This window comes from Stomoxys calcitrans, chromosome 1 (genome assembly GCF_963082655.1).
Source record: "Stomoxys calcitrans chromosome 1, idStoCalc2.1, whole genome shotgun sequence".
NCBI classification, from domain to species: Eukaryota; Metazoa; Arthropoda; class Insecta; order Diptera; family Muscidae; genus Stomoxys; species Stomoxys calcitrans.
The window spans coordinates 13954854-14025655 of NC_081552.1; the positions used below are offsets into that span (position 1 = coordinate 13954854).

At 40.2% G+C, this 70802-nt stretch overlaps 2 protein-coding genes across 2 annotated transcripts in view; both read right to left on the minus strand.

The window, feature by feature from the left end:
- Positions 1-3678: 3678 nt before the first annotated feature.
- LOC106092769 (glutamate receptor 2) lies at positions 3679-33363 on the minus strand. Its single transcript, XM_059370634.1, has 6 exons — positions 33282-33363; positions 23661-24438; positions 21938-22277; positions 12895-13088; positions 4579-4880; positions 3679-4514 (listed from the first exon to the last, which is right to left on the minus strand). The coding sequence occupies exons 2-6, from the start codon at positions 24102-24104 to the stop codon at positions 3833-3835; spliced, it is 1962 nt and encodes a 653-aa protein (XP_059226617.1). The 5' UTR covers positions 24105-24438; positions 33282-33363; the 3' UTR covers positions 3679-3832.
- A 28237-nt stretch (positions 33364-61600) lies between these two features.
- The window catches only part of LOC106092773 (neuralized-like protein 4), a 10628-nt gene continuing 1426 nt past the window's right edge, over positions 61601-70802 (minus strand). The window contains exons 3-11 of the mRNA XM_013259698.2: positions 70316-70802; positions 70070-70246; positions 68929-70016; positions 68596-68867; positions 68224-68538; positions 67913-68165; positions 67559-67847; positions 67374-67484; positions 61601-63465 (exon numbers count right to left, since the gene is read on the minus strand). The exon at positions 70316-70802 is cut by the window's right edge and continues 538 nt beyond it. Of these exons, the coding sequence (XP_013115152.2) occupies positions 62004-63465; positions 67374-67484; positions 67559-67847; positions 67913-68165; positions 68224-68538; positions 68596-68867; positions 68929-70016; positions 70070-70246; positions 70316-70802 (4454 nt within the window). The 3' untranslated portion in view covers positions 61601-62003. The remainder of the gene's footprint in view (positions 63466-67373; positions 67485-67558; positions 67848-67912; positions 68166-68223; positions 68539-68595; positions 68868-68928; positions 70017-70069; positions 70247-70315) is intronic.

The following is a 70802-nucleotide window of genomic DNA, read 5'->3' on the forward strand; positions in this document are numbered from 1 at the left end:
AGCCCCCTGTTCGTTGGGCGGTGTAGAGTCACCTGCCACTGCACGGCCTGATGTCTTAAAATAAGAATTTCTGCCTATCCTAGTCCTCCCAAGCTTGAAAAAGACAGCTTTGCTCCCGTAGTGCGCCATGCCTTTAGTCTTAGCCAAACTCGTCACGGAGACTTAATCAATGCCAACCACAAGGAGAGTTCCTTGCTCCTTCTCCTACCCTGAGGAAGACCTCCCACTTCTCTGCGACCAAACCTTGGTTTTGCTTGCCCAAGAATCCTAACATGCGTTCCGTGGCATATTTACTGTCCCATCCCTTGATGAAGACCGTCATCTTTGTGAGCTATGGAATATCCATCTTTCTCACCAGGTTGAGTTTTGCACCCACCCCGTCGCTGCCTAAATCCGAGTCAGAAACACCACCTTTACTTAAAGGCTGGGGACGAACTGTGCATCCCTCTGGTTTATCCGTCTCTTCCTCGTTAATTAGTCTGATGACTAGTTGTGCGCTTGCAGCATTATTCTCGACAACAGGTTCTAAGGCACCCACACGTATAGGTGGGGAGGACAACACGCTACGGTCTGACGCCACCACCGCAGATCTTGAGTCTTTGGAGTCCATTTCTAGCCTACTCCAAAAGACTTTAAATTTTTTTTTCGTAATAGGTAGTACCTATTCCGAAATACGAATATATATTTTTTTTCTTTGAGGAGCGAAATAAAAACACGTCCGCTCGACTCAACGGCTACAGTTATAAGTGTAAGTCGTGCGAAATATATATACGAGCTATATCCAAATCTCAGCCGATTTAATGAAATTTTGAATATACGTTTAGATGAGTCGTGTCGAAATTTCTTGTTAATACGATTATATAAGTGCAAATCAGGCGAAACATATATATGGGAGCTATATCTAAACCGATCCAAGAACGATGTCGGCCAAACACAAATCACTCTTCCAAATTTCGGAGAAATCGAACAAAAAATTTGCCTGTTATGGACCCAAAAGCTTAAAACGAGAGACCGGTCTATTTGGCAGCTATATCCAAATCTAGACCCATCTGGGCCAAATTGAAGAAGAATATCGATGGACCTAACACAACTTACTGTCCCAAGTTTCTGGGAAATCGGTTGATAAGTGCGCTTTTTATGGGCCCAAGACCTTAAATCGAGAGATCTTTCTATATGACAGCTATATACAAATCTAGACCGATCTAGGTCAAATTGAAGAAGGATATCGAAGGGTCTAACATAACTCACTGTCCCAAATTTCAGCAAACTCGGATAATAAATGCGGATTTTTTGGGCCTAAGACCCTAAATCGGCGGATCGATCTACACTGTGCAAAATTGCAGCTCAATATCTCTATTTTTAAAGACTGTAGCATGATTTCAACAGACATGGCTAGACCGCCTTAGATTTTTACGACTATCAAGAATACATATATATACTTTAAAGGGTCCGAAATGGATATTTCGATGTGTTGCAAACGGAATGACAAAATGAATATACCCCCATCCTTCGGTGGTGGGTATAAAAATATATTGGGTTGCCCAAAAAGTAATTGCGGATTTTTTAAAAGAATTTGCTTTCTTTTTAATAAAACTTAGAATGAACTTTAATCAAATATACTTTTTTTACACTTTTTTTCTAAAGCAAGCTAAAAGTAACAGCTGATAACTGACAGAAGAAAGAATGCAATTACAGAGTCACAAGCTGTGAAAAAATTTGTCAACGCAGACTATATGAAAAATCCGCAATTACTTTTTGGGCAACCCAATATAATCAATTTAAAAATTAAAGAGCTGAGCGGAGCGAATATAAACAAACACTCTTTCTTTTTTTTATACCCTCCACCATAAGATGGGGGGTATACTAATTTTGTCATTCTGTTTGTAACTACTCGAAATATTCGTCTGAGACCCCATAAAGTATATATATTCTTGATCGTCGTGACATTTTATGTCGATCTAGCCATGTCCGTCCGTCTGTCCGTCCGTCCGTCCGTCCGTCCGTCCGTCCGTCTGTCTGTCTGTCGAAAGCACGCTAACTTCCGAAGGAGTAAAGCTAGCCGCTTGAAATTTTGCACAAATACTTCTTATTAGTGTAGGTCGGTTGGTATTGTAAATGGACCATATCGGTCCATGTTTTGATATAGCTGCCATATAAACCGATCTTGGGTCTTGACTTCTTGAGCCTCTAGAGTGCGCAATTCTTATCCGATTCGGATGAAATTTTGCACGACGTGTTTTGTTATGACATCCAACAACTGTGCCAAGTATGGTTTAAATCGGTCCATAACCTGATATAGCTGCCATATAATCCGATCTTGGGTCTTGACTTCTTGAGCCTCTAGCGTGCGCAATTCTTATCCGATCAGAATGAAATTTTGCACGACGTGTTTTGTTATTATATCCAATACCTGTGCCAAGTATGGTTCAAATCGGTCCATAACCTGATATAGCTGCCATATAAACCGATCTTGGGTCTTGACTTCTTGAGCCTCTAGAGTGCGCAATTCTTATCCGATTCGGATGAAATTTTGCACGACGTGTTTTGTTATGACATCCAACAACTGTGCCAAGTATGGTTTAAATCGGTCCATAACCTGATATAGCTGCCATATAATCCGATCTTGGGTCTTGACTTCTTGAGCCTCTAGCGTGCGCAATTCTTATCCGATCAGAATAAAATTTTGCACGACGTGTTTTGTTATGACATCCAACAACTGTGCCAAGTATGGTCCAAATCGACCCATAACCTGATATAGCTGCCATATAAACCGATCTTGGGTCTTGACTTCTTGAGCCTCTAGAGGGCACAATTCTTATCCGATTGGAATGGAATTTCGCACGACGTGTTTTGTTATGATACCCAACAACTGTGCCAAGTATGGATTAAATCGGTTTATAACCTGATATAGCTGCCATATAAACCGAACTTGGGTCTTGACTTTTTGAGCCTCTAGAGGGCACAATTCTTATCCGATTTGAATGAATTTTTGCACGAAGTATTTCATTATGATATCCAACAACTGTGCCAAGTATGGTTGCAATCGGTTAATAACCTGATATAGCTGTCATATAAACAGATCTGGGGATTTGACTTCTTGAGCTTTTAGAGGGCGCAATTCCTATTCGATTTGGCTGAAATTTTGCATGACGTATTTTATTTTTACTTTCAACAACTGTGTCAAATAAGGTTCAAATCGGTTCATAACCTGATATAGCTGCCATATAGACCGATCTGGGATCTTGACTTCTTGACCCCTAGAGGTCGCAATTATTATCCGATATGCCTGAAATTTTGTACGACGGATCCTCTGATGACCATCAACAAACGTGTTTATTATGGTCTGAATCGGTCTATAGCCCGATACAGATCCCATATAAATCGTTCTCCCTATTTTACTTCGTGAGCCCCAATGGGCGCAATTCTTATACGATTTGGCTGAAATTTTACACAGGTCTCCAACATATAATTTAATTGTGGTCCGAACCGGACCATATCTTGATATCGTTTTAATAGCAGAGCAACTCTTTTCTTATATCCTTTTTTGCCTAAGAAGAGATGCCGGGAAAAGAACTCGACAAATGCGATCCATGGTGGAGGGTATATAAGATTCGGCCCGGCCGAACTTAGCACGCTTTTACTTGTTAAATCTCAAAACGTACATACATAGAGTCAAACTTTAATAACGCAAAGAATATTCAAAAATTTAATTCTTCCTTAAAATCTATCAGAAAACAAAAACACTAACAACACATATGCAAACATACATAATAATAGAAAAGGACAAAGAACACAGCAACAGCGCTTATTTTCAATGCGTATTCCTCTATCTCTATTCCGTATACGAGTATTGGAATAAAGCAGCCGATGGTACTCTAACTGGTACCAATTGATTACGTCCATCGGGGGTACGATATACCATGTACTCGCGGCCATTTATGAACTTTCTTAAACCGGTTGTCTCCAAACCTCCATTTATTGGTGCTCCAATATCATTGCCATAATAATTTCCAAGACCCACGGGTCGCAATACACCAAATCCTCCTTCGCCGCCAGGAGCACCATTGTTGGCTCCAAAATTGGCTGCATGCTGCCAACGACGTATGTTGGTATTCTCTTGACGTCCCCTGAATATGCTCTGATAAGGTGGAGGTGGTGTTATCTGGTTTGTATGAGCACTACCCAACAATTCTTTGGCACTGCCAGAACCACCACCGATGCGCCAAAACCATTTGGAGGGTTTGACTTGACCACCATTCGGAGTACGACCCACACCATGGGTGGCCCATTGATTTGCCTCTCGCCGATAGTTGATGTAACGGAATAGCATTTCAGTGCTAAACACCACAATAGAGGTGGCAAAGCCAGCAAACATAATGTAGTAGGTCATAATCAAATCACCATTGCGCAATTGACGTTCAGTGCCACCCAAATTCTGGGGACAAATTTCGGCATTTGGTAATGAGCGAGCTGACAAATGTTTAATAATGCCAGATTCCACAAGATTGAGTAACCTGTAAATAAATAAAACATACAAATTATTCTTTACTCTCTCGCTCTGTCTTATTTCTTACTTACTCTCTATCAAAAAGTTCACTCAAATTACTATTTCTGGGATAAGCAAATGAGCGTTTCTTCTTCAGGAAAGGATCCTTGGCCATGGCAAAGGGACAATGAATCTTCTCATTATCATAACTGATAGTCTTGCGATACAAGTAATCCGCATAGAGTACGTGGGTAATAGCTGGACGATCCCTTACAAAGACATAGCCGGATTTTTCCACATATTTGCGCAAATTTAAGGTATCATTGGTGTCTTCAGTGAAAACGGCATATTTTCTATCAACCATGCCGCTTAACATAGACAAGCTTTCATTGGTCTGTGGAGGAAAAAAGGGAATTAATTATAACCAGTAAGGAAAAGCTAAAATCGGGCGACCCTACAACACCAGATGCACCTACAACTACTTTGAAATAAAAAGTAGTAGTCAGTAAATGCTAGATCATAAGCTATTCGTTAACAAAACAATTCGTGCCAAATATCAGTTTGAAATTGAGGTTACTACGGCCTTATATGTGTGAATCGGGCGATACATATTTATGGGAGCTATATAGAAATCTGAACCGATTTTGATGAAATTTTGCATTTGTGCTAAATTTTGTACAGATCGGTTCAAAATTGTATTTACTACGGCCTTATAAGTGCAAATCGGTCGATACTCATATATGGATGGCAGCTATATCTAAGTCTGAACCGATTTTGTATCAAAATTAATAGCGTTCGTCCCTGAGCCAGCAAAATGGCATGTACAAGTTTCGTGACGATTGGACTTTAAACACGACCTGTACCTTGATAACAAAAATACATGAACTCACAGACGGACATGGCTAAATCGAATCAGAAAGTGATTCTGTGTCGATCGGTATACTTACCAATGGCTCTACTCATTCTTAGCGTTGCAAACAAATGTACAGAGTTATAATACCCAGTACCACAGTGGTGCTGTAGGATATAACAAGTAAAAGCTTTCCAAGTTCGGCCGGCCAAATCTTATATACCCTCCACCATGGATTGCATTTGTCAAGTTCTTTGGCCGATATCCCTTTATAGACAAACAAAGGACAATGGATAAGAATTGCTATGCAAAGTCAGCTTTTCCAAGTTATAAACCGATTGGTGCAATACTTGGTTTGGCCATGGTGGAATTCAAGGTGCAACATTTCAGCCAAATAGGATAAGATTGCGCCCTATAGTGGTTTAAGAATTAAAATTGGGAGATCTGTTTATATGGGAGCTATATCAGGTTATGGACTGATTCAGGTCATATTTAACACGTATTTTAAAGGTCATACAAGAAGTCGTTGGTCAGCTAAATTGGAGGAGATTTGCGCCATCTAACGTCTCAAGAAGTCGAGACTTGAAATTGGTTTATATGGGAGCTATATCAGGTTATGAACCGATTTGAACCGATTTGAACCATACTTGGCATAGTTGTTGATGGTCATACCAAAACACTTCGTGCATAATTTCAGCCAAATCGGATAATAATTACGCCATCTAACGGCGCAAGAAGTCAAAATCAGAAATCGGTTTATATGGGAGCTATATCAGGTTATGAACCAATTTGAACCATACTTGGCAAAGCTGTTTGGAAGTCAAAATAAAACACGTGGTGCAAAATGTCAGCCAAAACGGAGAAGATTTACGTCCTCTAGAGGCTCAAAAAGTCAAGATCACAAATCGGTTTACATGACAGCTCTACCAAAACATGGACCAATTTTGCCCATTTACAATCCCAACTGACCTGCACTAATAAGAAATATTTGTGAAAATGTTAAGCACCTAGCTATACTCCTTCACTAAAACACTTTGTGCATAATTTCAGCCAAATCGGATAATAATTACGCCATCTAACGGCGCAAGAAGTCAAGATCAGAAATCGGGAGCTATATCAGGTTATAAACCGATTTGAACCATAGTTGGCATAGTTGTTGATGATCATACCAAAACACTTCGTGCATAAATTCAGCCAAATCGGATAATAATTGCACCCTTAAGAGGCTCAAGAAGTCATAATCCGATATCGGTTTATATGGGAGCTATATCAGGTTATGAACCGATTTGAACCATACTTGGCAGAGTTGTTTGGAACTCAAAATAAAACACGTGGTGCAAAATGTCAGCCAAAACGGAGAAGAGTTACGTCCTCTAGAGGCTCAAGAAGTCAAGATCACATATCGGTTTACATGACAGCTATACCAAAACATGGACCAATTTTGCCCATTTACAATCCCAACTGACCTGCACTAATAAGAAGTATTTGTGCAAGCACCAAGCTATACTCCTTCGAAAGATAGCGTGCTTTCGACAGACGGACGGATATGCCTAAATCGACTAACAATGTCAAAACGATTAAGAATATATATATATATATATATATAAATATTTTGTTGAGTCTCAGATCAATATTTCGAGGTATTACAAACGGAATGACGAAATTAATATACCTTCATCTTATGGTACAACAATAATATAGGCAGAAATTAAAAGAGAGTTGCAAAATTTCCCCATGAACATACCACAGAGGAACAGGGGCAAACTTCTCACATATCAATGAGTGCGGCCCGATTCAAGTTTAAGCTCAATGTCGAGTCCGGAAGGCTTGTCGCAGTGCGACATCTCTTTGGAGAGAAGTTTTTACATGGCATAGTACCTCCCAAATATTGCCAGCATTAAGAGGGGAAAAGCACCGCTGGAAATTTTTTCAGATGGTCTCGCCAGGATTCGCACCCAGGCGTTCAGCATCATAGGCCGACATGCTAACCTATTGCGCTACGGTAGTCTCCAAATTAAAAGTAAGTTAAAAATTATTTTTATTTCCTATCGCCTTGCTCGAAACCTCGTTTGGTTTTCAACGGTTTGAGGAGCCCTTATCCAGTATATAGTACTGCCGAAGAACTTTTTATGCCTTTTCCAGGATTTTGCGTAATGTGAATATCTGCTCTATGATTTATATTCCACATCTAAGACTCAATTGTGGCGTGGACTTGCAGACTTATTCCTCCATAGTTAGCACGAACTAACTATGGAGGAATGCTCTAGTATGGTGAGATTCCAATCATTGGGTATGTGTTCTTGTAGGCAGATTACGCAGACGAGCTTAGCAATGTGTAGCCTCTGGTCTCTAATTATTTAGTTGGTAATCCATCGGCTCCTGGTGTCTTGTTGTTTTTCAACCAAGCTAAAGCTATGCTGATCTCATTCTGACTCGGTGGCATATATTCCCTACTGCTATCAGGGTACACAGATAAAAATAAACAACAACTTTGGTCGCAAAAACAACTGCGAATTTGTTAATTTTCCTGCAACAATTTATTTTGAATCTCAACGACCCAAAGTACAAATTTGTTGTTGAAAGGCACTCTTTGCAAGCCAACATATAACAACAACAACAATATATGCATTAGCAAGACAAAAAACCATCTATCCAGCCAACGCCCGTGCTTTGCTTCGAGTGGTGGTGTTTTTGTTTTCTTTGTTCGGCTCACCCTGCTTTGTCTCGTTAGTTTTACTGTGCTCTCGGACTTTCCTCTGTTACTTTCTACTATTACCCTTAATAATAAATTTTAATAATTTTGGTGTTGCAGAATATTGAACTCATGATCTCATGTTTGGTAGTCTTGCACGCATCCTCTTGCCTACCAACATAATTTTTATACCCTCCACCATAAGATGGGGGGTATACTAATTTCGTCATTCTGATTGTAACTACTCGAAATATTCGTCTGAGACCCCATAAAGTATATATATTTTTGATCGTCGTGGAATTTTATGTCGATCTAGCCATGTCCGTCCGTCCGTCCGTCCGTCTGTCTGTTGAAAGCACGCTAACTTCCGAATGAGTAAAGCTAGCCGCTTGAAATTTTGCACAAATACTTCTTATTAGTGTAGGTCGGTTGGTATTGTAAATTGGCCATATCGGTCCATGTTTTGATATAGCTGCCATATAAACCGATCTTGGGTCTTGACTTCTTGAGCCTCTAGAGTGCTCAATTCTTATCCGATTGGGATAAAATTTTGCACGACGTGTTTTGTTATGATATCCAACAACTGTGCCAAGTATGGTTGAAATCGGTCCATAACCTGATATAGCTGCCATATAAACCGATCTTGGGTCTTGACTTCCTGAGCCTGTAGAGTGCGCAATTCTTATCCGATTGGAATGAAATTTCGCACGACGTGTTTTGTTGTGATATCCAACAACTGTGCCAAGTATGGTTCAAATCGGTCCATAACCTGATATAGCTGCCATATAAACCGATCTGGGGTCTTGACTTCTTGAGCCTCTAGAGTGCGCAATTCTTAAACCGGGAATGAAATTTTGCACGACGTGTTTTGTTACGATATCCAACAACTGTGCCAAGTATGGTTCAAATCGGTCCATAACCTTTTTTTTGGCCGACCGGGGGACTCGCACCTGTGTTTGCAAGCGATGAATGGCATGGGCGTTTTGTGTTCTACATGGTAGTACGCGTATTTTAACAACTACCTCAACTAACGAATTTGTTGAAATCCCACAAAATTTTAATAATTCTGTTTGTCAAGTCTCTTGTAGAGTCTTACTTACGTACTTCAACAAATAATGTCTTCTATTCAATGCTAAAACTCGTTGAGAATTTAAAGTTTCACATACAAATTTGGTAGTGGTTTTTTTTCTGTGTATCCTCGATTCATTGCCACCATTTATAGGTTTCTGCAGCTGAAAAAAAAAATTATTTTCATGTCCTAAACACAATGCCAGTAGCTGTTACTAGATTTCCTCCATTGTTTCCGCGGTAGGATATGTCTATATCGACTCCAAAGTTTTAATGTTGAATTCTTTTGTGGAATATTTAACTTTATTCGAATCCTAATATGTCGATATCTCGCATTTTACTACAGAATTGAGGTTTCTCCTACTTTTTATACCCACCACCGACGGATGGGTGGTGGTTTCCAACACTTCGAATTATCCATTCACGACCCCTAAAAGTATATATATTCTTGATCGTCGTAAACATCTAAGACGATTTAGCCACGTCCATCCGTCTATCTGTTGAAATCAAGCTACAGCCTTTAAAAAACAAAAAGATGGGCTCTATACGACTATTTCTTGATTTAGCCCCCATAAAGACCGAGCTGCCGATTAAAAGTGTTAGGCGCATCAAAGTTAAATTTATTAACCGATTTCTCTGAAATTTGGGAAAATTAGTTGTGTTAGGCCTCTCAACACCACTGTTCATTACGGCCCAGATTTATATATAGCTGCCATTTCGTTCGGCTTGGGGTCTTGGGCTATAAAAGGCGCACTTATTCTCCAATTTCACTGAAATTTGGGATAGTAAGTTATTCGAGGCCTCTCGACCGATCTCCCGGTTTAAGGATTTTGACCCATAAAAGGTGAATTTATTAACCAATTTTGCTGAAATTAAGCACAATGAGTTGCGTTATGTCTCTCGATATTCGTACCGATTATGGTCCAGATCGGGCAATATTTGGATATAGCTGCCATATATACCGATCTCCCAATTTATGTTCATTGGACAATATATACACGTTTATTACTCGATTTCGCTGACACAGTGAGCTGCATTAGGGTCTTCGACATTCGCGTGCACTATGGTTTAGATCGGTCTATATATTGCTATCTTATACAAATACCGATCTGCCGATATAAGTTTTTAGGCCCATAAAAGCTGCATTTTTCAATCGATGGATTTGATACAATGAGTTGTGTTAGGCCCTTACATAGCCTTCTTAAATTGGTGAAGATCGAACAATATTAAGTTAAAGCTACTATGAGTTAATAAATGATGAATTTTTCGCTGTATTATGATGAAAAGTTTTTAATATTGGGTTGCCCAAAAAGTAATTGCGGGTTTTTTAAAAGAAAGTAAATTATTTTTTTTTTTTAATAAAACTTAGAATGAACTTTAATCAAATATACTTTTTTTACACTTTTTTTCTAAAGCAAACTAAAAGTATCAGCTGATAACTGACAGAAGAAAGAATGCAATAACAGAGTCATAAGCTATGAAAAAATTTGTCAACGCCGACTATATGAAAAATCCCCAATTACTTTTTGGGCAGCCCAATAGTTTTTTTCGTTTCCATCCCACTGAGCACCGGTCTTGCTTACATACCATTTGTAAAGCTGCTGAACAAAGTAGATGAAATGGCCAATGCGGATGAGACTTCGTGGATAGGCGCCGGATTGCTAGGGTGCTCTGTCTTGCCATCAACCGAAGCACACTGACAGGGGCCATACCAGGACACTGGGCCATAAGCCGCATGGCGTCGCACATGGGAATGCCGCACAATGACTTGCCTTGTTGAGGATGGGGAGGAGACTGTCGAGCACTTGCTCCGTTCATGTCCGGGTCTGCAGGGACGCAGACTCTCCTTTCTGGGGGCGGTTTTTCTGCGATCTCGGAGATCTTGCACAGGACGGGATGTTTTCGACGGGAAGTGCGATAAGAGGTAAGCTTACGTGAGGCATAGGCGTTCAACTATGTCCGCCTGTCTGTCCATGTATTCTTGTAATCAAGATACAGATCGCATTTGTTATTCGACTGTCGTAAAATTTTTCATTCAAAACCTTTGGACCAAAACCAAGGACAAACAAATCGGTCCAGATTTAGATATAGCTTCCACATATATTTTCCATCCGATATGCTCTTTTAAAGCTGTAGAAGCCACAACTTTCATCCGAAATTTAGCATAAAATGCTCCTTTTGACGTTCCAATATGTGTGCAAAATTTCAAAATCGGTTCAGATCTAGATAGAGCTCCCATATGGCCTATCAAGGCTGTAGAAGTCACAATGTTGGTCCGATATTCACCAAATTTTTCATGAGGTGTTTTGTTTGACGTCTTAATACGTGATCTTTACTAACTTTTGCATGAACTGCTCTATTTGACGTCCCAATATGTGTGCAAAATTTCCTTTTAAATCGGTCCAGATTTATATGTAATTCCCATAAATTATTTTTTAACCGATATTCGCCTTTAAAACTGCGCCAGCCACAATTTGGGTCCTATTGTAAAAACATCTTGCTGTTCTATTCGATATTCCACAAGGTTAGGTTAGGTTAAGCTGAAAAGAGGGTGCAGATATTAATCTGCCCCATGCCACTATGGACATACACCTAAGCCAGTAATCGGCTTGTTGTACGCTCTAAATACAAAAAAAACTAACCTGGAAAAAGAAAATCTATGTTAGGAATTCCGTGCTACTTAAAAAATACTTAATTGTTTTCAGTGCCACTCCCCTAATTTGGTTCATGTCTGGTATTGTCGAAAGCCGGGCGATGACAAAGGAAATGCTCGAACGTCTCATCATCTATCTCGCATGGCCTACACATGATATCACTTGCAGTACCGATTTTACATAAGTGAGCTCGTAGTCCTATGTGTCCCGTCATGATACCAATAGCTATACCCACCTCCTTTTTACTTGCTTTCAGTAATAGCCTCGTCTTCTTACGATTTGGATCCTTCCATAAGATTTTTGCCATACTAGCGACCGTTTCGCTGTTCCACAGTGTTGCATGCGCATTCGTCGCCCACTCCCTTAACTCGGACTTCGTCGACCCGGGTTAACCAAGTTAATTGACGGCAGTCCTCTGGCCGCCAAATCATCTGCCCTTTCATTCCCTCTTACTCCGTTATGGCCCGGCACCCAAACTATGCGGATGTTGCCATCCTCGGAGAAGGCGTTAGTCTCCTTCTTACACTGCAATACTGTTCGTGGCCATACCGTTCTGGTTGTTATTGCCCTTATGGCAATTTTAATGTCCGTAAAGATGTTTACACTCGACGTCCTTGCGTTAGCACCACACCACTTCACGCATTCCGTAATCGCCCGGATTTCCGCCTGCAGGACCGTATTATGGTCAAGCAGTCTAAAACAGATCTCAGTCCCTCAGTTCTCAATGAAGACCCCCAGGCCCACTCTGTTCTCTAGCTTTGATCCATCCGTGTAACATGATCTTCCAGATGGCAATAGTAGGGTTCCGTCAATCCAAGACTGTGCCGCTGGCAGGAGTTCCTCGCACTCGACCTCAAGGTTCATCTCAGATATCCGATCGAAACTTCTTCCCTTCCTTCCAGGTTTGCTATCGTGGCCTCGATTATACCGCGATGGTATGAGCTGCTCCCATCCTCATTTCAGTATGTATACAAAATTAAAGTCTGGCGAGATTTAGACATAGTATATATATGTATTAAAAGTTGTAGGTGGACTCAGTGGTGTAGGGTATTATATAGTCGGCTACGCCCGACTTTAGTCTTTCCTTACTGGCTTTAAAATTCTTTTTAATAATTTTTTTTTCTGTCAGTGTGTATATACTCACCAATTTAATGGCATATTCAATGCCACTGCCACGTTGTGATACAAAATGCTTATTTTTGGTTAAAATATCGTTGACCGTATTAAAAGGCAATGTAAACTGGGATAGCGTGAGGAAAGCGGTTAAATTGGCGGTATAGAATGATGTCAATATGGTTATAAATATCCACCATGTTGCAAATAGTAAACGTGTCGAATCTACAATTGAACGAACAAGCAAATGAACAAACGAATGACAAAGGATTCTAATGCAGGCATTGCACCTGTTAATCAAATGCTGGCTTTGTTGCACTTCATAACTCGCAAAGGAATTGGACGAGAGAAAGAGAGGTGAAGGGAGGTAGAGAGCCTAAGAGCAATTTTATTTGAGGTGAAATAAATGACTACCCTACCGCACTTATTTCGCAATAGATGTAGGGTGCGGAAGGAGTGGGAGAGGAAGTACTTTGGAGCAGTTTAATATGCGGCTGGATAAATGGATATTCTACCTCACATGTACATAAATGGGTATGTGTATTTAAAAATTATCGATTTTGATGACAAATGCAAATATTTACTTTTCTAATCAATCTAATAGTTGTACAAATATGCAATTGAACCCTGTAAAGGGCGAATAACATGAGGGGTTAAATATGGGTTGGCTCCATTGTGGTGACAAAGTGAATGTTAAACATTTTACATAAAAGATGAACATTCATTTTCATGTTTTCTGTATATTTTTTGATAGCCTGCAATTGATCGACAAGCAAAGGGAAGTTTAAAGAGGAATAAAAAAAGTATTTTTTTGTGACTTTTTCAAAACATTTTCCAGCTCGAGATCATATTCAATGACTTCTAAGTAAGGCAAGTGTGAGCTATTTTCAAAACACTCCGGTGGATCGCGATTTCTGATACGCCATGTACTTTCATAAACACATTCTTCAAATTAATTAAGGTGCTCTACATACCCAACGACTATTGAGTACGGTATAGAGCACGCTTTTGTTTTGAAACACGGCTCAATGAGTCCTCTTACTCTCCTAAACCCAATAGTCATGAATGTAAGAACACCAAATACACCAACATTGCCAAGGTTTTTTTATTGTGTACTTGAACATTAATTGAATGTCACTGCAAGGGCTTTAATGAATGCTCAAGTGCACAATAAAACGAGTTAGCTAAAATCCAACACTTGAATAAAAATACAACGGACGCAAAATTGCATCAACATGAAGGGTTACTTCCAGCACGTAGCTCTCATATATGACAACGAAATACGACAACTAATAAAACAATATTGCAACGAGACAAAAAGACTGCCACAACAACAACTCCAACTCAAATTTCTTCTAATATGTAGAAGCTACGTACCATGGTACCAAATCACACCAAATCCACAACAGAAAAGGTAACAAGTAAAAAGGCGTTAAGTTCGGCCGGGCCGAACTTTGGATACCCACCACCTCGGGTATATATGTAAACCACCTTTCGTCAAAAACCGGTGCAAAACTCATACCTTATGTCCCAGAGCAGAAATATGTGGAGGGGCTTAACTTAACTCTTTGTCTACAATTTCGCCAACATCGGACAATAAATTCGCTTTTTATGGCCCCAAAACCTAAAACCGAGAGACCGGTCTATATGGCAGCTATATCCAAATCTGGACCGATCTGTGCAATAATGCAGAAGTATGTCAAGGGGTTTAACTTAACTCACTGTCCCAAATTTCGGCGACATCGGACAATAAATGCGTGTTTTATGGGCCTAAGACCCCAAATCGGATGATCGGTCTATATGGCAGCTATATCCAAATCTGGACCGATTTAAGCCATACTGACGGAGGATGTCGAAGGGTCTAAGACAACTCGCTGCCCCAAATTTCAGCAAAATTGGATAATAAATGTGGCTTTTATAGGCCTAAGACCCTAAATCGGAGGATCGGTCTATATGGCAGCTATATCCAAATCTGGACCGATCTAAGCCATACTGACGGAGGATGTCGAAGGGTCTAAGACAACTCATTGTCCCAAATTATAGCAAAATCGGATAGTAAATATGGCTTATATGGGCCTAAGAGTCTAAATTTGAGGATCGGTCTATATGGCAGCTATATCCAAATCTGAACCGATCTAAGCCATATTGACGGAGGATGTCGAAGGGCCTAAGACAACTCACTGTCCCAAATTTCAGCATAATTGGATAATAAATGTGGCTTTTATGGGCCTAAGACCATAAATCGGAGGATCGGTCTATATGGCGTCTATATCCAAATCTGGACCGATCTAAGCCAAATTGACGGAGAATGTTAAAAGGCCTAACACAACTCCCTGTCCCAAATTTCAGCAAAATCGGATAATAAATGTGGCTTTTATTGACCTAACACCCTAAATCGGAGGATCGGTCTATATGGGGGCTATATCAAGATATAGTCCGATATAGCCCATCTTCGAACTTAACCTGCTTATGGACAAAAAAAGAATCTGTGCAAAGTTTCAGCTCAATATCTCTATTTTTGAAGACTGTAGCGTGGTTTCAACAGACAGACGGACGGACATGTCTAGATCGTCTTAGATTTTTACGCTGATCAAGAATATATGTACCTTATAGGGTCGGAAATGGATATTTCGATGTGTTGCAAACGGAATGACAAAATGTATATACCCCCATCCTTCGGGGTATAAAAATTCTTTCTGCATACCACAACACAAAATCAATGCAAAACTGTAGAAGCCAACTTCCACTCAAAAATCCTAAACTTAGAAATGACACAAACCTCCCAAAATATCAAAGCAATAAAACACAAGAGAGAAAATTTAGAATCAATTCTATTTACAAGCAACATTAAGCACAACCGACTTCTAGTCTTTCATACATAAACAAAAGCTAAGAACACACGACGGGAAAATCAACAACAAGAAATGGAATTTAGAAAACATGGACTGGTGTACAATGAACACTGGTTTGAAAACAAAACACAGACAGTTTTTGCATAAGAATGAAAATGGATACTACCTTTAGGGAAAAAATTTTCATTACCTATAAGCAGGTCAAACTTTTCACCTCTACATATAGCCGATAAAGAACAATGCGTACATAACATCGAAGACGACCAAAAGGAAATATGCAGAGCCAAAATAAACAACGGACTCAACAACTATAGGAGGACAATTAGGAATACACCGAAAGAAAAGTTTATACTCGCAATCTACAAAAGGACACAACATTTTTCTTTATGTTGTTTTAGCAACATAAAAATATAATACTAGTACAAGCAGGCAAGGGAAACAAGACTGTAGCAATATACAAAGAGGAATAAAATGAAAAAATGGAAACACTTTTACAAGACAGCAACACATATAGAGTTATAAGAAACGATCCAACCATGAAACTCCAACGAACCAATAACAAGTTTGTCGCTGAGCTATACAAAAATAACCACATTGACAGTTTCCTGAAGAAAAAACGTCATTGTTCCGCTGCTCATGCACCCCGTATCTACGGTTTACCCAAAATTCACAAACCTAGTACCCCTCTTAGCCCGGCCGACATGGGATAACTATGACCGTCACACAGGCTGGAACTTGGAGCTCCGACTTGTGTGGTGTCCATCGTTACCACGGCAAGCTTAGCTGAAATCTACCGGGTGCGCCCACAGGTTGCGGATGGTGGAAAACTCCATTTTTATGCGGAGTGAGACGCAGACTGCCCGATTGTCCAGAGGAGAGTCTCAGTAAGGAGTCAGGTGGCACTGGCTCTTAATTAAATACTGAGTGCCAATGATACTCGAGATGACAAGGCGAGTTATTGGCGCCTTCAAAAAAACCAATGGCCAACATCAGCGTCTGTTCCCAGGTTAGGAGCGGCTGGAGGATCTTGAAGCAAGCGACACGCCACAACGTGGAATACATGTGCAATCCCACAAAACCCATGCGGTTGGGGCGCTGGGCCAGTAACCCGCCCCCGGAAAACTATGAGAAACAAAAGAATAGTAAATAGATGGATTGGGAATGGCATCACTACAACACCAAACGGTGACGAACTACTATAACTGCCATAACACGAGGCACGAATTTTGCTGTGGATTTGTGGTCAGTCGGAGACTGAAACATCTTGTCTCCAGCTTTACACCGGTGGATGAGAAGTTAGCCACAATCCGCATAAAAGCCAAAATCATCAACATCAGCCTTATTTGTGCCCATGCCACGACGGAAGGCAAGGGCGAGCAGACCAAGGATATTTTCTACAAGCGCCTAAAGAGAGAATATGACCGCTGCTCATGATATTAAATCGTTCCGGGAGATTTTAATGCAAAGATAGGGAAGGAAGACATCTTTGGTCCAACAGTCGGAAAGTTTAGCCTCCACGAGATAACGTCCAGCAATGGATTGAGGCTGATAGATTTCGCCGCGGCAAAAAACACGGTAGTTAGTAGCACCAGATTTTAACATAAAAATATTCACAAAGCCACCTGGCTGTCACCCGATTTAAACCAGAGGAACCAAATTGATCACGTTGTGATAGATGGAAGGTATTCATCCAGCGTGTTAAATGTACCTTGTTGCAGCAAAGGCTAGCACAACGCTCCAACTGCTTGATGAAAGCACTCCTTGTTCCGATATTATAATGGCGCAGTGGCAAACAATTGCCCACTCCATGGAAAATGCCGTGGAATCCGTACTTGGGTACCGGAAGCCTCCTCCAAGAGACCCATGGTACGCGATGCTACTAAAGCCAAAAATGCTGCTTATAGAGCAACCCTGCAATCAGTAGCAACGCGCCTGATGAAGGAGAGGTATCGGGAGAAAAGGAGAGAGGAGAAACGTCTATTCCGCAGAAAGAAAAAGGAAATGGAAAGACGTGAGTGTGAGCGAATTGAGATGTACAGGAGTCAGAAGGAGGTCTGGAAATTGTACCAAAGAATTAAACATCAAACCGATGGCTTTGGCACATCCTCCTGCAGAGACAAGGAAGGAAATCTGGTAACTGACACAGATAGTATGCTGAGGATATGGAAAGAACATTGTCTGACGTTGGCGGCGAAGAGGATACCACAGAACCAATCAATGATAATGGTATAGAATGTTTACCACCTAGCCAGAATGAGATCGAAGTGGCAGTGACCCGACTAAAGAACAACAAGGCAGCAGGAGGCGACGGGTTACCCGCTGAACTATTTAAGACCGGAGGCGACACGCTAATAAGCCGTATGCATCAGCTTAACTGCACAGTCTGGCCAGAAGAATACATACCCGATGATTGGAATCTCAGCATACTATGTCTCGTACACAAGAAAGGAGACAAGACGGAATGTGCCAACGACAGAGGAATAAGTCTCCTCCCCATCGCATACAAGATACTCTCGAGCGTACTGTGTGAAAGATTAAACCCGAAAGTCAATGAGATAATTGGGCCCTATCAATCCGGCTTTAGACCTTGTATATCCACCCTGGACCAGATATTCAAACTGCACCAAATCCTGTAAAAGACCCAGAAGGACATCTCTTTGCTGACTACAAAGCCGCTTTCGATACTCTTTACGTTCAAAGGTATTTCAAGCCATGTCTGAGTTTGGTATCCCTGCGAAATTAATAAGACTCTGCAGGACGACACTTGCTGATACGCGTTCCTCAGTAAAAATAGGAAAGAATCTCTCCGAACCATTTAATACCAAACGAGGTTTCAGACAAGGAGAAATCGTATCGTGTAATCTCTTTAATATCCTGCTGGAGAAAATAATACAAGATGCAGATGTGAATAGATATGGCACACTTATCACGAGAGAACACATCGACATCATAGGTCGGTCACTGCAAGTAGTAATTGCAGCCTTTGAAAAAATCGAAAGAGAGTCTGTCAAAATGGGTCGGTAGTAAATGGAGATAAAACGAAATGGATGGTTTCAACTCCCAAAACACAAGAAAATGGTGAAAGTTGGAAACCACAACTTTGAGATAGTCAGTAACTTTATCTAGCTCGGCACTACCGTAACCAAATCGAATGACACCAGTTTTGAGATAAAGCGAAGAATAATACTGGCAAACAGATGCTACTTTGGAACAAGTAAGCATTTTAGAAACAAGGCCACCTCTCGACAGACTATACAAGACACTTATACTACCCATGCTGTTATATGGTTCTGAAGCATGGGTTCTTGTGAAAGCAGATGAGGCAGTGCTTTGAGTATTTGAGAGAAAGAGTCTTCGTTAAATATATGGACCAGTTTGCGTTAATGGAGAATATAGGCGTCGTTTTAGCCACGAGCTGTATGTCGACGATAGCATAGTTACACACGTCAAAATACAACGGCTGCGTTGGCTAGGTCATGTTGTCAGAATGGGTGAAGAAGCTCCAGCAAAGAAGTCTTTTGAAGGCAAACACGGTGGTACACGCAAACCGGGAAGATCAAAAGCCCGATGGAAGGATCAAGTGGTGGGAGACAACCCGAAACTTGGTGTTAGAAATTTTAGAATGAGCGCGAAAGATCGAGGCCCTAGGAATGCTATTCTATGAATGATGATTTGAATGTTGGAGATCATAGTAGAAGTCATTGTGTAAAATTTCAGCCAAATCGAGTAAAAATTGCGCCCTTAAGGGGCTCAAGAAGTAAAATATAGAGATCGGTTTATATGGGAGCTGTATCGGCTTATAGACCGATTCGGACAATATTTAACACGTATGTTTAAGGTCATGGGAAAAGCCGTTGTACAAAATTTCAGCCAAATCGGACAATAATTACGCCCTCTAGTGGCTCAAGAAGACAAGATTCAAGATCGGTTTATAGTGCAGCTATATCAGGATATGGATCGATTTGAACCATATTTCGCACAGTTATTTAAAGTCACACCAAAACACGTCGTGCAAAATTTCAGAACTCAAGAAGTCAAGACCCCAGATAGGTTTATATGACAGCTATATCCGGATTTCAACCATACTCAACACAGTTGTTGGAAGTCATAATATGCAAAATTTCAGCCAAAACGGATAAGAATTCTGCCCTCTGGTGGCTCAAGAAGATCCAAGATCGGTTTATATTGCAGCTATATCAAAATATGAACCGATATAACCCATTTACAATCCCAACCGACCTAAACTAATAACAAGTATTTGTGCAAAACTTCAAGCGGCTAACTTTACTCCTTCGAAAGTTAGCGTGCTTTCAACAGACAGACGGACGGACATGGCTAGATCGACTTAAAATGCTATGACGATTAGGAATATATATACCTTATGGAGTCTTAGACTGGGCAGTATCTCTGCGCAAAGAATACTGATTAAGAACTGTTGTGCTATTGGAGCTATTGGTTATAGTCCGATTCAGACCATAAATGAATGCTGAACATTGTAGAAGTCATTGTGTAATATTTCAGTTCATACGGATACGAATTGCGCTTTGTAGGGGCTCAAGAAGCATAGATCGATTCAGACCATATTAGACACGTATATTGAAGGTCATGAGGGAAGCCGTTGTACGAAATTTCTGCCAAATAGGATGAGAATTGCGCCCTCTAGGGGCTCTAGAAGTCAAGACTCAAGATCGGTTTATATGGCAGCTACATCAAAACATGGACCGCTTTGGCCCATTTACAATACCAACCGACCTACACTAATAAAAAGTATTTGTGCAAAAATTCAAACGGCTAGCTTTACTCATTCGAAAAGTAGCGTGCTTTCGACAGACAGACGGACGGATGGACGTGGCTAGATCGACTTAAAATGACATGACGATCTAGAATATATATACCTTATGGGGTCTCAGATGCATATTTTGAGGTGTTTCAAGCAAAATGACGAAATTAGTATACCCCCATCCTATGGTGGAGGGTATAAACATACGGATATTGAACAAAGAAACTAAAGAACGAAAACGATTCACAATAGAGATCCTACGAATACAACAGAACGATGAATCTAAAAGGAGATACGGACAACATAAGCGCCAACTACAGTGTTGCTTTGGTATTTATATTCAATGTTAGCAAAAATCAATGTAACCGGTTGGGAGAAATGCAATAAACAAATTTTCTTTTGCAAAACATCTGAAGGTGTTAAAGCTTAACAACTTAACCAAATTAGTTTGTATAGGAATAGTGGAAAGTAAGGCTTTCTTCTCTCTTACTGCGCTAAGGAGAGTTAGAGGATTCATTGAGCGCTATTTTTAAACATAAACGTGCCATACACCGTACTCAAAAGTAGTTGGGTATGTAGAGCACCTTAATCAATTTGACAAAGGTGTTGATGAAGATACAATACATGGCATATCAGAAATCACGATTCACCATGCCAGTCAAAATGTTTTAAAAACTGCACACACTTGCCTAAATTGTATAAGTTCTTTGATACGCTATTCTTTGAATAGAAAGCATTGAATACGATCTCGAGCTGGAAAATGTTCGAAAAGTCACGGAAAGAAAGCGCAAACAGACAAACTAAAAAAAGTATAATATAAAAAATCTAAAGATTCTCCCTACTTTAACCTCTTGGATTAATAAAATTAAAAAAAAAGAGACGCAAAACCAGAAGAAGAGGGGGGATTGGGGGGGACCCTGATTAATTCTTGAAATTAATTGCAACTAGCCTTAAATAAATATGGGTTGCCCAAAAAGTAATTGCGGATTTTTTAAAAGAAATTAAATGCATTTGTAATAAAACTTAGAATGAACTTTAATCAAATATACTTTATTTACACTTTTTTTCTAAAGCAAGCTAAAAGTAACAGCTGATAACTGACAGAAGAAAGAATGCAATTACAGAGTCACAAGCTGTGAAAAATTTGTCAACGCCGACTACATTAAAAATCCGCAATTACTTTTTGGGCAACCCAATAACAAGAGGACTTTAACATTTTTTAGAATAGAATATTTGTTATGAAAATTAAAATAGAGTTAATAAAATTATCGGGTCAACTGAAATATTCCCTCAGGGTATGTTTAAATCTCTCTTTCGGAATCCAATCAAAATGTATGATAAAGCCTGATGATCTGCTTTTTTCATAATTTATTTTTTACCTTTCCACTGAAACTGCAGCAAAGTCATTCTTAGTTTTCAACAAAAAAAATCTTTTTACTTACCCGCAATTGGTGACAGCACACTACCCTGTTTCATTAGAGCACCATACACAAACCAAGCACAATGACCCAAAGAATACGGTTTTTGGGTCTTATCTCCAGTGAGTTTGATGCGTAAGATAATCAAGAAATATATGATGGGTCCTACGGCCAGCAGGGACACCAAAATAAGTATCCAAACCCAAAATTCAAAGGGTGCCAATAGGCCGGAGCCCGAAGCAGATTCCCTCGGACGTTGCATTACCATAATCCATTCACCTTCATCCAATGTTGTGGCCGAATAGAAGATAAACGAACGTTGTTCGGATAGCAAAGGTATAAAGGCAGCTGCCATATCAACTTCCTAAAATAAGATAAAGAAAACAAGTAAAAGCGTGCTAAGTTCGGCCGGGCCGAATCTTGTATGCCCTCCACCATGGATCGCATTTGTCGAGTTCTTTTCCTGGCATCTCTTTTTAGGCAAACAAAGGATAAAAGAAAAAAATTGCTGTGCTATTGGAGCTATATATATATCCGGTTCGGACCATAACTTGATATTGAATTGAATTGAATGATAGAGACCATAGCAGAAGTCATTGTATAAATTTTTAGCTAAATCGAATAGGAATTTGCGCAATTTAGGGAGCAAAAAGTAAAATAGAGAGATTAGTTTATCAGCCTATAACCGATTCAGACGATATTTGAAACGTATATTGACGGTCATGGGAGAAGTCGTTGTACAAAATCGGAAAATAATTGCGCCCCTTAGAGACTGAAGAAGTCATGATTCCAGATCGGTTTATATGGCAGTATATCAGGTTATGAACAGATTTGAACCATATTTGCCATAATTGTTGGAAGTCATAACGAAACATGTCATGCAAAATTTCAGCCAAATCAAAAAGTCAAAACCCCAGATCAGTTTATAGGGCAGCTCTATCAGGTTATAGACCGATTTCAACCATACTTAGCACAGTTGTTGGAGGTCGTAACAAAACACGTCATGCTAAATTTCAGCCAAATCGGATAAGAATTGCGCAGTCCAGTGGCTCAAGAATTCAAGATCGATTTATATGGCTATGGGATCGAGCTATGGCCGATTATGGACCGATTTGAACTATGTAAGCATAGTTGTTGGAAGTCATAACGAAACACGTCATGCAAAATTACAGCTAAATCGGATGGGAATTGCGCCCTCTAGAGGCTCCAGAAGTCAAGACCCCAGATCGGTTTATATGACAGCTATACCAGGTTATGAAATGATGTCAACCAAAATTAGCACAGTTGTTGGATGTCATACTAAAAAAATATGTGTCGGCTAAAAATTGCGCCCTCTAGAAGCTCAAAAAGTCAAGGCCCAAGATCTGTTTATATGGCAGCTATATCAAAACATGGACCGATATAGCCCATTTACAATCCCAACCAACTTACACTAATAAGAAGTATTTGTGCAAAATTTCTAGCGGCTAGTTTCGCTCCTCCGAAAGTTAGCGTGCTTTCTACAGACAGACGGACGGACAGACTGACGGACGGACATGGCTACATCAACTTAAAATGTCATGACGATCATGACTTTTATGGGTTTCAGACCTTAATCGTCAGAATCATATTTGGGTCGGATGACGATCCAGAATCGGAAATGGATATATCGATGTGTTTCAAATGGAATGACAAAATGATTATTTCCCCTGTCCTATGGCGGTGGGTATAAATCTAAAAAATCTTAAAAGTTCTCACATCTACTTACCGTTGCATTTAGCATTTGTATCAAACTCCCCTCAAAATCCGATCTCGAGCCAATGATATTTCCCGAAGGCACCACAACTTCATATGTAAAATTGAATTTTTCCATTAGGAAATCCAATAGAATAAACGATACCCCTTTGCCCTGTTTTTTGCCGTCGGGGCCCATTTCCGTATAACTCAAGGGATAATCCTCCAAAGTACCAATACGTAAATGACGACCCTTTATCCAATCTTGTAATTTTTGTAATTTCTCTCGCTTCTCCATGATGGTGTTGCGCGTTTCTGCAGGGGCATCATCCAACGAAGTATCAAAGTTGGGAGCTTCGGTGACCACTTCATAATTATCATCCAGTAGAAGTAAGCCATCAGGATACAGGGTGGTAGTATCATTGGCACATGTCAAACATAGGGCTGTGGCCAATATTAATTCAATCCCAGTAGCCATTTTACTTTAGAAAATTTCCCGAATTAACCCAACTTCCTAGTTAGTTCCGTTTCCTGTGTGTGTTTTGAGTGTTGTTGAGTGAGCGTGTACCTGCTATTGTTAGTTGAATGCGTGAGATGTTAATATTTAGTGCGATTGCTTTTTTGTTTGTGTGTCGCTTCCTTTGTTCTCACAGATGGGAAAATGTGACAATTTGCGTGTCCAATAGTTTAAATGGTTTATTGAAATTGTAGGCCACTCTTTCTTTTTGCCCTTGCGTCTAAGCATAATGATGTGTGTTTAGCATGCAACTTGTGGCATGCAATGTCCCAATGGGCTGGTGAACTTGTTCCAACTGCAAATGAAATTGAAGAAAAAACGTATGTGGAAACTATGTCATGTTAGCAAAATGTCAATTATATTGGCTATAGCACGCATTTTATTTACATCGATTCTCATGAAATCCGCTGAAACAAATGTTTTGAGAATTTCACTCGTGTCCCTAACAATACATTTTGAAATAGAATGTAAAAATTAAAACAGCAATTGAAGAACATTTTTAATGATTAACGTATGTATCATTGTCTGTAGGCTTTAAATTAATATTCACCAACGCACAGTAGGAAAAAGAAAACAAGTAAAACAAAAAATGCCATATGAGAACTGGTGGAGATATCTCTCTTAAAATTGGAATGAATAGACCTGAGGTTATAGCCATTTCGAAAATTTGTTGGAGCTGCCAAATCTTCGCTTGTGGTCCGATTTCCAAAAGTTTTTTTTTCTGTATATTGCTCAAAAATCCTCTTGAGGATCATAATATATCTAATGGTTTCGAGGATATTCTACTTTTGACCGAGACCTGCTTTGTCCGACCTAGACCGATGTGCCTTTATCGGCACATATAACAGCTATATCTAAATACAGTCCGATCTCTACTATATTTGGGGCGGATAGCGGGTGGCCTAAGACTTTTTACTGTTTCAAATTTCAGCGGAATCGGATGATCGGAGCTTTTATAAGTTTCATACCCTTTATCAGCAGATTGGTCTATATGGCAGCTATACCTAAATTAGTCCGATCTGAACCACATTTGGGTCTTATGTTAGGAGGCGTAAAACTACCCAATATTTCAAATTTTAGCGAAATCGGTTAAAATATAAAGCTTTTATGGGCTTTAGACCCTTTATCAGGAAATATGGCAGCTGTACCTAAATATAGTCCGATTTGATCCATATTTAGGTCAGATATCAGGAGGCTTAAGATAACCCTCTGTTTCAAATTTCAGTGAAATCGGGTAATAAATAAAGCTTTTATGGGTTTCAGACCCTTTATCGGCAGATCTGTCTCTATGACAGCTATATGTAAATATAGTTCGATCTGAAGCATATTTGGGTTCTATGTTAGGAGGCGTAAAACAACTTACTGTTTAAAATTTCAGTGAAATCGGTTAAAAAATAAAGCTTTTATAGGCTTTAAACTCTTTATCTGGAGATCGGTCTATATGGCAGCTATACCTAAATATAATCCGATTTGATCCATATATGTTAGGAGGCATAAAACTACCCAATATTTCAAATTTTAGCGAAATCGGTTAAAAAATAAAGCGTTTATGGGCTTTAGACCCTTTATCAGGAAATATGGCAGTTGTACCTAAATATAGTCCGATTTGATCCATATTTAGGTCAGATATCAGGAGGCTTAAGATAACCCTTTGATTCAAATTTCAACGAAATCGGGTAATAAATAAAGCTTTTATGGTCTTCAGACCCTTTTTCCGCAGATCTGTATATATGACAGCTATTGGGTAGCCCAAAAAGTAATTGCGGATTTTTCAAATAGTCGGCGTTGACAAATTTTTTCACAGCTTGTGACTCTGTAATTACATTCTTCTTCTGTCAGTTATCAGCTGTTACTTTTAGCTTGCTTTAGAAAAAAAGTGTAAAACAAGTAAAAAGGCGTTAAGTTCGGCCGGGCCGAACTTTGGATACCCATCACCTCGGGTATATATGTAAACCACCTTTCATCAAAATTCGGTGAAAATTTCATACCTTATACTCATATACCTCATACCGATCTGACCTATATACGACACGGATGTCGAAAAGCCGAACACAAGTCGCTGTGTCAAATTTCAGAGAAATCGGATTATAAATGCGCCTTTTATGGGGCCAAGACTTTAAATCGAGATATCGGTCTACATGGCAGCTATATCCAAATCTGGACCGATTTGGGCCAAGTTGCATAAACATGGCGAAGAGCCTAACACTAAGCACTGTCCCAAATTTCGGCGAAATCGGACAGTAAATGCCTCTTTTATGGGCCCTAAACCTTAAATCCAGATATCGGTCTATATGGCAGCTATATTCAAATCTGAACCGATCTGGGCAAAATTGAAGAAGGACGTCGAAGAGCCTAACCAAACTCACTGTATCAAATTTCAGCGACATCGGACAATGAATGAGAATTTTATGGCCCCAAAACCTGAAACCTAGATATCGGTCTATATGGCAGCTATATCCAAATCTGGACCGATCTGTGCGATATTGCAGAAGTATGTCAAGGGGCTTAACTTAACTCACTGTTCCAAATTTCGGGGACATCGGGCAATAAATGAGCATTTTATGGACCCAAAACCATAAATCAAGAAATCGGTCTATATGGCAGCTATATCCAAATTTGGACCAAATTGAAAAAATATGTCAAAGGGCCTAACACATCTCACTGTCCCAAATTTCAGGCAAACCGGATAATGAATGTGGCTATTATGGGCCTTACACCATAAATCGGAGGATCGATCTATATGGCAGCTATATCCAAATCTGGACCGATCTGAGCCATACTAACGAAGGATGTCGATGGGCCTCACACAATTCACTGCCCCGAATTTCATCAAAATCGGATAATAAATGTGGCTTTTGTGGGCCTAAGACCCTAAACCGGAGGATCGGTCTATATGGCAGCTATATCCAAATCTGAACCGATCTGAACCAAATTAAAGAAACATGTCAAAGGGCCTAAGACAACTCACTGTCCCAAATTTCAGCGAAATCGGACCATAAATGTGGCTTTTATGGGCCTTAGACCCTAAATCGGAGGATCGATCTATATGGCAGCTATATCCAAATCTGGACCGATCTGAGCCAAATTGACAAAGGATGTCGAAGGGCCTAACACAACTCACTGTCCCAAATTTCAACAAAATCGGATAATAAATGTGGCTTTTATGGGCCTAAGACCCTAAATCGGCGGATCGAACTTCGAACTTAACCTGCTTATGAACAAAAAAAGGATCTGTGCAAAATTTCGGCTCAATATCTCTATTTTTAAAGACTGTAGCGTGATTTCAACAGACAGACGGACGGACATGGCTAGATCGTCTTAGATTTTTACGCTGATCAAGAATATATATACTTTATAGGGTCGGAAATGGATATTTCGATGTGTTGCAAACGGAATGACAAAATGAATATACCCTCATCCTTCGGTGGTGGGTATAAAAAGAACAGGGAAAACAGAAGTGTCTCCTTCTATTTTCCATGCACACTTTTCGATGTGCAGCAAGTAAGCACTGCACACTGCCTATAATTTGTTTGGGCGCATGCAACCCTGCGGAACAGCAAAACGGTCGGTAGAACAGCGAAAGTCCTATGGGGAGACCCAGATCGTGAGAAGGCGAGGCTATTACTGAAAGGAAGTAAGAAGGAGGTCAGTATAGCTATTGGTATCATGACGGGACACAAAGGACTACGAGCTCACTTATGTAAAATCGTTGCGGCAAGTAATAGCATGTATATGATGAGACGGTGGAGCATTTCCTTTGCCATTGCCAGGCTTTCGCGTCTAATAGACACCGGCACTTACGTGGGGACACTATACCAAACATGAATCAACTTAGGGGAGTGGCATGGAAAACAATTAAGGATTTTGTAAGTAGCACGGAATTCCTAACTTAGATTTTCTTTTTCAAGGTTACTTTTTTGTATTTAGAGCGCACAACAACCCGATTACTGGCTTAGGTGTATGTCCATAGTGGCATGGGGCGATTAATATCTGCACCCTCTTTTTCAACCTAACCTAATCTGCAATATTTTGTTTTATGTCTAGCATCCACAATAAGTTCAGCTTTGTTTTTTTTTCTGTATGTCTGTCACCTACAATTATTTTTTTCTTCGCATATCATGTCTCTAGATTTTTATACCCACCACCGAAGGATGGGGGTATATTCATTTTGTCATTCCGTTTGCAACACATCGAAATATCCATTTCCGACCCTATAAAGTATATATATTCTTGATCAGCGTAAAAATCTAAGACGATCTAGACATGTCCGTCCGTCTGTCCGTCTGTCTGTTGAAATCACGCTACAGTCTTTAAAAATAGAGATATTGAGCTGAAATTTTGCACAGCTTCTTTTTTCGTTCATAAGCAGGTTAAGTTCGAAGATGGGCAATATCGGACTATATCTTCATATAGCCCCCATATAGACCGATCCGCCGATTTAGGGTCTTAGGCCCATAAAAGCCACATTTATTATCCGATTTTGCTGAAATTTTGGACAGTGAGTTGTGTTAGGCCCCTCGACACCCCTCGTCAATTTGGCTCTGATCGGTTCAGATTTGGATATAGCTGCCATATAGACCGATCCGCCGATTTAGGGCCCTAGGCCCATAAAAACCACATTTATTATCCGATTTTGATGAAATTCGGGGCAGTGAATTGTGTAAGGCCCATCGACATCCTTCGTCAATTTTGTTCAGATCGGTTCAGATTTGGATATAGCTGCCATATAGACCGATCCTCCGATTTCGGGTCTTAGGCCCATAAAAGCCACATTTATTATCCGATTTTGATGAAATTCGGGACATTGAGTTATGTTAGACCCCCCAATATCCTTCGTCAATTTGGTTCAGATCAGTTTAGATTTGGATATAGCTGCCATATAGACCGATCCTCCGATTTAGGGTCTTAGGCCCATAAAAGCCACATTTATTATCCGATTTTGCTGAAATTTGGGACAGTGAGTTGTGTTAGGCCCCTCGACACCCTTCGTCAATTTGGCTCTGATCGGTTCAGATTTGGATATAGCTGCCATATAGACCGATCCTGCGATTTAGGGTCTTAGTCCCATAAAAGCCACATTTATTATCCGATTTTTCTGAAATTTGGGACAGGGAGTTGTGTTAGGCCCTTCGACATTCTTCGTCAATTTGGCCCAGATCGGTCCAGATTTGCATATAGCTGCCATATAGACCGATCCTCAGATTTGAGGTCTTAGGCCCATGAAAGCCACGTTTATTATCCGATTTTGCTGAAATTTGGGACAGTAAATTGTGTTAAGCCCTTTGATATCCCTCATCAATTTGGTGCAGATCGGACCAATTTTGGATGTAGCTGCCATATAGACCGATTTCTCGATCGATTTCTCGATTTCAGGTTTTGGGCCCATTAAAATGCTCATTTATTGTCCGATGTCGCCGAAATTTGGAACAGTGAGTTAAGTTAAGCCCCTCGACATAATTCTGCAATATGGCACAGATCGGTTAAGATTTGGATATTGCTGTCATATAGACCGATCTCTCTTTTTAAGGTTTTGGGCCCATTAAAGGTGCATTTATTATCCGATGTCGCCGAAATTCAGGTATACAATTTTCACCGGATTTTGATGAAAGGTGGTTTACGTATATTCCCGAGGTGGTGGGTATCCAAAGTTCGGCCCGGCCGAACTTAACGCCTATTTACTTGTTTTTTTTCTTTTGTTTTGATCAACGCAATTATAGATTTTTAACTTCTTTACCTCCTGAGGGCTACTTTAACATATTAAGATTTGAGAGCATAAAATCACTGTTTTATAATATAACATTTTTGAAATGCATAGTATGACACGTAGTTCCTATAAGACAAGAGACATAACACATTTCCTTTTCCTTTGAATTTTTTTCCGTGATTTTAATTAATGCTACATTTTGTTAGAATTTAAGAACCTGATTTTTTTATTATGAGAATTAAAATTGTCATGCTCTAAATAAAAAAAGGTTGTGAAGCACTTTCGCCCCACATCATCAGGGAGAGTGCTTTAGAAATACAATAGGACAATATCCCAAAGTCTATACAAACCTAACTGACTGCAATATTTTTTGTTTGCTCGATTGCCATAATAATCCATCCGTCCAATAAAAAGAAGACTAGTAATTTTAATTTAAGTTATGAATACGTGGCTTAAACGGCACCTGACTAGTGCTAGCGAAAAAATGCTACCGCAGTCCTAAGTCTCTTTAAATTCTATGATGCACAAATCTCAAGTTTTCAGAACAGGCTTCTCGAAATAATAAGGCTACCGTATCGCAGAGGTTAGCATGTCCGACTATGATGCTGAACGACTAGGTTCGAATCCTGGGGAGACCATCAGAAAACAATTTCAGAGGTGGTTTTCTTATCCTAATGCTGGCAACATTTGTGGGGTGTCGCTACAAAAAGGAGGCACCTTTTCATTGAGATTAAACTTGTCTTTTGTCTTTAAATTTTACGACGATCAAGAATATATATTCTTTTTAGGGTCAGACATAAATATTTTGATGTGTTGCAAACGTCATGATAAAATGAATATAACCGAAAAATCTTAAAAATAATTCTGGAACTTTTGAACAGTGGAGATATGGATACCAAACTTATACAAAGTAAATGTTGAGGGGTCCTAGTAGGTCCAGAGGCTGATCCATGCGGCTTGAACTTTGGTCACCTCGAGCATTTCCAATTTTGAACTGCTTGCCAAACAGTTATTTATGGGTCAATCGGCTTCTTTTAAGAGAAAGAGATCGTAGAACCCTACAAAAAGCATGATAAAATGTCTAGCATATCTTTAAGGGTTTATAAGTTATTGGACTTACAACAAGAAAGAAAATTTTGAAAATTTTAGTCAAGGTATCGTCGGTATTCCTAGAATTGTTAGACTTTTTATGAACCAATTGAAACTTTTTTTACACAGTTGGAAAGGTTACAACATTCAACGAGTACATAGAAGGAAACTTTGTGCAAATTGTTCTTTTCTATGAAAAGTAAATAGCTTTAGAATCTAAAATTTCCAAAAAAAAATTTCCTTTAAAACTTTTTTATACCTTCCACCCTAGGCGGACGGTATACTTATTTAGTCATTTGTAACTCATCGAAATGATCATCTGACACCCAGCAAAGCATTGAGATTTTAAATCGATTTAACAATGTGCGTCTATCCGACTATCTGTCGAAAGCACGCTAACTTTCGAAGAAATTAAGCTAGGCGCTTGAAATTTTGCACAAATTCTTGTTATAAATGTAAGTCGGTTGGGATTTTTAATGAACCAAATCGGGACATGTTTTGATGTAGCTGCTATATAAACCGATCTTGGGTCTTGACTTCTTGAGCTTCTAGAGAGTACAATTCTTTTTCGATTTGTATGAAATTTTGCACATGTAATTTTGGTATGACTTTCAACACCTGTGTCAAGTACCGATCTCCTGATTTCACTTCTTGAGCCTCTAGAGGGCGCAATATTTATCCAGTTTGGCTAAAATTTTGTAAATGTCGTTTTGGTATGACTTCCAGCAACTGTGTCAGGTATAGTCTAAATCGGTCCATAACCTGATATAGCTGGCAATTTAAGTCGACTTACCCATGCCCGTCCGCCTGTCCGTCCGTCTGTCTGTCTGTCGAAAACACATTAACTTTCGAAGGAGTAAAGCTAGGCGCTTGATATTTTGCACAAATGTTTCTTATTAGTGGAGGTCGGTTAGGATTGTAAATGAGCCAAATCGGTTCATGTTTTGATATAGCTGCCATATAAACCGATATTGGGTCTTGACTTCCTGAGCTTCTAGAGGGCGCAATTCAAACCGATCTTCCGTTTTGACTTCTTGAGCCTTTAGAGGGTGCATTTTCATATCCAATTTGGCTGAAATATTGCATATGTCGTTTGGGTATGACTTGCGACAACCGTGCCAATTATGGTCAAAATCAGTCCATAACCTTATATGGTCGCCATACATACAGATCTCTCGTTTTGACTTCAAGAGTCTCTAGAGCGTGCAATTATTATCCAATTTGGCTGAAATTTTGCATATTTGTCCTTTTGGTATGACTTGCGACAACCGTGCCAAGTATGGTCAAAATCCATAATCTTCTTTTCTCGCCATATAAACCGATCTGCCAATTTGACTTTCTGACCCTCTGGAGGGCGCAATTTTTACTCGATTTGCCTGACATTTTGGGGGCGGTATTTTTCTATGACTTCTAAGCTATGACAACTACGGTCCATATCGGTCAATAACTTATATATAATAACATATAGCTCATATATATTTGAAAAAGTCATTCAAAGAACTTGACAAATGCGATCCATGGTGGAGGGTAAGTAAGATTCGACCTGAACGTACTTAGATCGTTTTTACTTGTTGAAATTTCATATGGTAAGTCTTGTCTTGTAATAGCAGCTTAAGCTGGACGTAAATTGAACAACAAACGAAATAATTTTGTGACTAAAACAAAAAGAAGCGCAAAAACAAATTTTAATTATACTCGTATGGAAAATTTTGTGAAAATTATATTTTTTTGGATTTTTCTTAGTCCAGGTATTTTGCACTCTCAATAATAGGTAACATTTTTTACTGCCTAGGAAACAGGAGCCATCGTTAATACAATTACTTTCCCTCTAAAAAATGCTGTTTTGGCCGCATTACGTCGTAGAGCGGTGAGCACTCTTTAAGATGTCGCTAAAAATACTGATCTTTGAACTTGTTGAAGGTATTGTCAATGTAAAAAAAACATACGATTGAATGTCTTTCCTTGACAATGAGACTATCTTCTGTGGACCATACCGTTCTGTTGACGTTTATAAGTAAAGCCCGATTTATTTTACTAATATTCATATAAACTTTATTTATGACCACATATATATTATAACCACTGATATATATTTCAATCCTGTCATATTTCGTTCTACGTAAGCATTATTACAACCTTATGGCGTGCCGGCGGTAATTCATCGTTGAAATAAAAGAAAGAATGGGTAGGCACTAGTAACTGTTTTAATGTTGTAGTGAATTTCCTTAATTTTAATAAAAATTTATACATATTTTATTTTCATTATCATTTTACTATAATATAATTTTTTCACTATCTTCAATCTCACACCGATTTATAATATACAAAATCGATCAATACCATACCGTGGTATCGGCTCTAGATTTTCAGTTTGGCCGAATTACTTCTATTCTAACGACCGTTAGTGTATAAAGTTATGAAGCAACTAATCAAATGTTGATTTAAACGACAACGACTTAAGTCAGTCTGTATGGCCAATACTAAGTCAAAATCCCAGCAGTTTACCCCGGAGTATTTGTCCATAGTTATTATGGATATTGTCATGTGAATCAAAGGCACGGGGGTGGGGAGACACGGGCATAGAGCCATGTCAACTGAACAATGACAGAATTGACTGCATGTGTTAGATGACAGGACAACAAGTACCGCCCCAGTAGCAGACAACAGCAAAGGGCAACAAAAGAGCAAAATATCAAAAAAGAGATTTGAAATAAAAAATAATAAAATTAAAATATCAAAATACAAAAAGTTTGAAAAAATAAAAATTATTGTAAATAAAAAACCAGTAAGGAAGGGCAAAAGTCGGGCGGTGCCGACTGCATAATACCCTACACATACCCTATAAGTACAATGTGGGAGTTAATCCAATTTTGAAGCAATTTTGATGGACCTCGGCGGATGTTTGGGTTATGTAACAATCCGTTTCAAATTTCGAGCAAATATGTTCAAACTGTAACAACTACGGTTGACAAATGACAACATTAATGCAAATTAGCCAAAATCTGACAAACATATATGTGGGAGCTATATTTAATTGTGAATTGATTGCGTGCAAACTTCTCAGATATTGTGGTAGTCATCTAGGAAAGCGTTCTGCAATGTTTTGGCAAGATTGGTCAATAAATACACTTGCTGTGAGTCTAGAAGTTAAAATCAGGCGAGATGTATATATGAGAGCATTATCTAAATCAGAAGCGATTTCAATGAAATTCACCAGTAATGTCGAGAATCATAAGAAAATCCTTCCCGCCAAATTTCGTGAGAATCGGTTGGCAATTTAGCACTTTATTGCTATTTTTCTCAAAATCGGACGAACATATATATGAGAGCAATATCTTGGGATATCGGTTTATATGGGAGCTATATCAGGTTATAAACTGATTTAGACCGTACTTGGCACAGTTGTTGGAAGTCATAGCAGAACATAATGTGCAAAATTTTAGGTAAATCGAACAAGATGTCAAATTGGGAGATCGGTTTATATGGGTGCTATATCAAGTTATAGACCGATTTGGACCATACCTGGCACTGTTGTTGGAAGTAGTAAGTCGTGTAAGGAGAAGTCAAATAGGCAGATCGGTTTATATGGGAGCTATACCAGGTGGAGGCCACCGTGTCGCAGAGGTAAGTATGTCCGCCGAACGTCTGAGTTAAAATCCTGACGTGAACATCAAAAACATATTCAGAGGTGGTTATCCCCTTACTAATGCTGGCTACATTTGTAAGGTATCCTGCCATGTTCAAGTTTCTCTACCATGTGGTGTCGCTATGTGGCATAACAAGGAGGCCCCTTATCATTAAGCTTAAATTTAATCGGACTGCACTCTTTGATATGAGAGAAGTATCCCCTATTCCTTAATGGAATTTTTGACTTTACTATGTACAGACGTACAGTACAGCTGCGGAATCCTGCTATTGCCATCTGGAAGATCATGTTACACGGATGGATCAAAGCTAGAGAACGGAGTGGGCCTACATTGAGAACCCAGGGACTAAGATCTGTTTTAGACTGCCTGACCATAATATGGTCCCGCAGGCGGAGATCCGGGCGATTACGGAATGCGTGAAGTGGTATGGTGCTAACGCAAGGACGTCGAGAGTAAACATCTTTACGGACATTAAAATTGCCATAAGGGCAATAACAACCAGGACGGTATGGTCACGAACAGTCTTGCAGAGTAAGAAGGAGATTAACGCCTTCTCTGAGGATCTAAAAATCCGCATAGTTTGGGTGTCGGGCCGTAACGGAGTAACGGGAAATGAAAGGGTAGCCGATTTGGCGGCGATAGCTATTGGTATCATAACGGGAGACATAGGACTATGAGCTCACTTATGTTAAATCGGTGCGGCAAGCAATAGAATGTGTAGGGCATGCGAGGAACATGATGAGACGTTGGAGCACTTCGTTAGTCATTGCCCGGCTTTCGCGTCTAGACATGAACCAACTTAGGGGAGTGGTATTGAAAACAACTAAGGATTTCGTAAGTAGCACGGAATTTCCAAATTAAAAACTAAAACCTAAACTAAGCAAAGCAGTTGAAAGTCATTTGGCTGCACAATTTCATCCAAATCGAACCAAAATTGTGGCTTCCAGAGGCTCGAAAAGACAAATCGGGAGATCGGTTTGAACCGAAAAGGCCCATTTGCAAACCCCAACGATCTACATCAATAGTAAGTATCTGTGCAAAGCGTCTAGCTTTACGCGTTCGACCGCTATCGTGATTTCCACATACGGACGAACATGACTAGATCGATTCAGAATGTCGAGACGATCAAGAATATATATATACTTTATGGGATTTTAGATCAATATTTCGAGGCGATTACAAATGGAATGACCAGATTAGTATACCCCATCCTGTGGTGGTGGGTATAAAAATAAACAAATAAAAGCCTTTTAAGTTCGGCCGCGCCGAATCTTGGTTACCCACCACCATGGATTCCGCTAAAAATGTACCCTTATTAACTGAGTTTCTATTTGAATTAGTTTGGTCTCCAGAAGTCATATCGGGATATAAAGGATAAAACTTGGCACTGATGTTGTAAGTCTTAAGTTAGGATTTTGGCCAAATTTCAGCCAAATAAGGTGAACTTTTGGCCTTCTAAGGGCTGAAGCAGTCACGACCGAGGATCGGTTTATATGGGTTTCATATCCATTTATAAACCGATTCGAATCATACTTAGCATGGATGTTGAAAGTCATAAACCAAGTCTTTGTTTTAAATTACAGCCAAATAGGATGAAAATTGAGGCTTCTAGGCGACCAAGAAGTAAAATTCGAGGATCGGTTTATATGGGGACTATATCTGTTTATAGATAGACCGATTCGGATCATACTTGGCATGAAAGTTGGAAGTCGTAACTCAAGTCTTTACTCCAAATTTTTAGCCAAATCGTTGGGGATTGCAAATGTGCCATATCGGTTCAGATTTGGATATAGATCCCACATAAAACGATATCACGCAATTGTTATCCGACTTGGCTGATATTTTACATATAGCGTTTTGTTATGCCTGCCAACATCCGTGATAAATATGATCCAAATCGGTCTGCAACCTGATATTGCTTCCATTAACCTTTCTACGACTCCTAGAAGCTTAAATTTTTGCCTGGTTGGCTGGAAATTTGGTAGGTTAAGTAAAATTATGCCCCTCAACTAAGTTCATTTTCTGTAAATTGTTTGCAGAATCCATGGTGGTCTATTCCCAAGATTCGACTTAGCACGTTTTTACTTGTTTTAATATTCTATGAATTAAATTTTTACTATTTCATTCAGCACAGCTTTGTCCACTTTTTTTCGTTCATGATAAATGTAAATGTTTTTAATAAATGCATAAAACTCACTAATAATGAAGTTAATAATGGTGACATATCGACAAATTGAGTTACATACCCATACACACATACACCATATGAAAAATATTATTTCCACTACAGCTAGTTCTGCCATGTATGTTTGCATTGTATGTAACCCATTGCGGTAACATTACCTTAATACAAAGCTTGTTTGTTTTATGGCTAATTTAGTCGGTGGATTGAATCTGTGTGGGAGCACGCAAATGTATACCGACCGATATTTGTAAGAGTAGAATGCAAAAGTTGTCGTTGTATTGGTTCAAACTTCATTGGGTTTGGAGGAAAAAGTTGGTGCTACTATAAAATGGAAAGAAGCTTTAAGTGTCAATATAAGGAGAGATTTTCACACCACTACTGTGGTACAAGGTATTATAAATTAGTGCATTTGTTTGTAACACCCAGAGGGAAGAGAACGAGGCCCATAGATACATTGATAAGTTAACCGATCAACTCAAAATCACTTTTTGCTTCGATTTAGCTATGTCTGTCTGTCTCTTTGACTGTCTATTCATTTTAATTTGTGTACAAAGTACACAATTTTTAATCCGATCGTCTTCAAATTTGGCACCGACATTTTTTTTTTTTTTTTGGCCTAGGGACGAAGATTTTGGTATAGCTCCCATGTATATGGTCGTTCGATTTGGACTAATACTGCAATAATATCGTCATTTGTGAATTTTGACATACACAAGGGAATGAGTCTCAATATTACTGGGGAATTTGATAGAAATCGGTTAAGATTCATTTATATCAACCGATCTCCTCAAAACTTCGCACTACTCTTTCCTGTATGACTGCCACAAAACGTGCGGATTTTGATTATTTAGGTGTAAAAAACGAGTTTTGAGTGCACATATTCAGAAATAAGCATTTTGTATGCAAAAAACAGTAAGGACGGGCTAAAGTCGGGCGAAACCGACCTTTTGATGCCCTACACCACATTGGGAATGCAGTAAAAATTTGCATAGAATTTCAACCGAAATGCGTACATAGACGAAATAAGTGGGCAAAATTTTTGTAAGATCAGTTGATTAATGCGATAGACCACAGATGAAAGTGAAAATCCGGAGATGCATATACATGGCAGCTGTATTTTATATCTGAACAGAATACACCAGTGATCAAAAAAAAAACCACAAGAGAAACACCTGGGGCCAAATTTTGTGAGGATCAGTTAAGAAATGACCAAATTATTGCAGTATTTCTTTAAATCTGGATCGATTTCGATTTGAAATTCAACAGCAATGGCGGGAGTAACAAGAGAATCCTTTGTGCCAAATTTCGTGTGAATCGGTTGACAAATGATCACAATATTGCAATATAAGTCAAAATCGGACGAAAATATTATGGGAGCTATAGCCAAATCTTTGTAGTTCCCGCAGTAGAAAGCGTATTGCAAGTTTTTGACAAGATCGAATGATAAAAACTTATATATTTGGGAGCAAAATCTAAATCTGAACCGATTTCTATGAAATTCTCAATTTTGAACTGTTCAGCCATCTCGCTGAGATCTACGACAGTCGAGGGAAGTTTTTGTGTTCAGAAATACGTTCTTCAAGGATTTAATGGCTGTCTGAGAAGCTATTTATGCCAATCGTCGATAGGCATTATATTCCACCACTTCATTATTTGCAAGGACCTCCGCTTGATACACACTGCAGTGGTCGAGTAACCTTTTCGATATGACCAGCTCTAGATCCTTAGAGTACACCCCAAAGCCCACCTGATCGTCTAGTTTGAATCCATCCGTATAGAAGTCTATGTAACTTCTATTACCAGGGATTTCATTGTTCCAATCGGTTCTATCAGGAATAGTGGTACAGTACTTTTTATCAAAAAGCGGCTCAGGTAGGGTGTAGCCCACTTCGCTGTTGCACGTAGAGCTTCCTAAAGTGCTGGGAAACTTCCCCTAACCGCAATTGCCACGTCATCAGCATACGCGACCACTTTTACACCTTTTTTTTTAGAGACAATAATATGTCATTATTGGCTATATTCCAAAGTAGGGGAGACAGTTCACCTCCATGAGGAGTTCCTCTGCTGACCCATCTTTTTAGATCCACAGCTACCAAGTCTGCTCTAATACCTATATACTTCAGCTTCTTCATGATTGACATCAGTCTTACATTATTGAAATCACCTTCAATTCCTTGACAGCGAGAAAACTATGTGTTCCATCTATGCTGTTCCTATGTGAATGTTCTATGCTGTTCCAGTGGATTTGCCTTTGTTATACGCATGCTGCTGCCGCGACAGGCTATCTCCAGGGTTCTTTGCCCTAAGATATGTTTCGTTCAACCGCTCAAGAGTCTTCAGCATAAAGGATGAACGACTAATAGGACGAAAATCTTTCGCCTTCGTGTGGTATGGATTTCATCCTTTCGGAATGAAAATGACCTTCGTGTCTCTCCATCCTACAAGTATATATGACAAGCTGATACATACAGAATATATCTCCCTAAGCCAAGGAACCAGTCTATCAGACACAGCTTGTAATTCATCCGGTGATACACCATCAGGGCCTGGCGACTTAAAGGAGTCGAAACTTCTTATCACCCAAAGGATTTGCGGCTCAGACAAAATTTCCGACGAATGCATACCAGTGACAATCTCTTCTGGCGCCACGTTTTCCGTCTGGAGTAGTTCTTTTTTCTTTCTCAGCTCACCCTTATATTTTCTTAGCTCAGCCTTATAGATATCCCAATTGTGTGGGGCTCTTGTGGCTTTTGCTCTGTTGAAGAGTTTTCTGCAGTCCTTCCTTAGACCAACCAACTGTGGGATCCATCGTGGCTGTCGCTGTTAGCCCCTTGGCTTGGTACTAGCACATGCTGACACAAGCGAGTCATTCAGGGCCTTCGTGATCAGCTTAAACATTATGTCTATATCCTGCGCAATTGCCACTTTCTTTCCTGGTCTAGAAGGGATAAACGTGCAGAATTTGTGCCGAAATTTATCCCAATCCGCCTTTCTTCTGTTTAACCGACGAACCATTTCTGCAGTATTTTCTGCAAGGCTGAACTAATATAACGATGATCAGAGGAACAGTGGTCATCAAACACTTTCCCAGCAGTTTGTTGTGTTCTATCTTTCGTCTGCTTGATTCTGTTGAGTGTCAAGACCCAGGAACTCTTCGACTAAGATGGGGTGCGTCCACAGGGATCTGGGTCTGAGTCGAGTGGGTCTGGCTGGCCAGCTAAACAGGTGACGTGTATCATGCGGTCCCAGGTTACAATCAGGACATACATCTTGCACGTCGGCATCAATCCTTGCTCTGTAGGAGTTGAGGGAGCTGCATCTGCCGAAAAGTAATTGAGCCAGAACTACTCTGGTTTGCCGGTGAAAGTCAATTTCTTCAGGAGTAATGGGAGGCGGTCGTTCTCCAAGGACTACATTCACCCGGTAGCCATTTACCGCATCTGATACCGTATCTGCATGAATGTTGTCTAGACCTGCTTGATATGCCGCTTGATCCAGGGGTTCTCTTTTGAAGCGCTGAACCTTACGCTTTAGATCATGTACATCTACCTTTTTCTTGGCTTCTGGGCGGTGGATATCTATCCACAAGATGGTGATTTGGATGGTCTCTACGATAAGAGCCCAAAAGGTATTGGTTAGACATCATGTAGTTATGGTAGGATTTTCGTCTCCTGATGGAGGTGGTCCACATGAGAACTGCGTGTCACAAAGTTGACGAGACCACACTGGCGCTGCATAACTTACCACGGACCGGCCAATTGCTTTGAGAACTGCGTGTCACAAAGTTGACGAGACCACACTGGCGCTGCATAACTTACCACGGACCGGCCAATTGCTTTGTACGTGGTAAACAAGGTTTCTTTGTCTGCACCCCAATTGCTGCCAGCAAATGACTTGAGGACCTTGTTTCTACTTTTGACTTTATGGCAAATTGCTGTGGCATGTGTAAGAGCTGACAAATGTGACGCGAAGTATTTTGGGACATTTGATGGTCGGAATCATTTCTCCATCGACCATCACAGTCAGCTCAGTAATCTCAGTGGCTGAAGATTTGGTGTCTTCTTCAGATTTCTTGCAGCGAAACATGAGGCAAGTTCGTTGAGGTAGACGTTCAACCTATCGCAGATGGCAACAATGGGTGGGGCCTGATGCCATGATCGTACAATCGTCCGCATATGATGCGATCTCTATGCCGTCTGGAGGGGGTGGAATGGAGGATAGGTAGAGGTTAAACACAACCGGAAATATCACCCCACCTTGGGGAACTCCCTGTTTCACTCTACATTTCTTCGACTCCTTATCCCTAAATTTCACAAATAACTGGCGACAACACAGATAATTCGCGACACAGCGTTGGCGATGTCCCCAAATAATTTGGCATGGCTGACCGTGTCGAATATATTCCATAGGTCCAGTGCCACGAGGAACATCCTATCACATGGCCTGGGCTGAATGAAGCCACGGCGAATGTGTGCGGTGATGGCATGTAAAGCTGTTGTGCTATGCAGTCTTCGAAATCCATGTTGGTGCTCGGCGAATGGAAATTATCCTACGAGGCTCGGGAGGAGTAATGCCTCAAGCGTCTTTGCTACTGGTGAGGGAAGGGAGATCGGTCCATACGACTCCCCCAAACTCGGGTCCTTTCCAGGTTTCAGTAGAGGGATCACTCTGCCCATTTTCTAGACACCAGGAACTATAAGAGTGTTCAAAGAGTGTTCAGGTTGAGGACAGTAGTAAGGTACTCAACTCCAAGTAAATCCAGATTCTTCAGCATCAGTGTGGAGATGATGATGGTGATGGGTGTTCATCGGTTTGGAGACCACGAATACGGCAAATGGCTCTCCTCCTCGCCCTGTCACTCTCGGCATGCACAATCCATTGACTGTTGAACAAAAGTGACTGAGATTCTGTCATCCCGTGGTTCGGGATGACAGTTCGAGAGTGACTTAACAGTAGACCACGGCTTGACTAAACCGGTGCCTAAGTAGCATTGCTCCAAGTGTTCCAGCCACAAATTCCGCTTATGTTCGTTGACTACCCTGTTTATTTCCAGATTCAACTAACTGATTCTGGGGTTAATGGGATCCATACGACGAATCCCATCACGCTCGTCTGCGAGTACTACTGCCTGCGCCGGGAAATTGGGCGGCACCTGGGGTATTCGCCGGCTGGTATAAGGAGCGGTTGCTGCGTTAATGATGTCTCGGAATTTCCCCTCGGCAACTAGCACATCCGAGGGGGGTGCCAGTTCACTGAAGCGGCGATTGGTATACTCTCTGAAGCCAGCCCAATCGGCCTTCTTCTGATTGATAAAAGTCCGGCGCTCAGAAGTTATGAAGTCGGGTGGTCGGTCGATGGTGAGAATTATGGGGAGGTGGTCGGACCCCAAAGAGATGACAGCTGGCGAGCGGCTGCCTCTCCTCGTAATCCTCGTGGGGGCATCCTCATTCACCGTGCAAAACGTGGAGCCTTCGATTTGCTCTGCCAAAGCTATGCCACGCTGATCGTTACCTAGGGGAGAATGCCATGAAGTATGATGTGCATTAAATACCCCTAGAACCAGACGATTATGGCCAGATAGTAACCCACTTATGTCGGGGTTGTAAGTTTGTCCATTAATTGAGACACAGCTACCAACCGTAGGTATGTACACGTTGTATACCTCTATCTCGGCAATACCGGACCTGGCTGCTATCCCCATGCACTCCATGTAGGGGTCACTAGCGTCAGGCGCAGGCGAGATGGGTCTATATTGCACGGAATGGTGTATCACGAAAGCCAATCCTCCACTTCCATTCGTTTAGCGATCCTTAGGTAGCTCACTGTATCCGTGACAACTGTGCAAGCTGCAGGTGTTGATCAGCTTAGTCTCCTGGATCGCTGCGACCAATATGCTCTTCCGACTCATAAAATCCACAATCTCATCGATCTTGCCACGGACACCGTTGCAGTTTAGTTGCAAAAATGATACACATCCCGGCACTGACCTGGCAATATTGGGGCTGGGATGCTGCTGTTGCGTATATTGCCGCACGGGAGAGGTCGGGGAGGTCACATAGTCCAACAACGAGGACGCAGAAGGCGACGACGCTTGTGACCCGCTGCTGGCTATGTTCGCACAGCACCTTGCAACATATCCAGTATGACTATACTCCCGTAATGAAGTGAGGCCAGAGCAAGGTCGGAAATGTAGCCACTCCATGCACCGGTTTACAACTCACCGACACCGACCGATGATGGAGGTGGTTCTAGCAAACCGAACAGAACCTGGGTCCGGGGTTCTTTTCAATCCCGGCACGGACCAGAAGCGTGTGGAGAAAGCACTCCGAGATGTGCCTCTCCCATGACGAAAAAAGACGAACACGTACACTGAGACGGCAGCCCTTGCCGATGAAGAGTTCCATCGGGTCAATCGGTTGCGTACAACTGGTTGCCATGGGATTAACGCACATCACCCATATCTGGTGATGTGCACAAGCATCACTTCCTGCAATGAGGCTCTTCTTCATTGCAGCAGCGGCTTCAACCAGAAACTCAAGGTTTGAAGGCGGCATATATGAATAGTGTGCCATGTATAGGGAAGCCAGTCATTAATGAAACTTATTTATTTCAAGGCTGGCTAATACCGAATCTTCAGTGCTTAGCGATGAAAGAAGAAACAAGAAAAAGTGTGGTAAGTTCAGCCGGGCTGAATCTTGGGAACCCACCACCATGGATTCTGCTAAAAATTTTTACAAACTAAATTTAGTTGAAGGTCATAATTTTATTCTACATACGAAACTTCTGTTAAACCAGCAAAATAAAAGTTTCTAGGAACCGAACAAGGATAGCCGAGAGACCGGTTTTCATGGGAGCTACATCAGAATATAGACCGATGGTGACCGTACTTGGTACAGTTGTTGGAAGTTAAAAGAGAACACCGCATGCGAAATTTCAGCCAGTTTAGACAAAAATTTTGGCTTCCAGGAGCTCAACAAGTCAAATAGGGAGATCAATTTATAGGAAGCTATACCAGGTTATAGACTTATTGGATATTACTTGGCACAGTTATTAGAAGTCATAAGAGAACACTATGTACAAAATTTAAGCCAAATCGGATGAAAATTGAGGCTTCCAGGGGCTTAAAAGGTCAAATCGGGAGATCGGTTTATATGGGAGCTAAACCAGATTATAGACCGATTAGAACCGCACTTAACACAGTCGTTGAAGGTCATAAGGGAACATCATGTACAAAATTTAAGCCAAATCGGTTGAAAATTTATGCTTCCAGGTGCTTAAGAAATCAAATCGTGAGATCGGTTTATAGGGGAGCTATACCAGGTTATAGACCGATTTGGACCATACATTACGCAGTTCTTAGAAGTTATAAGAGAACACTATATGCAAAATTTCAGCCAAATCGGACAAAAATTTGAGCTTACAGGGGCACAAGAAGTCAAATCGGGAGATCGGTTTATACGGGAGCTATATCCAAATCTGAACCGATATGGCCCATTGCGATACCAGTTGTTGAAATATCCCCAAAGTTCTACATCTATATATGAAGTGGGTAGCTTTACGCTTTTACGACCGCTATCGTCATTTCGACAGACGGACATGGCTAGATCGAATCAGAATATCGAGAGGATCCAGAATATATATACTTAATACCCCCATCCTATGGTGGTGGGTATAAAAAATGTAGACTTCTCTTTGCATTACATTCCCCGTACGCTTGAGTAGTTTAAATCCCGGAATTCTTAGTCCTCCACATACCCATGGTTCCTGGATAAGAACCACGTCAAATCCCCCTGCCATCAGGTGGACCTTTAGTGCCGCCGAAGCGGCCTTACAATGGTGGAGATTTATCTGCAGAAACCGGACTATAGACCGGATTCAGAACTTTCACCACTGTTGGGTTAATTAATACGTCAATATAAATTCAAATGTCATTTATTTAAATCCCATGCTGCAGTTGGCCTCAAAATTTTATATCGAATTAGTTTTCTAAACTGAAATACCTTTCATTTAAACCCCTATGGCAAAAATCAGCAAATATGTCACGTCTGGGGTATGGGCCCTAAAAACTATCAACATCGAGCTCCACTCTCTTTAAGTCCCAAATAGTTATGGTGAGCAAATATGTCCTATTTGGGGATTTTTATGGGGGTGAGACGTCCGGAATGTTGATATCAGATTCGTGGTATACTCTCAAATACCTTTCGTTTAAGCGCCATATTTCTATAGTCGGCAAACCTGTCCGGTTTGGGGGGTGTTTTGGGAGATGGGCGGCTACTCAGTTACTTGGCCCTGAAAATATATGTCATGTTCGTGTTCTACTCTCAAATACCTCTCATTTGATCCGTATATTGCAATGGTCAGCAAATACATCCTATATGGGTGGTGTTATGGGGATGGGGTGGCGCTATAGACACTTTTTCCGGAATATTGATATCAGATTCGTGCTTTACTCCCAAAGACCTTTCATTTGAGTCCCATATTGCTATGGTCGTATGGGATATCGCACATTTGGATATCGCATTCGTATTCTACACTCAAATACCTTTTATTTGAGCCCCATATTGCCATGGTCATTAAATAAGTCGAGCTTGGGGGTTGTTTTGGGGAAGAGGTGGACCCCAGAAACTTGGTCCCACATTTGGATGTTAAATTCGTATTCTACTCACAATAACCTTTCATGGTCGGTAAGTATGTCCGATTAAGGGGTGTTTTGGGGGTTGGGGTGCTCCCCCAAACACTTGGACCGAAAATTGGATATCAGATATGCTTTCTAATCTTAAATTCCTTTCATTTGAGTCCCATATTGTTGTGATTGGTCTATATATATATTTGGTAGGTTTTGGGGTGGGGCGTCCCCCCTAGGTGCACCATCCGGAATTTGGATACCAAATTTTTGTTTTTAGGTTTCTATAAGAGATCATACAAAATTTGGCCTAAATCGCACCACCCAACTCGGAGATCTGGCGCTTCGAAAAATTAGGGTAAGGGGGTGGATCCGCCCCTCTCCTTCAGAAATTAAAAAAATGTAGTACACTATTTTCACCACGGGATCATTATCCATCTGCGAACATTTCAAAAAAATTCGGTTCAGCCGTTTTTGAGTCTATACAGAACAGACTTGGGGAGGTGTAGGGTATTATATAGTCGGCTCCGCCCGACTTTTGTCTTTCTTAACTGGTTGTAATTAAACTTGTATTTTAATTTAAAGTGTAGGGTAAAACCTCCTAGGCTATTAAAGCCCTTTGCCACATATCTAATAAAATGTTGACACCCTTGAATGTATTGCCTTTGCGTTTGCCCCAAACGGGTTACCATATTCATTTCTGTTATAAATGATTTTGTTAATGGGATTTCTCTTTATTTGGAAATATTTTATAACTTAATTGCACACGTCAGTCGTGGTAATATTTTGTGATCAATTTTGGGCGTAGTTAAAATGAGTTATAATTATTATACCCACCACCGAAGGTTAGGGGTATATTAATTTTGTCATTCCATTTGGAACACATCGAAATATCAGCGTAAAAATCTAAGACGATCTAGCCATATCCGTCCGTCTGTCAGTCTTTAAAAATAGAGATATTGAGATGAAATTTTGCACAGCTTCTTTTTTTGTCCATAAGCAGGTTAAGTTCGAAGATGAACCATATCGGACTATATCTTCATATAGCCCTCATATAGACCGATCCGCCGATTTGGGTCTTAGGCCCATAAAAAGCCACATTTATAGTCCGATATTGCTGAAATTTGGGGCAGAGAGTTGTGTTAGGCCACTCGACATCCTTATTTAATTTGGGTCAGATTGGCCCAGATTGGCCCAGATTTAAATATAGCTGCCATATAGACCGATCTCTCGATGTAAGGCTTTGGGCCCATAAAAGGCGCATTTATTGTCCGATATGGCCGAAATTTGGGACAGTGAGTTAAGTTAAGCCCCTCGACATACTTCTGCAAATTGGCACAGATCGGTCCAGATTTGGATATAGCTGCCATAAAGACCGATCTCTAGATTTAAGGTTTTGGCCCAATAAAAGGCGCATTTATTGTCGGATGTCGCCAAAATTTGGAATAATGAGTTGTGTTAGGCTGTTCGACATTTTTCAGCATCTTGACCCAAAACGGTCCAGATTTGGATATAGCTGCCATATAGACCGATATGTCGATTTAAAGTCTTGGCAACATCAAAGGCGCATTTATAATCCGATTTCACTGAAATTTGACACAGTGACTTATGTAAGGCTTTTCGACATCCATGTCGTATATGGTGCAGATCGGTTTGTTTTTAGATATAGCTACTAAAAAGATCAATATTTTGTTATACACAATTGAACAATGACTTGTACTTATTAGTATTTCGTTCTAATTAGAACACAATTCGATACAGTTGCTATGGGGCATAAGGTATGCATTTTTAACCGGATTTTGACGAAAGGTGGTTTACATATATACCCGAGGTGGTGGGTATCCAAATTTCGGCCCGGTCGAGCTTAATGCCTTTTTACTTGTTTTTTTAAATGGGTTAAAATAAAAAAATATTTTTCTTATAAAAGCTGCACCAATACACTCATAGAAAAAAGTTGGCTGAAACTAGCAAACACTGACTGCTGAATATTAGTAGTTAATTTGTTGCTATTGTAGCAGTAGTTCTGCTATTACAGCAATTTCAGAGCAGCAGGCTTACTGCTGAAAAGTCTATTGTTTGCTGAAAATGACTGCAGCTTAATTATGTTAGAAGAATCAAGTAAAAGCGTTCTAAGTTCGACCTGGCCGAATCCACCATTTTGAAACCAACACCGTTGTTTTGACTTTTTAGGGAGGGAAGATAAAATGTTGGTCCGTCTGTTGTAACTACATTATAGATAGGTCTTAGTGTCAACCATTGTGGTTCCACAGGAAAAGGAAAAGGAAGATGAACCAGCCTGATCATTTTAAAAACCCTACTAACTGGCGTATGTATGGAGGCCAACGTAGCTCAGATGTTGGCATGTTCGGCTTAGACGCTAAACGCGTGGCAACCAATCCCAGCAAGAGCATCAGGAAAAGTTGTCAGCGGTGGTTATCCCCTTCTTATGCTGGCGACATTTCTTAGGTAGTATGTCATGTAAAAATTTCTTCCCTAAGAGGTGTCACGCAGTTCAGTTATGAAAAGGAGGTCCCTTATCATTGAGCTTAAAACTTGAACCCCTGTTCCTTAAGTTCATGCGCAAATTTTCATTTGCTATTCGTTTTTTTCTTAAAATGTTTTCCATTTGAATTTTCGTTTTCAGAAAAATAAAGTTTTTCCCCTATTTTTTATTCTTGATCTTTTTTATTCTTGATCGTCGCTACATTTTATGTCGATCTAGCCATGTCCGTCCGTCTGTCCGTCCGTCTGTCCGTCCGTCCGTCTGTCTGTCGAAGCACGCTAACTTCCGAAGGAGAAAAGCTAGCCGCTTGAAATTTTGCACAAATAATTCTTATTAGTGTAGGTCGGTTAGTATTGTAAATGGGCCATATCGGTCCATGTTTTGATATAGCTGCCATATAAACCGATCTTGGGTCTTGACTTCTTGAGCCTCTAGAGTGCGCAATTCTTATACGATTGGAATGAAATTTTGCACGACGTGTTTTGTTATCATATCCAACAACTGCGGCAAGTACGGTTCAAATCGGTTCATAACCTGATATAGCTGCCATATCAATAGATCTTGGGTCTTGACTTCTTAGGCCTCTAGAGTGCGCAATTCTTATCCGATTGGAATGAAATTTTACACGACGTATTTTGTCATAATATCCAATAAATGTGCCAAGTATGGTTCAAATCGGTCTATAACCTGATATAGCTGCCATATAAACCTATCTTGGGTCTTGACTTCTTGAGCCTATAGAGTGCGCAATTCCTATCCGATTGGAATGAAATTTTGCACGACGTGTTTTTTTATGATATCCAACAACTGTGCCAAGTATGGTTCAAATCGGTCCATAACCTGATATAGCTGACATATAAACCGATCTGGGATCTTGACTTCTTGAGCCTCTAGAGGTCGCAATTATTATCCGATTTGCCTGAAATTATGTACTACGGATCCTCTCATGACCATCAACATACGTATTTATTATGATCTGAATCGGTCTATAGCCCGATACAGCTCCCATATAAATCGATCTCTCTATTTTACTTCTTGAGCCCCCAAAGGGCGCAATTCTTATTCGAATTGGCTGACATTTTACACAGGTCTCCAACATGTAATAATATAATAATAGCAGAGCAAATCTTTTCTTATATCCTTTCTTGCCTAAGAAGAGATGCCGGGAGAAGATCTCGGCAAATGCGACCCATGGTGGAGGGAATGTAAGATTCGGCCTGGCCGAACTTAGCACGCTTTTACTTGTTTATAAAAGCCAGGGCCATGAATGTTTCAAATGAATTATGTGTAAGAACAAAAAATATGGCAAGGCGTATTCATCAGGTGGCCGCATCAACCCAGCTGGTAATACGCCTTGAAGTAAGAGAAAAACTTAAATTTGCTGATACAGATTGAAAAAAATTTAAGAAAAAAAAACGAATAGATATCTTCTATCTTCTTCTATATACATATATAAAAATGATTTTGTGTTTGTTTCTATGTTTGTTTGTGGGTTTGTAAATTTATTTATTCCGTATAGACTCAAAAAATTTCTTTGAAATTTTCACAGATTGTTGGGAGTGGTCCGGAAGGAGCAAAAGGCTATATAATTTATTGATATCGGAAGGAAGGCAGACCCTCCATCTTACTAAAAGTACGACCCCAAAATAAAAGTGAACCGATTTTTCATCATTTCATATTGAAAATTGGATTCAAGTAACTGGGGGGCCGCCCCGACTCCAAAACCACCTAAAATAAGTTTATTGGACAATAATGACAATATGGGGCACGAATGAAAGGTACTCGGGAGTTGGATCCAAGTAACTGGGGGCCGCCCCGACCCCAAAATCCCCTAAAATAGGTTTATTGGACAAACATGACAATATGGGGCACGAATGAAAGGTATTCGGGAGTAGATTACGAATATGGTCAGGAAGAAGGAAAAGGCTTTTTAGTTTGCTGCTATTGGAAGGGGGCGAACCCTCCCCCGTTACCCCAAAAAATACCACTTAAAATCAAAAGTGGACCGATAGGGACAATATGGGGTCGTCCAACCCCAAAAACTCCCCCAAACAAACATATTGAACGTAAATATCAATATGGGACTCAAATTAAAGATATTCGGGACTAGACTACGAATATGACATAAAAAGTGAGGTCCAAATAATTGGGGGTCGCTCCACCCCCAAATGGGAATATAATTCGATCATAGCTAGATGAGCCTCAAATTAAAGGTATTTGGTAGCATATTACGAATATAACATTAAACTTTATGTCCAAGAATCTAGGTGGTTCTTTACCTACTAAAGTCGCCTCCAATAGTTTATTTGACCCATTAAAACAATGAGGGGATCATGTCATAGATATTTTTAAGTGGAGTGTGTCATTCAAATTTGTGCTCAAGTTGCAGATGGAGTGAGGCGGCCCCCACCAAACGGCTGTATACACCAATTATGACAATAAGGGGTTAAATTTAAAGTATAAGGTTGTGGAATGCAAATATGATATCTTTATTCTTCTCATATATCTAGCGGACCACCCCAACCCAAAACAGTTGATCAATTATGATGACCTAACAGGACACTGCCGCCATACCCCCAAAAGTTATGACGTTCAGTGTGATGGGAGCAGTTGCAAACCTTAACGTCATGGTGACCCCCATTTTAAGCTCATCGACAAGGAGCCTTCTTTTCGTAGACAACTCCAAACAACGTGCTGCTAGGCAACACTTTCATGTTCAAATGTTTTACATGGTTTATTTACTAAGAACATTCGCCACCGAACCAGATATAAAGACCGGCAAATTATTTTTTTACCACTGAGAATCGTTTATTATGGCAATTCGGTTTGATTTAATAAATAGTAAATTATGACTATTCAACAGGTAGCCATATAGTCAGTTATAGACAACTACCACATGATGATCAATGTTATAGGCTCTAAGCCGCTCCAAGCGAGTAGCAGCATAGACAAAGGAAATCTATAGACTCATAATAATAAGTTCAAAAAAGCTCTAACAGATGGGAGAAATGGCAAATTCTCAGTCGTTTATATGTGATTGCACAAGGATTCGGAGCGACATGCAACGGAGAACTTTTGAGTTATTTTATTAACATTTTGGGTATTAAAGTTTAAACCTTTCCCTTACCGATGGCAGCACTAACATTGTGCTTATTTACACCATGTATTCTGTTTGCAAATTGATTAACTGAATGGAGACGCCAACACAGAGACAGAGGGCCTGTCGGTCCTTGAAATAAAGAAAAAAAAAGTATAGGAATTTCGTTGCGGTTGTTTGCTGTATTGTTTTTTTAAATTTCCCACTCTAAGACGGGCCTTAACAATAGGTGTTTCATGTAGTTAAAGCGGCTATCTTTGGCATAGATAAAAATTTATTTAGTAGAGTGCGAATATCCAAGTTTGTGCTTAGCTGTTAGAGGGGAAGACTCAACGAACGTACACAGAATCAGAGCTATTGGAGAGTAGGTTATGTTACAAAGGCGAAAATTTTTTAGGTATTGATTGATTATATGGTGTAAAAGGAAGCGCAGCGAAGCGGGCCGCTAGTATCTTTATAATTCCATTGAATTTTGCAGAAAAAATAAATTCTGACCGATTTTTTTTGCCAAAATTCGCAAAATACCCATTGCGGGTAAAGATGATTTCAAAATCTTCATTTTTTAGTAAATATCTGTGGAGGCTACAAATGTTGTTTGCTTGAATGGGGACTTTGGGCTTGTTGACATTAATGGTTCAAACAAAGAAAAAGTTAAGGTATTTTAGCAACTTTTTTCAATAAAGACTAAACAATAAAAATACTTTTCTTGGCCAAAAAATGCAAAAAATTCACTTTTTAAATTTTTCAAACTTAATAACTTTTATGTGAAATATAGGATGTTCACGCATACTGCAATAAAGTCATTTTAAATGTTGTCAACAATCCAAATCATGCATCAAAATGAAAATCGAACCACAAATGCTTTCGTTAATTGCAAAATATAAAACCAATCTGGGCCAAAATTTCAACCCCAAAAACAAAAAGTCGAATATCACCGAAACCAGTGAAGATATTGTATTCTTCAAGCTATCTTTTTTGTAGCACTATACACCAAAAAAAAAAAGAATTTTGAAAATCTGACCACAAATGAATATTTGGCAGCCTCAAAATTTTTCCAAATACCGTTGTAGCCAATTTTAGAGGCCTGCCAAGAGGCACCCAGACCACCTAGGGCCTTGAAAATTTGCACATTATCTCGATAACACCTCAGCTTTAACCATTCTTTCTCAAATGACATATTTTTTACTAGTAATTTTTCGGTTCTATCCCACTGTGCGTTATTACGTCTACGTTGGCTTTGCTTAAAGAAAAAAGAATACATTGATTTTGTTAGATTATAGTGACAGACTTACCAAAACCAATCAGCTGCTATGATGCTTGCTGTTGAATCTACTCAAAATCAAAGATGTAGCCTTGCAGCCCAAACACTAGATCTCTAACACAGGCATTCTTACACGCATAGCCAAGTGCGTAGATTGTATGCATGTAGGTACATTATTAAGACCTAATCACAACTCAAAATATGACCATGAAATTATTTATTAACGGCAACAAAATTCATTACATCTTCACAATATGTCATTGTTGTTGCCATCACATACCCATATGACTTATCACATGTCCCGCTGTATTCAAACATTTGACAGCAATTGCCTCCCAAGTGTCTTGCTTGACTTTATGTTAGGCGTTATAGGGCCCTAATTGTTGCTGCATTTATTGACACAAACCCCCCAACCCCTGCATATTAGAAGGGAATGGCCCCAAAGGTTGTGTTAACATAACCTATATTATAGTCATCAACAAATGAAGTGAACAAACACAGCCATACAAGTGTGTACATGAATTGAAAGAACATTACAAATATTAAGAATAGCCATTAATATGAATGGCCTGTTACGATTATAATTTGCTAGTGTGTTTGGGCAGGGGGGAAGAATGAGTCTTGCTGAAGCTTAAAGGCCATAGCTTTATCAAGTATTACTTAAAGGCTACGAAAAAAAAAAAATACTTAGTGTAGGTTAGAGTGTCCCAAAAGACCAAAAAGTTTTTTTTTTTTTTTTGACCGAAATACAAAATATTTTGGTGATCGCTTATAGGTAACGAAAACTCGAGCCCCCACGATGACCAATGATGGATGTAGTGCTTTCTAAGGAATCTAGTTCAGTATTTTAAGTCCTTGCATGAAATTGATTAATTAAGTACAACAAACTCTACACTGCACCACTACGGTGGCTGTAAAAAATAAGGCGTAATTCGACTCCGAAATTCCTGCTGATTCGGCTTAGCCATGTTCGTCTGTCCGCATATGCTTTCTGTGCTGATAGTCAGTGGTTGTTTTTATACCCACCACCATAGGATGGGGGCGTAGTAACCTAGTCATTCCGTTTTTAACACCTCGAAATATTGATCTGCGACCCCATAAAGTACATATATTCTGGATCGTCTCGACATTACGATTCGATCCAGTCATATCCGTCCGTCCGTCTGTTGAAATCACGATAGACGTCGAACGCGTAAAGCTAGCCGCTTGAAATTTTGCACAAATACTAAATATTGATGTATGTAGGTCATTCGGGATTGCAACTGGGCGATATCGGTTCAGATTAAGATATAGCGCCCATATAAACCGATCTCCCAATTTGATTTCTTGTGCCCCTGGAAACCGATTTAACTGAAACTTATAGTGTTCTGTTATGACATAACAACAACTGAGCTAAGTACGGTCCGAATCGGTTTATAACCTCATATAGCTTCCATATAAACCGATCTCCCGATTTGACTTCTTGAGCCCCTGGAAGCCGCAATTCTTGTCCGATTTGGCTGAAATTTTGCACATTGTGCCGAGTACGGTTCAAACCGGTTAAGAACATGATATAGCTCCCATATAAACTGATCTCCCGAATTGACTTCTTGAGGTGGTGGGTTCCCAAGAACATAGCACACTTTTGCTGGTTTTTAGCTAAGGTGGAGATCGCATTTGTTATCCAATTATCATGAAAATTTGCTTACATCACTTTTAGATTAACTACAGACTCTATCAAGTTTGGTAAAAATCGGTTCAGATTTCGATATAGCTCCCATATATATAATTAGCCTGATTTACACTAATGAGGGCGTAGTTACGACAATTTTCAACGGATTTGCATGAAATTCGGTATGAACTTTTGTATTACACATCTTGCTAAATTTTATCAAAATCGGTTCAGTTTTGGATATAGCTCCCATTATAGTTTTCAACCTATAGAAACTACAGTCCAATAATTCAACTTTGGCTACTATCTTTATGTGACTATATCTATCTTTATATGGCTATATCTAAATCTAAACCGATTTTTCCAAATGAATAATAAAACACTTCATACTAAATTTGAGGGAATCGGGCAACTACGACCATTTTAGTAAAAATTAGGCAATTTATATATATATGGAATCTATATTTAAATCGATTTTCTCCAAATTTATAGGCGTTTATACCTACACTTAAAAAAGTGATATGTGCAAAATTTTGTGTTGATTGGATAACAAATTGGAGGCCACCGTAGCGCAGAGGTTAGCATGTCCGCCTATGACGCTGAACGCCTGGGTTCGAATTCTGGCGAGACCATCAAAAAAAATTTTCATCGGTGGTTTTTCCCTCCTAATGCTGGCAACATTTGTGAGGCACTATGCCATGTAAAACTTCTCTCATAATAGGTGTCGCACTGCGGCACTCCGTTCGGACTCGGCTATAAAAAGGAGGCCCCTTATCAGGCCCTTAAACTTGAATCGGAGGCCCTTAAACTTGAATCGGACTGCACTCATTGCACACTGCAGACAGACAGACGGATTCGCGTCTAGACGGACATGGCTAGATCAAACTAAGAAGTCATTCTGAGTCGATCGGTGCACTATTAACTGCCTAAGTAGTGATTTTAGGTGTAACTTGTGTTTAGTTAACAATAAGTGTCATACAAATGATTACTTTGTGCTCAAATCAAATTCTAATCTGTAAAATCCAATTTTGATATTTAGTATTTGTCTTATTAGGATCAAAAGAAAAAAAATTGTATGGAGGGTATGCGGTTCTCTATTTGCAGAAACAAAAACGTCTCCTTATAGGATGGGACGCTCTAGTGTAGATATCATTGCTTTCAGCTTGGGAAACACCTTCTATGACAATAAAGTTTCTCTACCTTCCAATGATTTGAAGGCCACATTTTATTCAACCAATCAAGGGAAAATCTGGAATATACCAAAAGTTCGATTTATCAATAAAACATTGGGTTATTGGTTATTAAAACCCAAAATAATTCAATTTAAACAAAATGAAATGTTAAACCCCGTTTACACTGCTCTTTAAATCCGGATTTAATGGCTCGATCATCTGTTTTCCCAGTATTAAATCAGCTGACGAGAGACTTAAATCCGTATTTAATGAGCAGTGTAAACGGGGTTTTACTCATCTAGATATAAAATGTGTTCAGACACCTTTCAAAGATCTCTATCTGAAATATGTCAGACCGTTTTACCAATATGTTGAGATCAGGTGTAACGAAATAGTGTATCAAGTGTATCTTCTCCAACCTTCAGCGAATGTCATTGTATCCAAAATGAAACCGTGGTCATACCTGGCTTCTATTAGAATATTGAATTCCATGTTGTTGTAGCAGTGTGTTGTATCCAGATCCAGGAACTCTGTGATTCAGATGGGGTGCATCCAGTGGGATATAGGTCTGAGTCGAGTGGGTCTGGCTGGGCAATCAAACAGGTGACATGTGTCGTGTGGTCCCTGGTCACAATCGGGACATATATCCTGCACATTGGCATCAGCCCTTGCTCTGTAGGAGTTGAGGCGTCTGCATTTGCCGGATTGTAATTGAGCCAGAACTACAATACTCTAGTTTGCCGGGGGAGTTCACTTTCTTCAGATCCAATGGGAGGCGGTCGTTCTCCAAGGACCACATTCACCCGGCAGTGGTAGGATCTTTGTCTTCGATGGAGGTGGTCCACGTGAGAACTGAGGAGATAGCCTGTCGCAGTTCGAAGAGCGGCATTCTGACGGATCTAATTATTATTCTACTGCGTGTCACAGAGCTGACGAGACCACACTGGCGCTACATAACTAACCACGGACCGGCCAATTGCTTTGTACGTGGTCAACAAGCTTTCTTTGTCAGCCCACCAAGTGCTACTGGCAAGTGAAAAATTTCTGTGGCATGTGAGATGAATTTGTAATAACTGTCAAATGGGACACGAATTTCTTTGCGTCACTTGATGGTCAGAATTTTCACTCCGTCGACCATCACTTTCAGCTCCCTACGCACCTCATGCGTGTATGTAGTAAACAATGTGGCTGAAGATTTGGTGGAAGATTATTTTTTCAGATCTCATGCAACGAAATAAGAGGCAAGTTCGTTGAGGCGCAGATGCCATACCGTATGATACGTTCTTTATGACGTCTGGAGGGGGTAGAATGGAGGATAGGTACACACATATAATTTTTCGAACCAGCGTTTCAGGCCTGGCTGGAGGGACGTGTTGGCGATGTTCTCACATAGTTTGGCAACAGTGTCGAATGCCTTCGATAGGACCGGAATATCACATGGCCTGGGCTGATTGAAGCCACAGCAAATGTGTGCGGTGATGGCATCCAAAGCAGTTGTGCAATGCCGTCTTCGAAATCCATGCTAAGCTCGGCGAATGGAAATTCTCGAATGGGGCTCGGGAGGAGTAGTCCCTCAAGCATCTTGGCTACTGGTGAGAGAAGGGAAATCGGTCTGTACGACTCGCCACTAAATGGCGGTTGAACAACCTGGCGCATCTTTTCGGATCAGTCACAGTAACGTCTTGAGGTCTTGTCATCCCGTCTAGCTGGGTTCAAAAGTGAATTAACAGTAGACCACATCCTGCCTAAACCGGTACCTAACATACATTGCTCCAAGTGTTCCAGCAACAAATTATGCTTATGTTCGTTGACTACCCTGTTTATATCCAGATTCAGTTAGCTGATTGTAGCGTTAGTGGGGTCCGTGCAATGAATAACATCATTCTTGTCTGAAAGTACCACTGCCTGCGGCGAGAAATTGGGCCGCACTTAGGGTATTCGACCGGCTGGTATAAAGTGAGCGGCTGCTACTACAATGATGCCTCGAAATTTCCTCTCAGCAACTAGCACATTTGAGGGGGTGTAGTTCACTGAAGCGGCCTTTTTCTGATAGATAAATGTCCCGCGCTCAGGGGTTATGAAGTCGGGTTGTCGGTCGATGGTGAGAATTATAGGAAAGTGGTCTGTACCCAAAGAGATGACGGCTTGCCAGTATACGTCACTCAGGTGATCAGGGGATACAATAGAAATATCTGGAAAGCTGCTGCACCTCCTCTTAATCCTAGTGGGGTATCCTCATGCACCGTGCTAAACGTGGAGCCTTCAATCTGCTCTGCCAAGCTATGCTCCGCTGATGGTTACCTAGGGGAGAATGCCATGAAACGCGATGCGCATTAAAGTCTCCTAGAACCAGACGAATATGCAGAAGTCGACGACAACGACGCTGGTGACCCACTGCTGTTTATGTTCGTACAGCACCTTGCAACATATTCTGTGCGACTTTAATCCAGTAGTGACGTAAGGTCAGAGCAAGATAGGAAATGCACTCACTCCATGCACCGGACAGCGACCAATGATGCAGGCGGTTCTGGCAAACCGAACAGAACCAAAGGGTCCGGTGTTCTTTTCTATGTAGCACCAGAATCGTGCGGAGAAGGCACTACGGGATGTACCCAGAGAGTTTATATATTTATTATTGATCGTCGTAAAAATCTAAAACAATCTAGCCAATTCTGTCCGTCTATCCGTCTGTCTGTTGAAATCACGGTACAGTCTTAAAAAAAAGAGAATTGAGCTGAAACTTTGCACAGATTTTTTTTTTTTGTCCCTAGACAGTTCGAAGACGGGCTATCGGACTATATCTCGACATAGCCCCCATATAAACCGATCTGGCGATTAAAGGTCTTGGGCCCATTAAAACCACTTTTTTTAAAAAATAGTCTTAAAAAATAGAGAATTGAGCTGAAACTTTGCACAGATTTTTTTTGTCCCTAGACAGTTTGAAGATGGGCTATATCGGACTATATCTCGACATAGCCCCCATATAAACCGATCTGCCGATTAAAGGTCTTGGGCCCATTAAAACAACTTTTTTTATCCGATTTCGCTGAAATTTGGGACAGTGAGTTGTGTCAGGCCTTCCGATATTCTTGTTCTATACGGCCCAAATCGGTCCAGTTTTAGATATAGCTGTCATAAAGACTGATCTCTTGATTTAATGTTTTAGGCTCATAAAAGGCGCGCTTATTGTCCGATTTCGATTTGTGTTAGGCCCCTCGATATCCCTATTTTATGTGATTTAGATTGGTCTAGATTTGGATATAGCTGCCATACAGACCGATCTCTCGATTTAAGGTCTTGGACCCATAAAAGGAGCATTTAATGTTCGATTTCGCTGACATTTTGGACAATGGGTTATGCAAGGCCCCTCGTCATCCTTGTTTAATTTGGCTCAAATCGGTCCAGATTTCGATATAGCTGCCATATGCACCGATCTCTTGATGTAAGATCTTGGGCCCATAATAGGCGCATTTATTGTCCGATTTCACAGAAATTTGGTATAGCAAGTTGTGTTAGGCTTCTCGACATCCATGTTCAATACGACACGGATCGATTCAGATTTGGATATAGTTGCCACATAGACCGATCTCCCGATTTAATGTTTTAGGCCCATAAAAGGTGGAAAGATTGCGCTGAAATAAGGCACAACTAGTTCCGTTAGGCCCCTCGACATTCGTAGCGAGTATGGTCAGTATCCGTCCTTCATTCGATATAACTGCCATATAGACCAATCTCTCAATTTAGGGGCCCACAACAGTCGTATTTTTTGTCCGATTTCTTCGAGTTGTGTTATGCTCCTCGACATCCCTGTTCAATATGGCACAGATCGGATCAGATTTGGATGTAGCTGCCATATATGTCGATCTTCCGATTGAATATTTTAGGCCCATAAAGATGAATTTATAAATCGATTTCACTGAAATTAAGCACAATGAGTTCTGTTAGCACCCTTCGACAATCGAACCGAATATGATCAAGATCGGGGTCTATTTGGATATAGCTGCCATATATGCCGATCTCCCAATTTAAATTCTTGGAACAATAGCAGCACGATTATTACTCGATTTCCCTTAGGCTCTTCGACATTCGTGTTCAATATGGTCATGATCGGTCTATATTTGGATATATAGCTGGCTTATACATATACCGATCTCCAGACTTAAGCTCTTAGGCCCATTTAAGGTGAATTTTATTGACCGATGAATTCGGTGGAATTTGGACTTTATTTAGATCAAGCTGCTTTCGGTTCATAAGTGATGCATTATTCACTGTATTATGACGAAAGGTGGTTAATATATATATTCGAGGTGGTGGGTTTCCAAAGTTCGACTCGGCCAAACTTAATGCCTTTTTACTTGTTTATTTAACTATAGTTTCAGCTTTTTAAGAAGACCAGTGATGCTGACGAGTCACTTGATTTTTGAGAATTCTCGAAGCCTTTCTTATCTACAGCAGAGTGCAATATCACTACCCTGTACGTATGTCACTATTGGTCTTATAATGGCTGTGTACAGCCAGTAAATCACCACTTGGCTAAACACCCACTGTTTGAGCCATATTCCCCTGCAGGTGCAGAATGCACATGGTGGCTTACGGATCCACTTCATTATACCCTCCACCATAAGATGGGGGGTATACTATTTTCGTCATTCTGTATGGAACTACTCGAAATATTCGTCTGTGACCCCATAAAGTATATATATTCTTGATCGTCGTGAAATTTTATGTCGATCTAGCCATGTCCGTCCGTCTGTCGAAAGCACGCTAACTTCCAAAGGAGTAAAGCTAGCCGCTTGAAATTTTGCGCAAATACTTCTTATTAGTGTAGGTCGGTTGGTATTGTAAATGGGCCATATCGGTCCATGTTTTGATATAGCTGCCATATAAACCGATCTTGGGTCTTGACTTCTTGAGCTTCTAGAGTGCGCAATTCTTATCCGATTGGAATGAAATTTTGCACGACGTGTTTTGTTATGACATCCAACAACTGTGCCAAGTATGGTTCAAATCGGTTCATAACCTTATATAGCTGTCATATAAACCGATCTTGGGTCTTGACTTCTTGAGCCTCTAGAGGGCGCAATTCTTATCCAATTTGAATGAATTTTGGCACGTAGTATTTTGTTATGATATCCAACAACTTTGCCAAGTATGGTTCAAATCGGTTCAAAACCTGATATAGCTGTCATATAAACAGATCTGGGGACTTGACTCTTTGAGCCTCTAATGTGCGCAATTCTTATCCGATTGGAATGACATTTTGCACAACGTGTTTAGTTACAATATCCAACAACTGTGCCAAGTATGGTTCAAATCGGTCCATAACCTTATATAGCTGTCATATAAACCGATCTTGGGTCTTGACTTCTTGAGCCTCTAGAGGGCGCAATTCTTATTCAATTTGAATGAATTTTGGCACGTAGTATTTTGCTATGATATCCAACAACTGTGCCAAATATGGTTCAAATCGGTTCAAAACCTGATATAGCTGTCATATAAACAGATCTGGGGACTTGACTCTTTGAGCCTCTAATGTGCGCAATTCTTATCCGATTGGAATGACATTTTGCACAACGTGTTTAGTTACAATATCCAACAACTGTGCCAAGTATGGTTCAAATCGGTCCATAACCTTATATAGCTGTCATATAAACCGATCTTGGGTCTAGACTTCTTGAGCCTCTAGAGGGCGCAATTCTTATTCAATTTGAATGAATTTTGGCACGTAGTATTTTGCTATGATATCCAACAACTGTGCCAAATATGGTTCAAATCGGTTCAAAACCTGATATAGCTGTCATATAAACAGATCTGGGGACTTGACTTCTTGAGCTTCTAGAGGGCGCAATTCCTATACGATTTGGCTGAAATTTCGCAAGACGTTTTTTATTGTTACTTTCAACAACTATGTCAAATAAAGTACAAGTCGGTTCATAACTTGATATAGCTGCCATATAAACAGATCTTGGATCTTGACTTCTTGAGCCTCTAGAGGTCGCAATTATTATCCGATTTGCCTGAAATTTTGTACGACGGATTCTCTCATGACCATTAACATACGTGTTTATTATGGTCTGATTCGGTCTATAGCCCGATACAGCTCCCATATAAATCGATCTCTCTATTTTACTTCTTGAACCCACAAAGGGCGCAATTCTTATTCGAATTGGCTGACATTTTACACTGGTCTCCAACATATATATAATTGTGGTCCAAGCCGGATCTTGATATCGCTCTAATAGCAGAGCAAATATTTTCTTATATCCTTTTTTTGCCTAAGAAGAGATGCCGGGAAAAGAACTCGACAAATGCGATCCATGGTGGAGGGTATATAAGATTCGGCCCGGCCGAACTTAGCACGCTTTTACTTGTTTTATTCTCCTTACTTTGTATGAAGGAGTGAACAGTACCACCAGTTCTGTCTTACTTGGATTCGTTGAAAGTCTAAGACTTTCTGCTGGCTCCCCTGCCACAAACACAAATTCTCCACAATACAAAATTGTTTTTTCTTTTAAATATTACATGTAAATTTCTTTCGAACTTTATTGCAATTGTTACGGTTTAATTTTGTTTTTACAGTTTCATTTGATTGATTTACACATTCATGGAATACCTGCGGCAATTTCCAAAATTAGAAAATAAGCATAACTTGTTTAAATGGAAATTAAAAAAATAACCAGTACAGTATTTTGTTTCGAAACTAAAGACTAATCAGTGCTTTGTGCATACAAAAAGAAGTACGTCATTAAGAAAATAGCAGATAATCATCAAAAGGAAACAAACATTTAAATAGAGCATCCCTTTAAAAGCATTACAAAGATCCCGTACTTATACAAATGGGTATTTATAGCTAATATAAGTATGTAAGGATGTGTATATTAGTACATAATATCAAATATCATTATAACCATATTAGTATATAAGCAAGCTAATGCATGTCATTAGTTGTTGCTGATGAAACTTTGTCCAGCTTCAATATCAAGGCGGTTATAACACAAGCTCCGGCTTCTTTGGTAAACCAAGTCTGATCTTTAATGACGGGCGCCGAGGAGAGCGACGTTGAGGGACCAGCATATAACTCATTGGCCGCATGATTTGCTCCAGCAGTAGCTGAGGTAGATGATGTGGTACCACCTGCCGCAGCCATGTCTACATCGGAGGTGGAGGAACGCCTTTCCTCATGAAACTTGACTACTTCGTTTGCGGAGGACTTCGAAGAAGCGCAGATACTCTGACGCCGCACATAAACCTCAAAGGCAGTATTGATTTTGTACGATTGACCATTCAGATGATATTTATGCTGTTGGTTAATGGGTATAATGGCTGTGGAGTTGGGTGTGAAATGCAACTCGAGACGAGTGCCAGGCTCATCTTTCTGATTGCTACTACTATGCGAATGAGTTTCACCATTTGTATCAATGGGCAGGGGTTGGCCATGATCTAATATAGCACGAATTTTATCGACGCGTGTCATATAGAACAAAGGTAGCCAATCGCCATTGAGATCCCCATCCAGAGCATGTTGGGTGGAGGAATTCGAATTTACTGTCTGCTGATTAAGTTTGAAATACACCCAGCCATGAAGTTTCTCTGAAGCCTGAGCATTACAGTGGACACAAAAACAAATGGGCTCTATGGAAGTTTGAAAAAAGCTATCCGGCAATACAAGGGAAGTTCGAAATTGTTGCACCAGCTTAAGATATTCACAATCCTTGCGTTCGATTGAGGCTATGGACTGCATACTATCAAATTGGGTGGAAGATGAGGAGGAATTGTTGTCCAGCTGCAAATGTTGCTGCATACGCTGCTGCTCCTGCCGCCTTTGCAAATGCAGCTGGCGCAGCAAAAGTAAACGATCATTGAACACATCCACCACGTAGTCTTCATCGCCCACTACACCTTCATGATTTTCGACAATTTCAGGTGGCGCATTACCCGTGGGCATTTCCACCTGATTACTGGCGTTGTTGTTTACCAAGCTATTATTATTATTTTCCTGTTCGTTTTCTTGCCTCTGTTGCTGTTGCAAAGCCAAATTGGCTTCTTCATTTAATTCATGAGGGTTTTCTTTGGAAGCACAACGAACATTTGGATCTTCCGTTTCGGCCGTATCTCTGGGTGAAAATCCTCCCACCGCTCCCAAGACTTCTTCTGGTTGATCCATTTCCTTATTGGTATCATAGTTTTGTGAGGCTACCAAACTACCAGCGCCACCACCACCACTACCAGTTGGGGCACAAGCTGCAGCCGAAGTGGAGGGCCCACTATAGCCCTCATTTGGCGGTGCGGTAGCATAAGCGATTAGGGCATTGTAAAAACGTTGTGTACTCTGACTTCGTTGTATATTTAGATTAGTGGTGTGCTGCAACTGAAGTGATTCCCGCAGGCAGCTGGGGATATAAAAAAAGGAAAAAATTTAGTTAATGACGAAATGTTCTTGAAAAATTTAAATTTTAAATAAATTTTTTAAAAAAAAAAATTTTTGATGTGTTCTGATAGTTGACCTTTTTATTTAATACTTTTCTGGTTTATTGGGCTCGAGGTCATGAAAACAATTGTTAAGAATTGTTTTTGAAAATTCTTTGCATTATTATTAAACAAGTAAAAGCGTGCTGAGTTCGGCCGGGCCGAATCTTATATATCCTCCACCATGGATCGCATTTGTCGAGTTCTTTTCCCGGCATCTCTTTTTAGGCAAAACAGGATATAAGAAAAGATTTGCTCTGCTATTAGAGCGATATCAAGATATTGTCCGGTTTGGACCACAATTAAATTATATATTGGATACCTGTGTAAAATGTCAGCCAATTCGAATAAGAATTGCGCCCTTTGGGGGCTCAAGAAGTAAAATAGAGATCAATTTATATGGGAGCTGTATCGGGCTATAGACCGATTCAGACCATAATAAACACGTATGTTGATGGTCATGAGAGAATCCGTCGTACAAAATTTCAGGTAAATCGGATAATAATTGCGACCTCTACAGGCTCAAGAAGTCAAGATCGGTTTATATGACAGCTATATCAGGTTATGAACCGATTTGAACCATACTTGGCACAGTTGTTGGATATCATAACAAAATTCATTCAAATCGGATAAGAATTGCGCCCTCTAGAGGCTTAAGAAGTCAAGACCCAAGATCGGTTTATATGACAGCTATATCAGGTTATGAACCGATTTGAACCATACTTGGCACAGTTGTTGGATAGCATAACAAAACACGTCGTGCAAAATTTCATTCCAATCGGATAAGAATTGCGCACTCTAGAGGCTCAAGAAGTCAAGACCCCAGATCGGTTTATATGGCAGCTATATCAGGTTATGAACCGATTTGAACCATACTTGGCACAGTTGTTGGATAGCATAACAAAACACGTCGTGCAAAATTTCATTCCAATCGGATAAGAATTGCGCACTCTAGAGGCTCAAGAAGTCAAGACCCCAGATCGGTTTATATGGCAGCTATATCAGGTTATGAACCGATTTGAACCATACTTGGCACAGTTTTTGGATATCATAACAAAACATGTCGTGCAAAATTTCATTCCAATCGGACAAGAATTGCACACTCTAGAGGCTCAAGAAGTCAAGACCCAAGATCGGTTTATATGGCAGCTATATCAAAACATGGACCAATATGGCCCATTTACAATACCAACCGACCTACACTAATAAGAAGTATTTGTGCAAAATCTCAAGCGGCTAGCTTTACTCCTTCGGAAGTTAGCGTGCTTTCGACAGACAGACAGACGGACGGACGGACGGACATGGCTAGATCGACATAAAATGTCGCGACGATCAAGAATGTATATACTTTATGGGGTCTCAGACGAATATTTCGAGTAGTTACAAACAGAATGACGAAATTAGTATACCCCCCATCCTATGGTGGAGGGTATAGAAAGATCCTCACCAGTGTGGTACAACGCTGCTGTACGGAAACTTATAAAAATGAAACGGAAATCTTGGAACATTTTTAAAAGAAGAATGTCCTTGCAAAACGCTATAAACTATAGAAAAGCCTGTGCGGCTGTCAAAAGAGAATGTACAATAGAATATCAAAAAGAATCGTGTGAAATAATTTCTTAAACTCACTCAATCTGGATACACGAATGCTATGGTCTAGAGTCAATAAATTGAGAACGAAAAAACTAAACTCATTTCCAGTCATTGTTGAGAATGGTAGAGTTATTGAAAATCCATCGGAGTTAGCCAATAGTTTTGCGGAATTATAGAGTTCCATAAGCTCTGATTCTGCACTGACCCCTTGCAGCCCTTTATACCAATATACTTCAAACAGGGATTTTTTCCCCATGACTGGAAAACTGCCTTGCTGTCTCCAATCCCAAAGCCAGAAAAACCCATCAACTCACTTGGCAGCTACCGACCGATTTTCCTTCTACCAGTGCTATCCAAAGTACTAAAGAAAATCCTTTCCTCAAGATTATGGAAGTTTTGCAGAAATTTCATTTTCGAAACACGGAGTACATAGCATTGGTCACCAAATAGAGCACATACTCAGACGAAATCTCTCAGCAAGAAGACATAGCATAGTGGTGTCTGAAGATATTGAAAAGACTTTCGATAGAGTCGTATCATATTTTGTTTTAAAAGAGCTGTATGACTGGGGTGTCGCCCCAAGAAACCCAAGTGAAATATTGAATCCTTTCTAGTCGTAATATTATTTGTCAAAGTTGATGGACATCTTTCAGAACTGTCATCTCTTCAGAATGGAGTACCGCAAGTAATACTTTAGCTTAGTTCACATAGAATATACGTGGTATTGACTATATAGGCATTTATGCAGACACATATTTGCTATGCGTCTGGATCCACCACGCAAGTGCAAACGAATATACAACTTTTCAACACTGGGCATTGTGCTGTAATACCAGAAAATAAGTCAGAAATATTGCATGTGTATAGGCGAAGAACCTGCGATGCCAATTTAATTTCTCTGAACAATTGCAGTATTGAATAATTTTATCAAGAAACTTTTTGTATAACGATCACGTCAAACTTATTACGGCCAAATTGACCAAAATTAACAACCTACTCAGGCTTATACTGCCATAGAAGTATGTCGATCATTAGTAGATGTGTCTATTCTACATGGTATTACCATATACGGATGGACTTCGAAAACAAATAGGCTACAGGGTCAGCTATAGGACTACTAAAGTCGACGCCGATTCCAGCTCTTAGGGTTGAATCTAGCTTCTTAGAATTTAAAGATAATCTAAACAAAGGATCTATAGCGCTGGCATCAAAAGCTATTACAGACGAGAATGATGGTCTCCACCAGTTATTTTGGGATGTTATTAATTCAAGAGCTGACCGAAAATTAAGCGCTGCAGGCCATATAATTTGTCTTCTATAGTTTCTAAATAACTGTATACCAAAAAAGTTAGTTTATTACCACCTTGTAAGCGTTGATACAAGTCTTGCTAAATGGGATAAGCGACAAACAACTAGCGCTGTTTTCAAAATAATGCTGCAGGAAATTAATAATTTGTCTTCTATAGTTTCTAAATAACTGTATACCAAAAAAGTTAGTTTATTACCACCTTGTAAGTCACCTTGTAAGCGTTGATACAAGTCTTGCTAAATGGGATAAGCGACAAACAACTAGCGCTGTTTTCAATGCTGCAGGAAAAACTAACAAATTTCTCACCGGAAACCGTTTTCCTTACCGACCTATTAAACTAAGTCTAAGTCTATTACCACCGTTTGTTGGAATCTTTTGTGCTGAATTATCAGCTGTTTATGCTGCTAGGGAACACCTATCTTTTAGCAAACTAAAAGCTGTGATATGCTCGGATAGCCTTAGCGCGGTTAAGGCTACATCGCACAATAAAAATGAGTCTTATAATTCTATTCTTAACATTAACTTAACTATGACCGTGCTTATACTTTGGGTGCCATCACGGAGTCAAAATGCCCCTTGTTATGGAAACACCATATCAACAACTCCTCTAGGAAAATCTACAAAGAAATTGGAAAAAATTCAAACACCTTGTTTATCCTCTCACAATTCCAGCTGTACAAGAGTCCCGTACTCCTTCGGAAGTTAGCGTGCTTTCGACAGACAGACGGACGGACATGGCTAGATCGACATAAAATGTCGCGACGATCAAGAATATATATACGTTATGGGGTCTCAGACGAATATTTCGAGTAGTTACAAACAGAATGACGAAATTAGTATACCCCCCATCCTAAGGTGGTGGGTATAAAAATGTTTACCCCATCACAGACGTAGAATTTTTATGATTGTAGTTTTCTCTCATATGCTTACCATGATGAACTCGAACTACTAGGATCAGCACGATTCTGTTCTAATGTACGATTTTTAATAGACATATTGAGCAAAAGATTTTCCGAAACGCTTTCCAAAACAGAACGATTCCTAAAATAACACAAAAAAGTAATAAATGAACAAAAGCAAAAGTAAAGAAAAATCCCTCACAAAATGTTTCTTACATTGCACTGGTAGTGGTAGGATTGGTGTTTACACTGGAGGATTGTTCCGTTTCTTTTTCGTGTACTTCCAAATCGGCCTTCTCACATTGTGGTATACTAGAGTCCTGATCTATGGAATCAATTTCCAAAGCGGTTGATTCTTCCACAATGGGAGTGCCATTGCGAGCCATATCACTGCCGGTGATAATTGTTATGCGTTCACATTTACCATAGAGGTCGAAGACGGGATAGACATGATTCGAAAGACCAGAAGCTAGATCCTCCAGATTAATGGAACCCACCATTATGACTAAAAAAAAAAAGGAGAAAATTTTTAAAGGTCCTAACTTTTGTGTTTCATATCTTGCTACATACTCAACATTCCTGCATGAGTTAGTGTCATGGTTATAACAGTGCCCGGTTGTATATGTTCCAAAGCTTCGCCATACTTTGACGCTATTTGTTGGCCATTTATATTGATGTAATCGTGTGTGGCCAACCAACAAGGACGTTTACACTGTATAATGGACGGTGGTAAGGCAGAACCACTTGAGATTTGGGGACATTGACCCACTACACCTAAGCCAATCGAGCCTTTCCATTTGGTGTTAATGGAATCGATTTTTATCTGTAAAAGTGAAAACTCAACTTTAGTTCTCCAAATCATAACCATCAACAAAACTTACACTAATACTGTCTCCTTTGCATAAAGGCTTGGTTACAAATATCAAGCCATGATTGTAAGATTGGGTACGCATTGCCGAACGATGTTCATCGAAAAGCCTGATATTTTTCCCATAAATATCGGAGAACTCATAAATCAAAGCTTCAGAATCAATGGACTCCAACATTGAATCCTGTTTGTTCAAGGGATCCACGCCAAATTCCAAAGAATCCTGTAGACGCAAACTGAACGGTCTGAGTGGGGAGGTAGGCCCTTGGGAGGAAATCACCTGTACGGCCATGGTAGAACCTTGAAGCTCAACAACCACATAAACATCCTGCAAAGACAAATCAATTAAGGGCCTTACACCTCTGCTTAAGGCAGGTTTCCTTACATTGGGCACATTTTGGAATTGTATATTCATGTCTTCAGAATTAAGCAAAATGCGTAATGTTCGAGCGGGCGTTAATTCTAAGGCTATGCGATCTCCCACTCGCAGCCATTCTAATGAAGTCATGGATCTTTGCAATAACGTGGAATTATAGCGAACCTCGTTGCCTGAGGCATACCAAACATTAGCTGGTATGCGTTTAATACTCAATGGAATGTTTTTACGCACATTGTCATCGGACAAATTAAGATCGGTAATGCCAATGCTAAGACAGCCTGTAAAGGAAAACAAAACCTTAATTTCTCCAAGGTTATGCATATAACACCCCAGACTTACCCGCAAACAAAGGATTGTGCGAAACGATTTTTATCTCAAAGGGCGAGCCCACACTCAAAGGATGCTCGGAGAATACCACACAACGCGACAATGCTGCCGATGCTCCCGTTAGACGTGAAGCCACTGTCCAATTCTGTGTCAAAGTAACATTGCCCGAAATGCAGGTCCAACGATGTTTTGTCTCCAAAGTGGTGGGCTGTATAACCGAAGTGGCCTGACAACTTTGCGAGTTCTCACTGGTAGCGTATGGAGCACGCATATCCGCTGTTTGGGTTTGTGTCAAAGATACCTGGGCACATTGGCCATATAAATCAATGACACCCCAAACATTAGGTGAGCGGCACTCACAAGCCGGTCCTTGATCTACGCCATCTATGAAAAAATGTATAAAGTCGCCATTTCGCATTACCCCCACCCGAGCCCCTGTGCCCAAGGTGTCGAGATCCACCAAAACATTGGACCGTAGCTTTTTACGATTGTGAAAAATCATGGGGCCACACAATATGATTGTGTCAATGGCATCCATTTCAGTGGCATTGGCCGCCAACTGTATATCCTCGGGACGGGAGCCAGTAACTCCTATCTCTATGTTGCCCGACCAATGCCTAACCACCTCCTCGAGAGACACTTCAAAAAGTTCCCTTTGTCTCAAAGGGCGATTGCTGAAAACAATGGCATCATTAAACTCCGCCAAAGAGTTGGGTCGCGATGCAGTTAAACCACTATTCGAAATACTAGCATTTTTGCCATGTATGGTATGGAATCTTAAAGGCGTTTCACTGTACAAAGTGGTATTCGATATTGTGGAATTGCCTGTATCTGGGCTATTGCACTCAGATGTGTCCACTATGGAAGCCTGGGCAGCTTGTCCATACAAATCTATGACACCATAAACACGTTCAGGAACATTTGAGGCAGCCGGGCCTTGATCTACGCCATTAACAAAGAAGTGAAGTGTGCCGTCATCTTTGCGAACCACACCCACACGATCGCCCACTTGTAAGCGATCCAGATTCTGGCCATATTGTTCGATTACAGTAATGCCATTATGCATCACACCATTGCCGGTCATCATCCAAGTTCCAGAGCTAAAACAGTATTAGAATAGCATTTCCTTTTCCAGCGTCTAATAACAACTTACCGAACATTGGTCATGGTAAAAGGGAAATCAAGCTCCTCTGCACTGTGGGTGGTAACTCCCATTTCAACCGAACCCGCCCATTTGGTAACAACTCGTTCCAACCGAACTTGAAACATTTCATTGGGCCTCAAAGGACGTCGTGTTAGTACTACACCATTATTGAAGTCATCGGAGGCACTATAGGAAAAACAAAAAAAAACATAAGATAGTCCCAAACCTGTGTCCTATTTCCACTCGATAACTTACTTTGGCCTCAATGCCGTTCTGCCGGAATGTGTAACATTTGCATGTGATCCACACATGGGATGAAAAGTCAAGCGATCATCATTTCTGGACTGATTAGCCGCCGGTGCTGTAAGTGCTGAATCCGCCATGGCCGCCACCTCACTTTCAGGACTAAGCAAACTAAGAACTGGAGTGGGCGCTGCCGAATTCGCAATGCCACTTCCATTTGCTGTCATACCGCCTATGGAAGTACTATTTGTCGATATTAGATTGTTACGCCGGGTCACCAAATTCTGTTGTTCTCGTTCATCCCTATCCACAATCGTCACCTTAATGGTCATGCCATATAAATCAATAACCCCCCAGAGAGTAGAAGGTACTCGAGTGGCAGCTACTCCTTGATCTTGGCCATTAATATAGTAGTGGAGATTTCCATTAGCCTTGCGCATCATGCCCACACGATCACCTTCTCTCAACTCATCCAAATTGAATTCGCCATATTGGCGTC

What these genes read in the sequence shown, in the direction of transcription:
- LOC106092769 (XM_059370634.1), bottom strand. Translation starts at nt 24,104, where the DNA reads ATGGCTACTGGGATTGAATTAATATTGGCCACAGCCCTATGTTTGACA. An exon ending in TACAAATGCTAAATGCAACG is followed by an intron (nt 22,278 to 23,660) that starts GTAAGTAGATGT and finishes ATCTTATTTTAG; the next exon opens with GAAGTTGATATGGCAGCTGC. An exon ending in TTGAATATGCCATTAAATTG is followed by an intron (nt 4,881 to 12,894) that starts GTGAGTATATAC and finishes TTTCCTCCACAG; the next exon opens with ACCAATGAAAGCTTGTCTAT.